General features: G+C 52.8%; 4 protein-coding genes across 4 annotated transcripts; 1 reads left to right on the top strand and 3 right to left on the bottom strand.

Moving 5' to 3' along the window:
• The first annotated feature begins 20768 nt into the window (after window positions 1-20768).
• On the top strand, window positions 20769-22146 carry LOC102450077 (olfactory receptor 10A4-like). The gene is made up of 2 exons (XM_089774372.1): window positions 20769-21754; window positions 22143-22146. The coding sequence occupies exons 1-2, from the start codon at window positions 20769-20771 to the stop codon at window positions 22144-22146; spliced, it is 990 nt and encodes a 329-aa protein (XP_089630498.1).
• An 11962-nt stretch (window positions 22147-34108) lies between these two features.
• Window positions 34109-48654, bottom strand: LOC149521183 (Fc receptor-like protein 5). Its single transcript, XM_089774371.1, has 8 exons — window positions 48621-48654; window positions 43639-43677; window positions 41111-41404; window positions 40446-40751; window positions 39415-39744; window positions 38776-38877; window positions 35654-35774; window positions 34109-34295 (listed from the first exon to the last, which is right to left on the bottom strand). The coding sequence occupies exons 1-8, from the start codon at window positions 48652-48654 to the stop codon at window positions 34109-34111; spliced, it is 1413 nt and encodes a 470-aa protein (XP_089630497.1).
• A 1067-nt stretch (window positions 48655-49721) lies between these two features.
• On the bottom strand, window positions 49722-56583 carry LOC149521182 (immunoglobulin superfamily member 1-like). The gene is made up of 7 exons (XM_089774370.1): window positions 56514-56583; window positions 54133-54429; window positions 53051-53344; window positions 51793-52134; window positions 51181-51282; window positions 50376-50497; window positions 49722-49868 (listed from the first exon to the last, which is right to left on the bottom strand). Exons 1-7 carry the CDS (start codon window positions 56581-56583, stop codon window positions 49722-49724), a joined length of 1374 nt encoding a protein of 457 aa, XP_089630496.1.
• Window positions 56584-60680: 4097 nt separating this feature from the next.
• LOC142821184 (uncharacterized) lies at window positions 60681-67771 on the bottom strand. The gene is made up of 5 exons (XM_089774369.1): window positions 67687-67771; window positions 66369-66662; window positions 63579-63920; window positions 61757-61878; window positions 60681-60827 (listed from the first exon to the last, which is right to left on the bottom strand). Exons 1-5 carry the CDS (start codon window positions 67769-67771, stop codon window positions 60681-60683), a joined length of 990 nt encoding a protein of 329 aa, XP_089630495.1.
• Between the last annotated feature and the right edge of the window lie 1272 nt (window positions 67772-69043).

Genomic DNA, 69043 nt, shown 5'->3' with positions numbered 1-69043 from the left:
CTGCCATTTCCCCTACCCTTGTCCCTGGCTGGGGAAAGGGCATCCAGCCAAGCGCTGCCTGGAGGCTTCTCCCCACCCGCTCCAATTGGCCAGAATCGCGGCCTATCAGAGCAGCAAGGGGGGGGGTGCCTGGAAGTGGAAGGAAACGCCCCCATCACCCAGACCCACACCCCCAGCCTGCTTCTGCACCCTAACTCCCATCAAGAGCCCACACCCTCTTCCTGCATCTACCTCCCATCCAGACCCCAACCCTCAGCCCTCTCCTGCACCCTAACTCCCATCGAGAGCCCACACCCTCTTCCTGCATCTACCTCCCGTCCAGACCCCAACCCTCAGCCCTCTCCTGCACCCTAACTCCCATCAAGAGCCCACACCCTCTTCCTGCATCTACCTCCCATCCAGACCCCAACCCTCAGCCCTCTCCTGCACCCTAACTCCCATCGAGAGCCCACACCCTCTTCCTGCATCTACCTCCCATCCAGACCCCAACCCTCAGCCCTCTCCTGCACCTCCTCCTTTCCAGATCCTGCACTCCCTCTCTTCTCCTGTACCCTCTCCCCCACCCAGACCCCACACCCCAAACCTGCTTCCCAGCAGCCCCTTCCCACACACTGAACACTCATTTTTGGTGCCACCCCAGAGCCTGTGGGGGGCAACAGAATCTACTAACCTGGGTCCCCTAGGCTCTGGTGTGTGAGGGGAATGTGGGAGGGTCTTTCTGTGGGTATGTCTACACTACAAAGTTAGTTCGAACTAACGGACGTTAGTTCGAACTAACTTTAATAGGTGCTACACTAGCGCTCCGCTAGTTCGAATTTGAATCGAACTAGCGGAGCGCTTAGTTCGAACTAGGTAAACCTCATTTTACGAGGACTAACGCCTAGTTCGAACTAGCTAGTTCGAACTAAGGGCTGTGTAGCCCTTTAGTTCGAACTAGTGGGAGGCTAGCCCTCCCCAGGTTTCCCTGGTGGCCACTCTGGCCAACACCAGGGAAACTCTATGCCCCCCTCCCGGCCCCGGACCCCTTAAAGGGGCACGGGCTGGCTACGGTGCCCGTGCCAGGTGCAAGCCTGCCAGCACCCAGCTAGCAGACCCTGCACCTGGCACGGCACAGAGCCACCCACCCGATGCCCCCCAGCCCACCCCCTCTTGCCGGGACCAGGCTGGCGGCTCCCGGGAGCTTGCCCTGGACCGCAAGAGGCGGGCATCTTCCTGGGCTAGTGCGGACATCGTGGACCTCGTCCACGATCTCCGCACTAGGCACAGGAAAGTGGCCGTCTAGGGCAGGAGAGCTGCCAGCCTGGCCACCCAGGAGCAGGTGTGCATGAAAATCAAGGGGGTCCACTGAGACCCCCGACCCTGAGCCCTGAGCTTACAATGGCCGTACTGGGTCAGACCAAAGGTCCATCTAGCCCAGTAGCCTGTCTGCCAACAGCGGCCAACCCTAGGGACCCTGGAGGGGATGGACCGAAGACAATGACCAAGCCATTTGTCTCGTGCCATCCCTCTCCAGCCTTCCACAAACTTTGGGCAGGGACACCACTCCTACCCTCTGGCTAATAGGACTCCATGGACCCAACCTCCATGACTTGATCTCACTTCCCTTTAAACTCTGTTCTAGTTCTAGCCTTCACAGCCTCCTGCAGCAAGGAGTTCCACAGGTTAACTATTTGCTTTGGGAAGAACAACAACTTTCTCTTACTAGTTTCAAGCCTGCTACCCATTCCTTTCCTTTGGTGTCCTCTAGTCCTTCTTTATGGGAACTCAGGAAGAACTTTTCTGAATGCACCCTCTCCACCCAACCCCTGCTTTTAGAGACCTCTATCCTGTCCCCCCTCCGTCTCCTCTTTTCTAAGCTGAACAGTCCCAGTCTCTGTAGCCTTTCTTCATCTGGGACCTGTTCCCAACCCCTGATCATGTTAGTTGCCCTCCCCTCTCCCAGCCTTTCTCTTCCCCTTTCCCACCTCCTTTTCCCAGTCTCCCCCAGTTTTTTTCAATAAAGACAGAGTCAATGTTGGAAGAAACGTTATCTTTATTTTGTACATCAATAAGAAGGGGGGCTAAGGAAGGGTAAGTGGAAGGAGGTGAGGGAGGAATGGGGTACGAGCCCCCGATGGGGAGGACTGGGCTGGCTCTGCGGGCTTCTGGGGGTGGAAGCTCTCCTGCAGCCCCCCAATTACTCCCTCTCCCCAGATGGCAGCCTGCGGCAAGTGCAGCCGGGCTGATGGCCGAGTGGTGTGATGTGCCCAGTGTGGGCACTCAGGGCACTCCAAGCCAGAACTTCTTTGCAAGCGGGGCACCCCTTAGAACTGTGTGTCCGGGGTGGGGGTCGGGACCCTTTAAGCGCAGCCCTCGGCTAGCCTGAGACAGCATCTCCATGCTCTAAGTCCTCCTTTTATGCCCTGCCGGCACTGCTTCCGGCCATCCTTAAGCCCTGTTCAGAGTCCACTCAATGTGGACTTGCTAGTTCGAACTAGCAAAACGCTAGTTCGAACTAGTTTTTAGTTCTAGATGCGTTAGTTCGAACTAGCTTAGTTCGAATTCACTAATTCGAACTAAGTTAGTTCGAACTAGCGCTGTAGTGTAGACATACCCTCTGTGTCTCAGTTGGGGACCATGTCAGAGAGGGGAGTTTTTCTGCTTCTCAGTTGTGTGTGGCCCCCACTGGTTTTTCTGTGTCTCAGTGGCCCCCGATCCACAAAGGTTCCCCAGCCCTGGAAAAGTCGTCCCTTGGGACGGGCAGTCCCTCACGATGCTCTCACGCTCCATGGGACACTCGGCGCCGCTCTGGATAGGGTCCCATTCTCAATGAGGGCCCCTGGTACTTCCATCTCTTGGATGGTTCAGTCCGTGGGACAGAGCTGCACAATGCACTGCAGGAACGTTCCCGTCACTCCTCACTGAAACCTGCTGCCGCTGTGCCTGGGGAGATTCAGTTCTGAGTTCCCAAGGAGCCCGCAGCACCTCCACGGGCCCATGGCAGGTGGGAGAGGCAGGCGGGAGAGCCACTCGCGGCGCAGAGGTGGCCGAATCCACCCCTGAACAGGGCACATCTGGACTGGCTGCAGCTCTGCAGCCAGCGGCTGACTAGCCTTTCCAGAGGCTGTGTTACGTGTAAGGGCCAGTCCAACACGTCTCTGCTCTAAGAGTCCAAGGGGACAGCTGAGGCACTGGTCAGGGATCTGGGTTCATTTGCAAAACTCTGACACAGGGTCGTAGACAATCCACCCTGCCTCAGTTTCCCCTCAGCCACACGGGGATGGCGGGTTCTTTGCAGCACGGCCCCAAGAGCTCTTGGCACAGGGCAGCTGTAAAATGAGACATTCCCTGCTGGTAAGGTCGCTACCTCAGTCTAGTCTAGAGCTTCCCAGCAGACCAGCTCCACCAGCCCCGCCCTGTGGCTTTTAAGGTGGCAGCTTTGCCCCAATGCAAATGAGGCAGGGACATTTCCTCTTTAAAGCCACCGTGAAAACGCATCAGCAAAGGGAATTTGCTTCCTTTTCCTCCGCACGAGCTGTGTTCTCCAAGCAGCCATGACCCCCTGGCTCAGCTTCCTCTTTGCAGCGGCCGCGCTCTCAGGTGAGAAAGTCCAAAGATGTCTCGGGTGCTTGGGGTCTGAGTGTCCAGGTGGCCGAAAGGCTTTGAACACACAGCTGCAGGGAGTGGGAACTGGCTTCAAGTCCCCTAGGACACATCCCACGAGCTGGAGCTAAAGAAACAGCGGTGGATTAGTATTAATGGGGCCTGAGCGGCGCTATTCAAGCTGCATGCTCCAAACAATCGATGAGGCTGGGGGGGAAGGTGCGGGAGCCAAGCAGACTCGCTCATTCTTGCTCTTTATCAGCAGGGGTCCGGTCTGAAATCCAGTTTGTCCAATCGGGGGCAGAAGTTAAGAAGCCCGGGCAGTCCCTGAAGCTGAGCTGTAAAGCGTCCGGCTACACATTTAATAATTACCGAATGGGCTGGCTCCGCCAGGCCCCCGGGAAAGGCCTGGAGTGGGTGGCGTCCATCCGGACTGACACATTTGAGACCTTCTACCCCTCACATCTGAAAGGCCACGCCACCATCAGCGTGGACGTCCCGCTCAGCACGGCCTATTTGCAGATAGGCAGCCTGGGACCAGAGGACACGGCTGTGTATTATTGTGCCAGGCGCACAGAGGGACAAAACTCAGCCCTGGCCAGTCAGAAACCTGGCCTCAGACAGCTCTGAGGTACTGGCCGTGGTCTTAAAAAACCAGCGCTCCCACAATGAGAGCCTGAGACCCTGATCCTGGGAACACTGGCACTTACCTTTACTCACAGGAGGAGTCAAGTGGACTGGGATTCTCAATGGGAACTAAGGAAGTTAGGAGCCCAAATCATGCAGAATTTCAAAGGGAGTTGGGTGCCTAATTCCCTTGAGTTCCTTTGCAGTTCCCAGCTCCTGGGTTCAGTGGAACCATCTGCCTGTACAAAGGGACATGTGGACACCTAAGGGTGAGAATCACAAGCCCCCCCCCCCCATCACCTGCTGCCTAAGCCTGTGGGTGCCTCCCCGTACTCCCAGCCTGAGTGTGCTGTGCCCATCCCTCAGCCCCAGAGCCAGGTGGGGAGCAGGAAGGGAGGCCGAGGTGCTGAGCCATCAATGCCGTTTACTGCGGCCCCTCCTATCTGTTAGCACCCGGGCACCAAGCTTTGGGACCCCCCTTCACGGACACTGGGGCATGGGTGCAGGGAGCTGACAGTGCTGAGAGCCCTCCCCCACCCGTGTGCAGAGAGTGTTCCAAACAAGGCCAGGGGATAGAAGGAGTCATGCACTTTCCTCAGAAGCATCTGGCCCTGGAGAACTTAGAGTGCTGGAATGGGGGACTCTCTCATTTTGGGGGGGAGGTTTCTCCTGCACCCTGGAATTGTGGGCAGCCCTTTCCCCTTGTCTCCCACATCCCCAGCAAGCCACAGACGGGTTCCACCTGCTCCTTGAAGCCCCAGGTGTGCACACGTCTCCTGCTTCCAGCCAGACATGCAGAGGTGGAAAACAAAGTGCAAAAGAGGCAAGGAGCTCTCAGAGGATGGGCTGGGATTAAATTGCAGCTGAATAGAGGCTCCCTGCTTATTCTCTCATGCAGAATGAACCTAAGGGAGTTAGAGGCCCATGCAACGTCTGTGAGAGTTGCAAGTCTAAAGCCCTTTACTCCCTTAGCTCTCAGAGTTCTTTTCTGTGCCCATGGGAAGGGTGAGCCAGGCTAGCGAGGGGGCCGCATGAGCGCCTCTTTTATATTAGTGGCCACGAGACTGTCACAACCCAGACACTCCCTGGGCTGGGCAGCTTTGCTACTTGCCCTTGGGTGGTTACACTTTGCGGGGGGCTGACTGGTGGTGGAAGCGTGTTGAATGCAGAGGGAGTGTGCAGCTCTGACAGCTGGTGTTGGGCGTCCTTTTCCAGGCCCTGGCTTTATGCTTGTCACTTGAATCACCAGCAGGAAAACATCCAGCAGGCAAACCCAGCAGAAGCTGGCAGCCTTGCGTGTGAGCACTGGGAAATAAACTGTCCTGCGGGCTGCACATAGACCCCTAGGGGACACACATAGCCCCTGGGCCACAGGTTCCCCACCAGGGCCTGGTTTGGCCAAGCCCCGTGCGGAAGAATCGCAGAGCAAGGAGAACAAGGGGTTGACTGCGCAGAAAGGATCCGACTGAGGCCTCCAGCCAGCCCTCGACTTTCCGCCTCCAGACTTGTAAGCCTGCTGCGCTGCCACATGCAAATGAGGCTGAGCATTTCCTGCTTAAAGCCCCAAGGATACACTGGCCTGCCCAGGCAATTTGCTCCCACTGGCTCTACAGCAGCTGGGCTTTGGGAGCTGCCAGCATGGCCCCTGCACTCTGCTTTCTCCTTGTGCTAGCGGCTGTCCCAGGTAAGATCTACTGCTTGCTCAGACGCAAATTCCTGGGAGCTCTGAGACCCATCCAGACATCAGGGTCCCATCGCTGGGCTCTGTGCAGGGAGAAACTATTCCTGGCCCAGAGAGGTTAAAATCCAAACGGAAGGGGAGATGGAGGGAGTGAGCCAGGGTCACTAGCAATAGTTTATGGGAGGTGTTTGAATGACATGTTGAAGACTGGAGAAGCCAGAAAGATTTTTTCAGCCTTCTCCTGTTTACCCACAGAGGCCTGGTCCCAAATCCAGCTTGTTCAGCCCGGAGCAGAGGTTAAGAGGCCTGGAGAATCCATGAAACTCACCTGCAAAGCATCCGGTTACACATTTACCGACTACTCGCTAGCCTGGATCCGCCAGGCGCCGGGGAAAGGCCTGGAGTGGGTAGCAACGATTTGGACAAATAATTTCAACACTTTCTACCCTGAGGGTCTTAAAGGGCGAGTGACCGTCAGTGTGGACACCGCGGCCAGCACCACGTCGTTGCAGCTGGCCAGCCTGGCAGCTGAGGACACCGCTGTGTATTACTGTGCAAGGCACACAGTGAGAAAAACCCATTCCTAGCCATGCATAAATCCTCCCAAGAGAGGAAGTCAGAGCCTCAAAATGTCCTGTTGTCCTTGTAGTAAGATGAAAGCCTAAAACATATATATCAAAAAAGATATACTGGTGTTAGAAAAAAATCAGAAAAGGACAACTAAAACTATTAGGCTACGTCTACACTGGCCCCTTTTCCAAAAGGGGCAAGCTAATTTTACAGGTCGTAATAGGGAAATCCGCGGGGGATTTAAATATCCCCCGCGGCATTTAAATAAAAATGTCCTCCGCTTTTTTCCGGCTTTTAGAAAAGCCGGAAAAGAGCGTCTACACTGGCCCCGATCCTCCGGAAATAAGCCCTTTTCCGGAGGATCTCTTATTCCTACTTTGAAGTATTTAAATCCCCCGCGGATTTCCCTATTACGACCTGTAAAATTAGCTTGCCCCTTTCGGAAAAGGGGCCAGTGTAGACGTAGCCTTAGGGGTTTGGAACGGGTCCCATATGAGGAGAGATTAAAGAGACTAGGACTTTTCAGCTTGGAAAACAGGAGACTAAAGGGGGATATGATAGAGGTCTATAAACTCATGAGTGATGTGAAGAAAGTGAATAAGGAAAAGTTATTTATTTGTTCCCATAATATAAGAACTATGGGGCACTAAATGAAATGAATGGGTAGCAAGTTTAAAACAAATAAAAGGAAGTTCTTCACACAGTGCATAGCCAACCTGTGGAACTCCTTACCTAAGGAGTTTGTGAAGGCTAGGACTATGACAGGGTTTTAAAAAGAGCTAAATAAATTCATGGAGGTTAGGTCCAATAATGGCTATTAGCAGGGCTTGACAAATTGTACAAAACCCTACTTGCCAGACAAAAAAGGGACTTGCCACCCCCACCGCGTGACCCTCACCGCGCAGGTGCGCACCACCTGGAGAATGGGATGACCGGGATGGCATGTTTGCTCGTGTGACACTGACCCGCCCTGCACTCCAATGGCATCGATCCCCGTGCTGCACAGGGAGCGTGGCATTCTGACAGCGGTCTCTGCCACTTGCTCCCATGTTGCTGCCCAGCCGAGTGGCATGCAGGGGGGCCGAGTCCTGACGTGGGAGGCGGAAGCGGAGGCAGGCCCTCATGCGGGCGTAGGGTGGGACCAGAGTGTGCATGAGTCCCTGACGTCAGGGGGAAAGGTGTCGGCACAAGAGAGCGCCACATTCAAAAGGGGAGTAGAGGAGAGTGGAAGAGAGGAGGGAGAGGAGATGGAGGAGAGTAAGAGAGGGAGAGGGGAGAACAGAGGAGTGAGCTAGAAGATGGCAGTGGGCAGAGGAGTGAAGGGTGAGAGCGGAGGAGAGAGGAGGAGGACTGGAGACAGAGGAGGTCAGAGAAGGCAGGAGGGAGATGGGAAGTGGAGCAGAGAGCAGAGAGTGGAGCGTGGGGGCAGAGGTTGTGAAAGGAGCAGAGGTAAGAAGCAGCCCAGGGTGGTGCTCCTAAAAAAATGAGATTTACAGGGTTCTCCCAGTAGGAAGTTCTATTTTAAAAACCTGGTGGAAGGCGCTATTTAAAGACTGACCAATGGGCTGTTCTGTCTAGCAGACAAAGGCACAATCACGCCCCTTGGCTGGAAGTGGAAGCCAGCAAAATCAGGCTGGAAGTAAGGGGTGAATGTGACTGGGGAGAGGAATTCACCCCTGGGACAAGCTACCGAGGGCCACAGGGGGGTTCTGTGTCTTTACCCAAGGCTGGAGGTTTTTCTCACGCATCTGCTCCAGGAGTGACTGTGGGGAAGGGCTCTGGCCTGTGTCCTACAGGACGTCACATGGGATGGGCATCATGGCCCTTCTGGAATTAGAATCAAGAAGCTGGGGCTTTGCCTCTAGTTCTCAGACAGCAGGAGGGACAATAACTGGAGCTCATGTTCCCAGCGTGGTGTTTGTTATACGTATTGTGGCTGCTCTTAGGAGCTGGAGTCCTGGCCCCAGCCCCAGTTGCCATAGGCCCTACACAAACACAGCCCAAACGAACAGCTCCTGCCCCAAAGAGCGCGCAGCCCAGTTTGAGTCCAGCCACAGAACAAACCATGGGACAATTCCCAGCCACCCAGGCCTTGCCTTTCCCTCTCAGCTGCATCCCACAGACCTGGCCTTCTTACTAGCAGCATGAGGGGAACGACACCCCCTTTGCTCCTGCAGGCGGCAGGTCCCAGTGTCACAGGATGACACTAATCTAGGGGGAGAGGTAGATATGCCTGAGGGCAGAGATAGGGTCCAGAGTGACTTAGACAAATTGAAGGATTGGGCCACAAGAAATCTGATGAGGTTCAACAAGGACAAGTGCAAAGTCCTGCACTTGGGACGGAAGAATCCCAAGCATTAGTACAGGCTGGGGAACAACCAGCTAAGTAGGGGTATGTCTACACTACAACGTTAATTCGAACTAACTTAGTTCGAATTAGTTAATTCGAACTAAGATAATTCGAACTAACGGATCCAGACTAAAAAACTAGTTCGAATTAGCATTTTGCTAATTCGAACTAGCATGTCCACATTAAGTGGACCCTGAACCGGGCTTAAGGAAGGCCGGAAGCAGTGCCGGCAGGCGGCAGGGCATCAGATGAGGACTTAGAGCAGTGGTCCCCAACCTTTTGAGGTTGTCGGGCGCCAGGGGCCCCCCCATAGCCACGCACCCGGGGCCGCCGCTCCACCCCCCCCCCCGCAAGCGCCGTGCGCCCGGGGCCGGCGCTTCCCCCTCCCCCCCGCAAGCGCCGCGCACCCAGGGCCGGCGCTTCCCCCTCCCCCCCCCCGCAAGCGCCGCGCGCCCGGGGCCGGCGCTTCCCCCTCCCCCCCGCAAGCGCCGCGCACCCGGGGCCGGCGCTTCCCCCTCCCCCCCCCCCGCAAGCGCCGCGCGCCCGGGGCCGACACTCCCCGCAAGTGCCGCACCATGTGCCCGGAGCCAGGCCAGCCCCGAGCATCTGGCGGGCGCATGCAAATGGCCCCGCGGGCACCATGGCGCCCGCGGACACCGTGTTGGGGACCACGTACTTAGAGCGTGGAGATGCTGTCTCAGGCTAGCCGAGGGCTGTGCTTAAAGGGTCCCAACCCCCACCCCAAACAGACAGTTCTCAGGGGTGCCCCGCTTGCAAAGCAGTCCTGGATTGGAGTGCCCTGAGTGCCCACACTCGGCACATCACAGCACTCGGCCATCAGACCGGCTGCACTTGCCGCAGGCTGCCATCAGGGGAGAGGGGGTAATTGGGGGGCTGCAGGAGAGCTTCCACCCCCAGAAGCCCGCAGAGCCAGCCCAGTCCTCCCCATTAGGGGCTCATGCCCCATTCCTCCCTCACCTCCTTCCACTTACCCTTCCCTAGCCCCTCTTCTTGATGTACAAAATAAAGGACAATTGTGTTCCAAAATGGAATCTGTCTTTATTGAACAAAACTGGGGGAGACTGGGAACAGGGGGAGGGCTGGGGGGCATCGGGTGGGTGGCTCAATCCGTGCCAGGTGCAGGGTCTGCTGGCTGGGTGCTGGCAGGCTTGCACCTGGCACAGGCATCCTAGCCAGCCCGTGCCCCTTTATGGGGTCCGGGGTCGGGAGGGGAGCAATAGTTTCCCTGGTGTTGGCCAGAGTGGCCACCAGGGAAACCTGCGGAGGGCTAGCCTCCCACTAGTTCGAATTAAGGGTCTACACACCCCTTAATTCGAACTAGCTTGTTTGAACTAGGCTTAATGTTCGTGGAATGAGGTTTTCCTAGTTTGAACTAAGCGCTCCGTTAGTTCGAATTAAATTAAATTAAATTCGAACTAACGGAGCGCTAGTGTAGCGCCTATGAAAGTTAGTTCGAACTAACGTCCGTTGGTTCGAACTAACTTTGTAGTGTAGACATACCCTAGTAGTTCTGCAGAAAAGGACCTGGGGGTTACAGTGGATGAGAAGCTGGAGATGAGTCAACAGTGTGCCCGTGTAGCCAAGAAGGCTAATGGCATATTAGGTTGCATTAAGAGGAGCATTGCCAGCAGAGCCAGAGATGTCATTATTCCCTTTTATTCAGCTTTGGTGAGGCCACATCTGGAGTTTTGTGTCCAGTTCTGGGCCCCCCACTACAAAAAGGATGTGGACGCATTGGAGAGGGTCCAGCGGAGGGCAACCAAAATGATTAGGGGGCTGGAGCATATGACCTACGAGGAGAGGCTGAGGGACTTGGGTCTGTTTAGTCTGCAGAAGCGAAGAGTGAGGGGGGATTTGATAGCAGCCTTCAACTTTCTGAAGGGAGGTTCCAAAGAGGATGGAGAGAGGCTATTCTCAGTAGTGACAGATGGCAGAACAAGGAGCAATGGTCTCAAGTTGTGGTGGGAGAGGTCCAGGTTGGATATTAGGAAAAACTATTTCCCTAGGAAGGTGGTGAAGCACTGGAATGGGTTACCTAGGGAAGTAGTGGAGTCTTCATTCCTAGAGGCATTTAAGTTTCAGCTTGACAAAGCCCTGGCCGGGTTGATTTAGTTGGAATTGGTTCTGCCTAGAGCAGGGGCTGGACTTGATGACCTTCTGAGGTCTCTTCCAGTTCTATGGTTCTATGATTCTATGATTCTATGGGCAGTTCAGAGACTGGGTACTGGCCATGTGGGACCCAAATACACAAGCTTACTCGGCGTTTCTGCTGGGAGCTAATTAATCCCACAGGCCCAGCACCATTTCCAATGCCCAGCACTGGCCTCTCCCTGCCCATCTCCCCCACTGCCCCAATGTCCCAGAGGATGTGGTCGCTGCTCCTGGCTGGCTAGGGAAGCACACACAGCCTGTGCCATCTCCCCCACTCTGGGCCTCTTGTGTATCTTCTGCACCTGCTAGGGTTTCCAGGTGTCCGATTTTGAACTGGACCGTCTGGTATTTGAGCTTTCTGTCCAGGAAACAAATTGAGAAAATACCAGACATATAAATAAATGTCTGGTATTTTTTAATTGTTAGTTTTATTATTATCATGAGTATCGGTACATAGCACCTCAGGAAGTGCGTGCACCTGGATCAGCCCTGCTCCCTGCCAGCCGGTTCCCCCTCCCTTCCCAGCCAGCCCTACTCCCCTCTCAACCAGTCCTGCTCCCCTCCTGGCCGCCCCCCCCTACCCCCGTCCCCTCATCCCATTCTGAGATCATGTGTGTCCGGCATGTTTTGAAAGCCATCTGGTAACCCTAGTACCTGCTAGGGCTTGGCTTTGGGCCTGCTGACCTTCTGCAGCCCGGACTGTGCTGTGCTGTCTCTGTGCGTGCAGCCCCTGGCACAGGCAGCCCTGCGCTGGCTGCCCGCACGGCCACAGGCCCCTCAGTGGCAGCACATCGCTGGCCGGGCGTGTGTCGGCAGGAGTGTGAGCTCCCCACTGCTCCCCCAGTGCACTGCTGCCTCCCCGGCAGTGACAGTCCCCAGGGGTTTGGCCAGAATTTGGTGTCTCTTCACAACCTGAGCATCCCTCAGCGGGCAGGCCCAGGAGTCTGGCTCCCTTCTTGGCATGTCCAGGCCCAGCCCCTCCCCATTCTCCTTGTGTGGGAAGATGCAGCTGGCGGGAGGATGTGGGTCTGCCATTCTGAGTCCTGGGCCAGATGGGCAGGTCTTGGCTCCGTGCTCCCAGCAGGAATGGGGCCTTGGGAAAAGGGTGGGGGCAGGACAGTGAGTGTGTCATGCTATCCTCCCCACCCCCAGCCTTCAGTGCCACCCAAAGTGACCGTGCAGGGCCTGGTGAGCTGGGCATCACTGCTGCCTCAGTAGCCAGAAAGTGTTGTCAGGTTCCCCCCACACTCTCCCATTGGGAAACCCAGCTGTAGGGCGCACATGGGGTGGGTGTGTGCAGAGTGAATTTTAAAAGGGTTAATACGGTGCGTGGATGTAGGTGTCTGACGGAGATTTCTGTACTGAAGATCACAGCCCCATGCTGATCCAGGGGCTGTCCCCTGCGGTTTCCCCCAGTGCTCTGTAGCCCTCTTCCCCAAATGATGAGGGGGCTGTGTATCCAGTAACCCAGCACAGAGTGTACTGAGGGATGGTACAAAACCTGGGAATTTGGGGCAGAGATGTCACATACTAGCAAGTCAAACAGCAAAGACACTAGTGATGCCGTGACTCATTCAGTGGCTCGAAACCCTGCCGTGTCAGATACGCCTACGTAAGGAGACCCCGATACAACGATCTGATCTAGTCACCAATAGGGAGCACTGCTTGAAGGGCCCCCACAGCACCTTTGGGGGGACAGCGAGGGGGTGCCTCGCTGTTATTCGGGGGGAGGAGAGAGCTGTGGGTGGAGCAGGGAGGTGGGTGAGTGGATGGTGCTTGGGGCTGGCTAACGGGGGGGTGCGCCTGTTCCCCCCATAGGGACGGAGAGGGGGGTGTGTTGGAGGGGACCCGGCTCTGGCTGCCTCTGGGGTGGTGACTGGCCCCTCCCAGGCTGCTTGGCGGGAGCCCTGAGGGGAGCGGAACTCTCGGCAAGGCGGGAAAATCTGGTTGGAACCGGTTCCCAACGGTCGCTGAGCACCACAGGGGAGGGGGAGGGGTAAAGCCCAAGATGGAGCCTGGAGGCGAAGTCTCCATTTTGTCTGACATTAAATCTCTGTTTTGACATTGAGCTCATTGACATATGGTCATAGACAGGCAACACAATGACACGTGTTGCAAAGTACCTGCTAGCTGGGGTGACACACACACACCTCGTTCCCCCCACACCCCGGCCTCTCTGTCACACACAGGCTGCTTCCTCTCCTCCTGGTGTTGTGTCCTTCTGTTTCTGCGCCTGCCTCAGAGCGCTGCCTGTGGCCGCCGCCTGCCGCCTTCACCTGCCAGTCACACAGGAGGCTGCTGTGGGTGTGCTGACGCTGACTGACCAGCCAGCCTGGAAATGCAGAACAATTTGTCCATTAAAAAAAAAGTCAGGACACCTGTGAGGGGCTTAAATAAGGGACTGCCCAGTTAAAAATGGGATGGATGGTCCCTCTACAAATACAAGCAACCTGCATATCACTTGTGACGAACCTGGGTGCCACCCAGTGCCTTGTACATGTTGGTTCGATGAAAACTTCCCTCTTTGCTACACTGTCACCCTTCCCCTTTCCATACCATGGGCCAGTGCCTTGTTATCTGTGGGGAGTGTGCTGGTGGTGGGGGGCTCGGGTAATAGCCTGGGATGTGAGTGTGTGTGTTTCTGCCACCCCAGCCCTGTGTCTGGGCCAGCTCAGCTTCACTTTGTATTGACTGAATTTGGACAGATTAGCCCAGGCCTTGGGCCATAGATTTGCCATACTATATACTGTATAGCCACCTCTTCCCAGCCCCCACCCTCTGCTGTTCTTTGGGCCCATTATACAGTATAGCTGCTCCTTCCCCACACCACTCTCTATTGCCTGGATTTCAATCTCTTGCCTAGAAGCCTAAATTTGGCCTCCAGAACCTCTCTCCTATCCTTCCCTGTGTCATTGGTACCTATATGTACCACAACCACCAGCTCCTCCCCAGCACTATTCATAAGTCTATCTAGATGTCTCAAGAGATCCACAACCATCCTACAGGGCAGGCCAGTCACCATATGGTTCTCCTGGTCGTCACACACCCAGCTGTCTATGTTTCTAATGATCGGATCCCCCATTACTAATGCCTGCCTTTTCCTAATGACTGGAGTTCCCTCCCCCGGAGATATATTCTCTGTGCGAGAGGAGACCACAACATCCTCTGGAAGGAGGGTCCCAACCATGGGATCATTTCCCTCTGCTCAGTTGTCTGTTCTCCTTCTCTGAGCCTTTCAAATAATTCACCTGAAGGAGCAGAACCTTCCCCTGCCGGGATCCTGAAGGGACCTTTGAAGTAGAGCAACAGGATGATGCAAACAGCATTTCCCTGCTGAGCTGTAGCAGGAATTAGTGTCTTTGGGGAAAAAACCCTGAAACAAACAGAGCTAATCACACCAACTCTTCTGGGGGCTCCTTGGCACCTGGGGATTCTGTTTGTGTATCTTTGAAATTAACTCCCACCCTGTCTGCGCCTGCCTTACCCCTAACCCTTCTGGTGACCTCTCAGCGGGGTGCAGATCATTGGCAGAGAGTCACTGAGTGCCAGGACAAACGAGGTCACTGGCTTATCTAGTCTGACCTCCTCTGTCTCGCCAGGTCTTGGCTTCATTGACACAGGGACACAGAGCATGTTAGTCTTACAGCAAACGGAATGGAAAAGAGAAATGTTGTTGCTGATCTTTGTCCAGGACTGAAATGCAGGCAGCTCTTGCACTGCGTGCAGAGTGTGTGATGTCCTGCAACACGCTGAAAGAAACAGAGTGCACAGCCATGCAATCATGACAGTTGTTTAGAAAGTAACAGCTCTAGGGCTGAGGAGCTGACAGCAGAAACACAAGAGACTGACAAACCCAGACTTTACATCTGCATCTGATGAAGTGGGTCTTTGCCCACGAAACCTTATGCTCCAATAAATCTGTTAGTCTATAAGGTACCACAGGACTCCTTGTTGCTTTTGCAGACTTTACAAAGTTACTTGGGAAGACCAGGAAGGGGAGGTGCTATATTTTGTTGGGGGTGAGAGAGACTGCAGTTGGGACAGGGAAAGATATCACTCCCCTGCATTGTCACCCAAGTGTCCAGGGGCCAAGGCGGCTACAGCAGCCCTGCAGACAGGAACAGCTGAGCAGACAGTGTGAGGAGGTCTTACAGCATGAACAGGGGCAGCTGAATTGATACAAGCACATAACCCAAGAGCTAGTATCCACTGCAAACCATCCCAGCCTCTATGCTCTGGACTCAGACAGGAGTGTTGAAAGCTGCAGGTGGGTAGCCATGTGGGGCTGACTGATGCGAGGGTGCGATATTTTTAGTGAGGGGTGGCAGCAGACGTGCAATTGCACAAGCACCATGGTCAGTAAGGGTGTGTCTACACAGCAAAGTTACTTCAGAATAACTCTGCGAGTGTAGAAACAGAAATTCTGTTATTTTGAAATAATTTTGAAATAACAGACGGCTTATTCCGACTTCTGTAAACCTCATTCTACAAAGAATAATGCCGATTGTGAAATAGCTATTTCGAAATAAGGCCTGTGCAAATAAGGCATTTCAAAATAGCCCCTCACGAGGGCCAGTCTAAGTTATTCCTCCTGAGGCTCGAGATAGCACGTCCTCATTAGAGAAGCTGGCCTCAGATTAATTTTGAGGCTTCTCTGTAGTGTAGATGTGCTATTTCAAAATAAGCTATTTGAGAGTGACCATTCCAGCATAGCTTATTCTGAAATAACTGTGCAATGTAGACGTAGCCTAACTGAGAGGGGTGCTCCAAGGCATGAGGTGACGGGACCAATGACCTAGGGAAGAAGCCATCTTGATATTCCTGCTGAGCTATGCATGAGGGGTGGCAGTGGGGATCTGCCTTGGGCACATGGACAACGGTACACTTGTTGCCAGGAGTGACGCCCACCTATAGGCAGGGCTTGACAAGCGGCACTGAGCCACGCTTGCCAGCTGCATGGTTTGGCATGCTGTGCGGCCACACCGGGCTAAAATCTACTCTCCCATGGCGAGTAGATTGCCCTAATTGTTGAGCCCTGCTTATAGGGATGCCAGTGGGGAGAAGAAGATTCCTTCACATACGGGGGCTCAATAGCTGTCTACCTTGCTGCCAGGTTCACCCCTGTCCTGAACCTTGATCTCTGTGTCTGGTACTTGGAGGGGTATACCAAGAAGTCTCCTCACAAGCTGCTCTGCCCCGACCCCTATGCAATGTGCTCCCAGCCAGGGTCTGGTACCAATTAATGTGTGACCCCATTATCCCAGTTCCTGCCAGATTCTGTGAGCCAGGCCTGCCTCTCACACACAGCATCACTGCGCTGTGTATTGGCAAAGTCCCATCTGCTAGGCCCTGGGCCTCAGGCCTCACAGCAGGCCTGTGGTATGTGAGCTCATGCGTCAGACCCTCATCTCACTGCACACACCTGCCCCTGTTTCTCCCTCCTCCCACACAGAGTTTGTGCTGATGCTCCCTGAAGTTGGTGCAGCCTCCTGTGAAATGACTGGCCCAATGAAGTTTGCTTTGTTGTCATTTGAGACAGGGCTGTTCTTCCTCCGTGGAATATGACGAGAAATTTCCTTCAGGGACTTGGTCCCAGAAGCCACTGAATGAAATAAAAACTGCTCTGATTCCTGCTGTATGTGCAGAGCTGGCAGCTAGGAGATGGTTCTTTGCCTCTTACACAAGGCAAGTGAAAAATCCATGACTTAAGCCCCCAAACATTCTCCGACCAAGGCCATGGGCACTGTGCTATGATCTGTAATTGGAGCAAAATCATGTTCCTGATTTCTTCATTTGTATTTAATGTACATGCACAGAGAGTCTGATTTTGTGTCTGAGTACATGGGCTGTGTGTGTTTCCTTCTATCTATCTAATCCACCCAGCAGTCTGTCTATGAGTGTATCATTTAATCTGAGACTCTCTGAGCCTCTCCATCTGAAATCCACTAATTTAACAATCACAGGCTAGATACAGGGCTTGGCTTCAGCACGTTTATGCTTGAGATATTAGGTGATGTCCTTGTCCCATGATCCCACAGTGCAAACCAGAGTGATAGACTAGCACCTGACATGCCCCTCACCCTTCCATGATTCTATTTAGTGACTGTGTTGTTGCTGTGCTGGGGGATTGTTATTTGCTTCTCCCTTCTTTCATCTTTCCTCCTATTCCCCACCCCTCAGCATCACCCACTGAATGAGAGTGGAAATGTTTAAGCTTAAAATGGGTCTGTATCTGGGTCTTAATGCACCCCTTGGGTGGGTCAGTCTGATCTTTTTTAGTGAGAGGATCCACTCTCCTGATCTCAGTCCAGTCCGTGGGGCCCAAGAGTTAAGTCGTGGGCTCTTTCAGCCGAATGTACCTCAATTCTCTCTCCACATAGTATCTGGTTCCTTCATCGCTTCCATGTTCTCCTGTTTATAACGTGGTGTCCAGATGCCTTGATGTGCTCTGAAACCATCCCTCCACTGCCAACGACAAGAACCTACACTGACCTGACTCTTAATGGTGAGTAAATTTCTCCTTTGATTTAGACCCAGTCCCAGAAATAAATCTAAATCCCTTCTGAAAAGATGATTTCACCTCCATGAGAAAAAATAGTTGTTGAGGGCAGTATTCCATTCTCCGTTCGGTTTCATACTGAATCCTTTGAATTGAATGTAGGTTGTTCACTATTTTTAATTTTCATGAGGCTTCAGGAGAAAAAGGAAAACAAACACTGGACCATTCACTGCTATGGTAGTACGGAGGGAAGTGCTCACAAGTGTCAATATAGATTCCCCAACGTAGTTCTTATGGGAGGCAGGAGAATTCCCACCTCTTCTCCAGGTTTCTTGTCCTAGGAATATCATCACCTTTTCTTTTACAGAGTTCTGTGCACCCCCAGCATCTGCTTTGGTGGCTTGATTTTATTCTCTCTCTGAGATTCCCTGTGAGTGTGTGCTTGTGCACATCACTCCCTTTTTTGCAGGGGATGAACACTTTTGGGCTGTGTCTAGATTGGCATGATTTTCCGTTAAAAGTTTTCTGTTAAAAGCATTTTCAGAACAGAGCATCTAGATTGACACGGACACGTTTCCGCAAAAGCACTTTTTGTGGAAAAGCATCCGTGCCAATCTAGATGCGCTTTTCCGCAAAAAAGCCCCGATCGCTATTTTCGCGATCAGGACTTTTTTGCGGAAAACAAATCTGAACTGTCTACACTGGCCCTTTTGCGCAAAAGCTTTGCGCACAAGGGACTTTTGCATGAATTGGAGCAGAATAGTATTTCCGCAAGAAGCACTGATTTCTTACAGTAGGAAGTCAGAGCTTTTGCAGAAATTCAAGCGGCCAGTGTAGACAGCTGGCAAGTTTTTCCAGAAAAGCGGCTGATTTTCTGGAAAAACTGGCCAGTCTAGACACAGCCTTGGGTGTGTGTGTGTGTGTGTGTGTGTGTGTGTGTGTTTTATTTCCAGCAGACTGGTCCTTCCATCTTGAGATAGTTTCAGGTATCTGCAGACCTCAGTTTCCATTTCTGGAAATACTGACTTCATGTGCAATCTCTTTATCAATCCCAGATTCCTGCTTAGTAGCTCACTATTATTTGCTGCATTGTTTTGATAGCCCCATATTGAAGGTGCTAAGGGTGTAGACTACAATACATTTTATCGCTCATTTTAATTCCACCTCTCTCACTTCACTGTCATGCCTGTTCTATTAAGATTCCCTTTCAACAGATGTAAAAATAATTGTAGGATCTTGCTTCTTGTAAAATTATTAATAGCCAGGATATAAAAAATGAGTGTAAATCACTGTAGCTCTTTTTGTCCCCATTAGGCTGCTAAGGTTTACATCAGATAAGGAAATGGCCCAAAGTGTTTTTTGTAGGCTGGAAGAAAACAATGCAACCGTATGCTACTATGAAAGAGGCAGAAAAGATTTAAATTGTTCTGTGATTCTTGGGGAAGGGGACAACATTGAAAGTTGTCATCCTCAGTAAAAAAAAAACCCTTCAAAAACAGGCTGCAACATGAAACAGCTAAGCTAGAATTCATATGAAATTTTGACACCTTCAGAAAAGGTCTGACTAGCACTGGGAATGGCTCACTCATTATTATAAGTAATTTTGGCCTTTAGGTGCTCTCTTTCATCCACAATCACCCTGACTGAATTTAGCTCTGATGTACTACTCACACCTCTGTACCCTTGCTCTCCCACGGCTACTTCTGAGGCTGTCATTGTCTGGTGGAGTCTAGACTACTAGTTTGTGTAGCTTTTTCCTATATTTTTTTCAGAAGACATTCTTCTAACATTTGGCCTGTCTAGATTCAGCCAAATGTTGAAAAAATCCCCTCTTTTGGAAGTCCCCTTCTTCCTGTAGAATGAGGAATCCAGGGGCTTCTGAAAGAGTGTTTGCTCTTCCAAAAAATAAGCGGAAGAGCAAATGCATTCCCTGGATGCAGAACAGTTTAAAAACGGTGTAGTCTAGATATAGAAGGAAAGGAAAGGAAACCAACTTTCCTGTTTGAATTTTCATGGAAACAGAAAGAAAATATGTTCAAAGAGGAAGAACAGATCTCCTGATGTAGCTCCTCTAGGCCATGTCTATACTAGGAAATTATTTTGAAATAACTAAATTTGAAATAACTTCCAATATAACAAAATTGAAATAGCATTTCCTCACTACAGGGAAGTCATGAAATGAGTCCAAGGCAGGCCCAGTTATTGTGAATGTGCTACTTTGATGTAGAGCCCCAAGAAGCACTGAGGAATAATTACTTCAAATTACTCTGGGGAGTAGTTGCTTTGAAATAACAGCTGTGGAGCATCCATACTACTGCTGTCATATATATAGTAGCCCAGTGTCTGAGCGTCTGTGACGCTGATGTATATGCATGGGGAGCGCAGGCCCCAAATGGCCTTTTGCTGCCACTTGCTCTCCCGCTGCAGCCCAGCTGAGCAGCGCAGCACTCAGCCTAGCCGCAGCACTCAGCTGAATACCACAGTGGGAGGGGAAGGGGTCGTGGTGACGTACACGGCCCCGCCCCCGGCCACGTACATCCCGCCCTGCTCCTCCTTCCTCCTTTCCGCCCAAAGTGGAATCTATGACACAAGGGGAAGCTGCTGCCCCTCTGTCTCTGGCAGGCATGTCAGTCCCCGGGGGATGAACCCGAGACCCCAGGGAAAAAGGATCTCGCCTGGCTTGGAGGTGTAGCCGAAATAAGAACAGTTTTAGGTGAGATTGTGCTGAGCTAATTCTAGTGTTAGAACTAGCTCGGCCTTTCTTGTCATTTTCCATGTGTAATTTGCTTTGCTCTGCCTGTTCTCACTTGCAACCCCTTAAATCCTTCTGCTTGTCCCTCAAAAAATCACTTTGATTTAGTCTCCAGCCCAGTGTAAATAATTGTCACCTGGGGGAGCAATCGGTGTGTCCATCCTCCTGTCATTGTTAAAGGGCGCTTGCCTGTCTGGTTTATTTGGGGTTCTGATCCGAGCTGCGGGTTGAATTCCTGGAAGCTGGGCCCAAAATGGCCTTCTCTTCAGACCTGAAGGGGTTGAGTGTCTATTGCTCTCCGGGATGGGCGGGGATGATCTCAGCTCTGTGCTTTGGGTGGCGGAAGTCAGGAGATCTGACTCAGCAGGACAGGGTGGTGAGAAGCCCCAGGGAGCAAGGAGGGGAGCACCAATGGGTTTGTCAGCACAGTGAGCGGCACCCCCAAGGGGTCTTCTGTGACCCCTTCCTGTCAGTGATTGAGTCACATGCACATGATTGGTCTGTCACTGACCCGGTGTCTTTGTCACCCCTACAGATGAGCAGTTCTGTGAGCTACGCGGCAGAGAACCAGACCATCTCCGGTGTGTTCATCCTGCTGGGGTTTACCTACCTAAACAAGCTGCAAATCCTTCTGTTTCTGGTGCTTCTGGTTGCCTACCTGCTCACCCTGATGGGGAACCTCATCATTATCCTTCTGATAAAGCTCAACCCCTCCCTCCACACCCCCATGTATTTCTTCCTGGTGAACCTGTCTGTCTCGGAAATCTGCGTCACCACCAGCGTGACCCCTCAGCTACTGGTTCACCTCCTGGTGGAGGAAAAGACCATCTCCCTCGCTGGTTGTGCTGCCCAGTTGAATGTCTTTGACATCACAGGCCTCGCAGCCTGCTGTCTCCTCGCAGCCATGGCCTACGACCGGTATGTGGCCATATGCCACCCTTTGTATTATACAACCATCATGAGTGGCCAGGTGTGTGCGCTGCTCGCATGTATTTCATGGCTCATCGGCATCTCGGTGGCCATAGTTCAGACCACGTGGCTCTTCAGCCTGCCCTTGTGTGGCTCCAACCGCATCCCCCATTATTTCTGCTACATTCAACCATTACAGAAGATGCTCTGCATTGACCCTTGGAAGAACGTGATCTTTGGCTTGGCCGTGATGGTGCTGTTTGTTATGAGCCCTTTTTTACTGATAGTCCTGTCCTACGTCCGCATCATTTCCACTGTCCTCAAGCTGCCGTCAGCGGAGGGGAGGCGTAAAGCCTTCTCCACCTGCTCCTCTCACCTCACAGTGGTGACTTTGCTCTATGGAACAGGACTTTTGAGTTACCTGAAACCCACGTCAAGCTCCACCCCTGAGAGTGATCTGCTGATATTCCTTATGCACACAGCTGTAACACCCATGATGAATCCCATAATATACACTCTGCGGAACAAAGAGGTGAAGGTAGCCTTTAGAAACACAGTAGGGAAGGTCTTCTTCTCACACAGCTGGAGATATGAAGACCCCCCCCCCCCCCAGTTTTGTTCAATAAACCCAGTTTCTATTTTTGAACATATGTGTCTTATTTGACATCAGGAAGGGGTAAGTGGAAGGACGTGAGGGAGGAATGGGGCACAAGCCCCCGGTGGGAGGACCCGGGTGGATGCTCTCCCTCAGGGCCTCCTGGATCCTGACAGCCCCCTGATGGACCCCCGGATGGCAGCCTGCAGCAAGTGCAGCCGGGCTGAAGGCAACGACCCCACGAGACGCACCAACGTGCCCAGGGGCAGCTCTGGCTCCATGTGGCCGAGTGCTGTGGTGTCCCGAGTGTAAAGTGCTCTTTTGAAAAGAAAAGAAAAAGACAGAACTATGTAGCACTTTAAAGGCGAACACGATAGAATAACATCGTTCTGTCTTTTGTTTCAGCTAGGCCAGACTAACACGGCTGCGTCTCTCTCACTTTTGAAAAAAGGCGCGATGTAATGCAGACTGGGCTTTTTTGACAGAGGGCATCCAGACTGCCTGGGTGCTCCTTTGAAATGCAGCTTGCTTTCTCGAACGTACTGCTTGTATTCTAGACGCTCTTTTTCAAAAGAGCCTTTTTCGAAATTATCTTTCGAAAAAGTCTCTTTCAAAAGAGGTTTGCAGTCTAGACATAGCCCGAGTGCCCCCCTGTATGCAACACCCCTTTGAACCCCCCAAATTCCCCACTTCCTCACAACCTGCTTTCTCGCCCTTATGGCAGGGGTGGGACCTCAAGGCCTGGGGGCTGGATGTGGCCCCCAACTTGCCTGCATCTCACTCCCAAGGCCTGGGCACGTACTGGGGTCCCTCAACCAGCATTGGGAAGCCTGCATGGGTACTTCAGCCCCCCGCTGCCCCACCATGGGCCTGGAGCCCCATGAGCTCCACTCCGCCAGGCTCTGCTGTGTGAGGAGCACGTGGGGAGCGGCTGTCTCCTCAGCCAGGGGCCACGTCAGTGAGGGGCTGGTTGGGGAGGTGCTTTGCTTCTCCCTTCTGTGCGACTCCCGACTGATATTTCTGTGGCTCCGGGCCCTCGACCCGAACAAGGCTCCCCAGCCCCCCTTACAGGTGCGAAGGAGCCTTGGAAGCATCCGCTCCCCTCCCCATTGCCAAGAGTGTCCTGTGCACCTCAGGCCCTGCTCCCTACCCCACCGGCCAGAGACCTCAGCCCCTGGGGCTCTCAGTGCTCCTGGAGGTGGGATCTGAGCATGGTGCCACTCCTGGCCTGTGGGCCTGGAAGGTGGACTCTGGGCGTGACCAGCTCCCTGTAGCGCTGGGCAGCCCCCCAGGCACCCAGGTTGTGCTGGGCAGATCCCTCCAGACCTCCACACACCTGGGCACTGGGCTGAGTCTGGCCGTGGGTCTGGGGAAGCGCCAGTGCTGAGTGTGAGACCCATGTGCCCCTCCTTGGAGGGCCTGTCGCACGCTGTGTGAATATGTAAATATGTTCTGGCCTTTGATGTGTCAGCCGCGGGCAGGTCCTGGGCCCCGGGGAGCCCCCCCAGCCCAGGGAGATGCTCCCACAGTGAAATGAGGATGGTGGGGGCAGGGGTTGGGCTGCACACTGGATGGGAGGCTGCAACTTCGGGCAGGAGACTGTGTGTGAGGAGGGGGCAGGGTTTTGGGTTGTGCACTAGGGCAAGAGAGACCGGCAGCCCCACTGGCCACTGGACAGAAGGAGGGGGGAGGGGAGAGCCAGGCAGCCCCACTGGCCACGGGGCAGAAGGAGGGGGGAGGGGAGAGCCCGGCAGCCCCACTGGCCATGGGGCAGAGGGAGGGGGGAGGGGAGAGCCCGGCAGCCCCACTGGCCATGGGGCAGAGGGAGGGGGGAGGGGAGAGCCCGGCAGCCCCACTGGCCACGGGGCAGAGGGAGGGGGGAGGGGAGAGCCCGGCAGCCCCACTGGCCACGGGGCAGAGGGAGGGGGGAGGGGAGAGCCCGGCAGCCCCACTGGCCACGGGGCAGAGGGAGGGGGGAGGGGAGAGCCCGGCAGCCCCACTGGCCACAGGGCAGAGGGAGGGGGGAGGGGAGAGCCCGGCAGCCCCACTGGCCACGGGGCAGAGGGAGGGGGGAGGGGAGAGCCCGGCAGCCCAAAGGCTTTTGTCACCCCACGGCTTGTCTGATGAGCAGTGATCCCCTCAGCTCACACCCAGCCGGACACCCCAGCTGTGCTCTGGGCTGAGAGCTGCCAGAGCTGGTCCGCACTCTGGCACTCCCAGTGCAGAACGTGGGGCCCACAAGAGAGCGGCAAACCCTTCCCCTACCGGTGCCAGTTACGAAAACTCCCCCCAGAATCCCAACACCCAGATTTGGGGCATTTGCTGCCACCATCCAGTGCTCTGATCCCCTAAAACCAAGGGTGAGACTGGAACTCGCCCCAGGGCCCCCAAGCGCCTTTGCCCCCAGAGAGCTTGGAGAAGAAAAGAGACGCGAAACCCAAGCTGCAGGCCGACCCCTGGGGCAGGGAATCTCCTCGATCCCTGTTCAGAGCAACTAGGGAAACAAAGTGAAAACCACAGAGAAGAGTCGGCACAAAGCTTAGGTGTGTGGGGGGGGGGCAGATTCCCCCCTAGCAGTTCAGCCCAACCAGCAGCTAAATGAGACGCCCTGCCTGCGCCTGGACTCACCTTGCCCTGACGCTCACGGCTGATGTGCTCTTGGGGCAGTCCACTCCCCTGCCCTGAATCCGGGGGGGGGGGGGGGCACTGGCCCACTGCCACCCTGGGGGAGGCTCCTCTCCTTGTCCCCTGGGGCACATAACAGGGCAGGTTTCCCTACCCCCATCATCCCGGGGGGGGCCACGTGCCACCCGCTGACCCCAGGGCCAGCAGTAGGCAGGGCTCGTCGGCAGCCATGGAGAGAGCAGACGGCTCCACCCCAGGTCACTCCAGCCCTTGTGTGCTCCATGGGCACATCCCCCTTCTGTGCGACCCGTCGCTCTGCCTCATCTGGGCCCCAGGCCTGGGGACACCGGCCCCCTTTGCATGTCACCGACCGTCAGAGCGACTCCCCAGGCAGCCGGGGGCTCTGGTGTGTGCATGGAGCAGAGCGGGGGGAGGTTCCCATGGTGCCTCGCGGGGTGTCGGGAGCACATCACTGTCCCTGTGTGGAGGTGGGCAGGGGGCTGCCAGGGCTCCTCTCGCATCCCCACTCCCGACATGGCTGCATTTGGGGAAGGCTCCGGAGCGTTGCCTCCCTCCCATTCAGACCCTGGGGGCGTTTCTCAGCTCTCCCCCGGGGACTTCCCACCGGACCCTCCCCCTCCAGGCCGGTTCCTGGGGAGCAAGGGCAGCCAGACGGGGTCTGCAGGGAGAGGACCCCAGGCACAGGGGGAAGGGCCCCTGTGCAGAACATGCTTGGATCCTGGCTCCATGCGCAGCGGTGGGGGAGAGGAAGATGAGGCCATGGAGAGGAAGGAGCCACCCATGGCCAGCTCCCGGAGCTGGAGAGTTGTGGGGGCTGGTTTCATGTGGCTCCTGGTGGGCAATGAAGTGGTCGGGCTGGTACAAACCCTGGGGCTCCGCCTGGGAAGGAAACCCCGTGTCGGGAAAAGGATCCGCTTTGAAACCCGGGGCCCAGCCTGCGGGCGGGGCCTTGGGCGACCCAGCTCCGACTGGACTCTCCCGCCCGGGCGAACGGCTCATTACCTCAGCACGGGTGACAGCCAGAGCTGTCAATCATCCCCCGTGTGCCCCACGCCGAGGCGCTGCCGCACACGGAGCTTGGACGGGAGAGGAGAAGGGAGAAGCCGACCACCCCCTGGGCAAGAGGCCTCTTCTCCAGAGACTGCAGCCCTGGGGCAGCTCCTTCGGCGGACAGGAGGCCGCTGGCACGATGGAAATGCCACAGCTAGAAAGGGCATGCGGGGGAGTTTCACCCCACTGTGTTCCCTGTGTCCATACAATGTCTGGAGCCAGACCCAGGAGAGGAGCTGGGGGGAGGGGGGCCTGCGTGTGCTGGGGGGAGGCACCAGATTCCTCGCTCTCTGCACCTGGGGCAGTGGGGGGCACAAGCTGAGTGTGGGAGGGGCTCTCCATCACACCCTGTGATCCCTGCACTCACCCTTGGTTGGAAGTGGGGGGCAGAGAGAGAGGAGGCTGCTGATGCAAATGGTTCAGTCCCCAGCACCCCATTCCCATCGGAACAGTCACCCCCCAGGCCTCATCCAGGAGCAGTGGCAGAAGGGGGCGAACTCACCAGCCGGCTGCCAGCCCTGCCCAGCCAGAGCTCGCAAGCCCTGCCTGGGGATGAGGAAGCTCTGGCGGATGTGGGGAAGGGAAGGGAAGGGGAGTTCATTCATCCACCACATTTCCTCTGCGGTCTCTGTGGCACCTGCTGTTAATCTCCCACTGCCTGGGGCTGGGCCCTGAGCTCTCTGTGGGAGCCCAGTGCTGGGCAGAGAGACCTCCTGCCCCACACACACAGCCCATCAATGGGGGGGGGGTTGCTCAGCCCCCATGGCCCATCCAGCCCCCGCTCTCTGTGTTCAGGCTGCAGCAGGGACAGGTTCATGGGAGATGCCTGTGTCACGTTGCTGAATTGGAGGGAAGCAGCCAGATCGCTGCTGCACCCCTAGGTGGGGGTGTTGGCCCCAGAAATTGGTGTGGGGGGAGCCATGTGGGGTATTGAATGGGAGATTATTGTTTGTTGATCTTATGTACGCTAGTTATGTGAGTGTATAATGTCTATGTGTGTAGGTAGGAATCTGTAATCTGTGTGGAAGCTGAATATTTCTGTGAATGTGGTTGAGCATTGCTATGGACAGGCTGAGTAGTGAAGCCCTGTGGAACAATGGCCCTTGATGGCCCAAAGACACACCTAAAGCAGGAGGGCGGAGACCCAAGAGCTGCCAGCAGAGAGGCTGAGGACCAGCTGACCTGCTACATACTAGAAGAGGCCAGGAAGGGTATAAAGAGGCCATGTGGTCGATGCCATTTTGTTCTCAGCTCAGCACTTCATCCCAGAGGCAGCACTGCAGGGATTGAAGAGCCCGGAAGACCTGTGAACCCATCTTGATCGTAGGATGTGCAATAAGAACTTTTAAACCAGCAGCTGCAACATCTCTGCTAGAGCCTGCATCGAGAACTGGGAGATTCGGTGCATGTAATGTACTGTACTTTAATAACCTTACTCTCAGGCTTTTCTTTATTGTGATAATAAACCTTTAGATAGAGATTCTAAAGGACTGGCCCAGCGTGATTTGTGGGTAAGATCCAGAGGGTAAATTGACCAGGGATCTGTGGCTGGTTTCTTGGAACCGGACAGAACTTGTTCGGGGTAGGTGGGATTGGGTGCTAGGACCCCCCACCTGTGTATAGGCCCGGGGCCATCTGGGGCACGGATATTGCTGGGGTGTGGGAGGGGTTTTGCTCGGGAGGCTTCAGGCAGGCAGCTGAAGCGCTCTGTGGGACTGGTTTGTGGCCTGTTTGGAGAGGTCGCCAGTCAGGGGGACTGTAAGGAGCCCCGGATTCGAGCAATTCGCCCTGAGCGGACGCCCTAAGCTGTGCCCAGATACGGCCCGGTCCGTCACAGCCTGTGAAGGGGCAACCGGGCCCGGGGCAGGCTTGGCACAGGGGCACCCAGGGGACCCTCCCCCCCAATGCTGGCCAATCCAAACACCATGGGGTAGAATGAGGGAGCCTCACCCCATGGCCAGCCACCCCCCCCCCCCCCATGGGCACCCGGACAAGGAGGGAGACGCCATTACCTGTAGGGACACTGGCAGGGGGAGGGTCTGGAGTGAGGCTGGAGGAGAAGGGAGGAGGGAAAAGAGCTGTGGGAGGGGGTTGGGTGCAGGCAATGGAGGGAACTGAGGGCTGGGACCAGACACAGGCCCCTGGCCCAGCAAGAGCAGGAGCAGAGGCAGGGCCATCCAGAGGCTGGGGCCAGACTGAGCCCTCAGCCTGGCTATTGATAGTCCTAGCCCTGCCCCCTGACTTCCGGCCAGGTGATAAGGAGGGGCTAGGCTGCACCCAAAGTGGCTCCTGGAGGGTTTCCTCCATCTCTGGGTCAGAGGGCGGCCAGTCCGCCCCACTACACCCACCTTCTGCCCTTGAGGTACATTCTGGGGAATAGCCTGGACAGGAACAAAGACGACAGGGAAGGGGAGGTGCACTGGCCCCAGGAGCTCAGGTTCACATTCTGTCCGTATGAGATGATGAGAAATCGAAAATAAAACCAAAAATGGGACCAAGACAAAGACAAGGAAGTGGTTATTCAGGAACCAATGCAGCATTGCCGGGGGCGCTGCATTTCTAGCTCACATGGGAGAGGCTCCCGTTCATTGTCCTGCCAAAGGAAGTGACACCACATGTAGGGTTGGCTGCATTTGAGAAACACGATCTCGTAAAACAGAAGCTGCCACCACAAGATCACCCGGAGCTCTCTGGGGCTCTCACTTGGGAATATCTCGACCTGTTTCCAGGGCTGGGTTGCCTGCAGGGTCAACATACAATCTGGATAAACAAGCAGGTCCTGCCAGGGATCCATTGCAGTAGGAAGGGGCCATTTGCACTTCGCGGGACACTCCAAGTGGAGCCTGCAAGGAAGCAACACAAGTAAAACAAAAAGTCGAGGAGCCAAAAAATGGGTGAGCTCCCTCGTCACTGTGCAGAAAAGCACTGGCCAGCCACACATCTGCTTGACACATCATTCTTGACAATGGCAAAAGAAGCATTTCAAAGAACAACCCAGAGAAGAATTTATGGCTCAATTTGCAGAAGCTCAATGCCTCAGTAGAAATCCTCAGCATCTCTGCCCCTAAAATGTACTGAAGAGAGCTCAGAATTAGCCAAGGTATGTTCACTTGGAAGATACAGCTTCTGACACTTTCAGTTTGCTGGCGCATCCACCCCAGAAGTGCACCAAAAAGCACATCTCCACGGCGTTGACTTTTCATTGGATGACATCATCATTTGGGGTGGCAGGGAAAAAGCAACAAATTAGAAGGGAGACAGAGAAAGACAAAAGGTTGGGGACAAATCCCTGGCTGGGTTGATTTAGTTGGGATTGGTCCTGCCTTGGGCAGGGGGCTGGACTTGATGACCCTCTGAGATCTCTTCCAGCTCTATGGTCCTATGGTTCTATGATCCATTATTCCCATGATTGCATTAATGATGAATGGTTGTTGAAAACCAGTTCCATCAAACTAAGGGTTCTTCTGTTCCCAAAGTACCAGCCACTCACCCAAGTCAATCTGTCACTCAGATTTCACCCAATAATTACGCTGTTGCCAACACTTTACTAGCTAAAGCTTTTCTCTCAAGGTTTTATTTTACACTTTTATCTAAAGGTTTATTTATAAGAGTGAAGAACGAGGAGAGGGTTACAAACAGTGAATGGAATCACATCCATAAAACAATTGCAAAGTTCTTGGAGGAGGCTAGAGGCACAGACTCCTGGCTTGGTAAGTCTTGGGTCGCTTCTAAAGGATTGTTAGGTCGTCAGTGCCTTGGCTGGATTGCTCCCAGAGAGTCCCAGCGCCCAGAGGTCAGAGCAGCAAAGAGGCGAAACGAACTGGTCACAGGTTCTTGTCTACGTCACTGACTCCTGGAAGGGGCCATTCTCCACATTCTAGCTAGAAGCCCCACGTGGAAAGTCCATCAGGCAGGGATACGCTTCCTGCATGGCCCATTGTGTTCACTAGGGGGCCATCAGCTTGAATAGTCCATTCACCAGGCTGTGCTGGATGTGAACTACTTAGAGCAAACACACTTGAAAGGCAGGTGCATGGTCAGCATTCAGAACCTGAGATACAATCATGATAGATGCCAAAACCCAGCAGACTGTGAGGGACTCCAAAAAGATTTCACCAAACTAAGTGATTGGGCAACAAAATGGCAAATTAAATTTAATGTGGATAAGTGTAAAGTAAAGCATGTTGGGAAAAATAACCCCAACTATACGTACAGTATGATGGGGGCTAATTTGGCTACGACAAATCAGGAAAGAGATATTGGAGTTATCGTGGATAGTTCTCTGAAAACTTCCACGCAGTGTGCAGTGACGGTCAAAAAGGCAAATAGGATGCTAGGAATTATTAAGAAAGGGATAGAAAATAAGACAGAATTTCTTACTGCCCCTGTATAAAACTATGGTACGCCCACATCTTGAGTCCTGTGTACAGATGTGGTCTCCTCAGCTCAAAAAAGATATTTTGGCCTTGGAAAGGGTTCAGAAAAGGGCAACTAAAATGATTTGGGGTTTGGAGTGGGTCCCATATGAAAAGATATTAAAGCAACTGGGACTTTTCAGTTTAGAAAAGAGGAGACTGAGGGGGGGTATGATAGAGGTCTATAAAACCATGAGTGGTGTGGAGAGGGCAGATAAAGAAAAGTTATTTATTAGTTCCCATAATAGAAGAACTAGAGGACACCAAATGAAATTAATGGGTTGCAGGTTTAAAACTAATAAAAGAAAGTTCTTCTTCACTCCGCGTGTAGTCAACCTGTGGAACTCCTTGCCAGAGGAGGTTGTGAAGGTTAGGACTATAACAGAGTTTAAAGAGAAGCTAGATAATTTCATGGACCTTAGGTCCATAAAAGGCTATTAGCTAGGGGATAGAATTGGTGTCCCTGGCCTCTGTTTGTCAGAGGCTGGAGAGAGATGGCAGGAGACAAATTGCTTGATCATTGTTTTCAGTCCGTCCTCTCTGGGGCACCTGGTGCTGGCCACTGTCAGCAGGCAGGCTACTGGGCTAGATGGACCTTTGGTCTGACCCAGTATGGCCGTTCTTATGCTCTTATAATCCTATTCAGCAAACCATAGTAGCTCCATTGACACCCTACACGACATATGGGCTACGTCTACACTGGCCCCTTTTCCGGAAGGGGCATGTAAATTTCACCAGTCGTCGTAGGGAAATCCGCGGGGGATTTAAATATCCCCCGCGGCATTTAAATAAAAATGTCCGCCGCTTTTTTCCGGCTTTTAAAAAAGCCGGAAAAGAGCGTCTAGACTGGCCCCGATCCTCCGGAAAAAGTGCCCTTTTCCGGAGGGTCTTATTCCTACTTCAAAGTAGGAATAAGAGCCTCCGGAAAAGGGCGCTTTTTCCGGAGGATCAGGGCCAGTCTAGACGCTCATTTCCGGCTTTTTTAAAAGCCGGAAAAAAGCGGCGGACATTTTTATTTAAATGCCGCGGGGGATATTTAAATCCCCCGCGGATTTCCCTACGACGACTCATGAAATTTACATGCCCCTTCTGGAAAAGGGGCCAGTGTAGACGTAGCCACAGAGTTCCCATCTAAATCCAACCAATCACAGAGCTGTAGTGATCTGTCAATTAAATGGAACTATTGTAGGCAGATGCACAAGACAGCCCTGGGCACCTCTGGCTACAGTACAGAGTCTCTGGCCCTAGAGTTTACATGGCCAAAGCAACAGAGTTGTTTTTTTCTTGTTGGGGATTTTTATTCCCTTCCCCCAGAGATCAGGTGGCTGGGACCAGTTCACATGCTCCTCTCCAGCTCATGGGTCTGAGGAGCAAACAGAGAAGTGTTTTCTCCTCTGATATTTCACAGTTGCTTGGCTTAACTATCACCTGATTCTAGTGACATGCACATTAGCAGTGAGAGTCATGCAGGTGGGAACACATAGGCATTTTTTCAGCATTCTAAGCATTCTTGTGAGTCCAATACGGATATTGAGCAAAACTAACCCCCGGGGGCCCTGGTCTAGTCTCCAGCTGTGAGGTTGTGAGTTCTTAACTAATCCCTACAGCCCATGCGAGGGATGGCATCTGGCCTGCCTGTGTCACACCGGCATCTTGGGTTTCTGATCTGCCAGCTAGTTCCATCCAGGTTGACACATGAACCCGCCCTCATTTGTGTAGGGCCGGCTTGTGTAGCAACTGCCTTCATCACACATTGCCAACATGCAGACAAACTTTCTACATGACCTGTGCCTACATCACACAGTGATATTCATGCCCTGCCGTTATGGCTGGTCCCCTCTCTGGCATTTCAAGTGCAGAAGGTGGGGGCCCACAAAAGGCTTTAAAATATCCTAAAATATATAGGCTTCTGCTTATAAACCCCCCAAAGTCACAGGCTCCCTGACATTGGCTGGGATGCTGCCACCCCTCCCCCCCCCCATGCAAAACAATAACAAGCTCCCATTTTTCAACCCAGAAAGACACACTGGGTAATTTCTTCCTGTGGGGTACCTCAAGATCTTTAACCCTTCCTCTGGAGACAGATTGATGATAAACAGTCATTTTCTTAATACCTGACCTTCAGTCTGGGGCACATGCACACAGAACCTCCTGCTTTCTAGTACACAGGAATCAGGGGCTGTGTCTACATTGGCACCCCTTTCCGGAAAAGGGATGCTAATGAGACACTTCGGAATTGCAAATCCGCGGGGGATTTAAATATCCCCCGCGGCATTTGCATTTACATGGCTGCCGCTTTTTTCCGGCTCGGGGTTATGTCGGAGAAAAGTGCCAGTCTAGACGCAATTTTCCGGAAAATAAACCCTTTTCCGGAAGATCTCTTATTCCTACTTATTCCTTGAAAGTAGGAATAAGAGATCTTCCGGAAAAGGGTTTATTTTCCGGAAAATTGCGTCTAGACTGGCGCTTTTCTCCGACATAACCCCGAGCCGGAAAAAAGCGGCAGCCATGTAAATGCAAATGCCGCGGGGGATATTTAAATCCCCCGCGGATTTGCAATTCCGAAGTGCTCATTAGCATCCCTTTTCCGGAAAGGGGTGCCAATGTAGACACAGCCAGAGTGTCTACACTGCAGAGTTTTTTTCAGAAAAATGGCCATTTTTCAAAAAAAACCTTCACTTACGTCCACATTGCAATCACATTCTTTCAGAAAGAACTTGAAAGAACAGAAGGGTTTTTCTTACATTGGTAAACCTCTTTCTATGAGGAAGAAGCCTTTTTCCAAAAGAGCTCTTTTGGAAAAAGGTGTGTGTGGATGGGGAAGAGGGAGTTCTTTCAAAGAGGAAGAAAGAGGAAAAAGCACAGGTGCCCTAGTGGCCACTCCATCCATAGTAATCCCAGATTAAATGCAAGAGAGCATCCATTCAGTGTGGATGTTATCTTTTGAAAAAGCAGATTGCTTTTTCGATGCACTTTTGCTGTGTAGATGCTCTCTTTCAGAAGAAGTTTTTTTCAGAAGATCTCTTCTGGAAATGCTTCTTCCAAAAGAAGCCTGCAGTCTAGACATAGCCTCAGACTGTAGTCTTAAAATGGTGATTTTATTAAGAAAACAAAGATGACATACTTGGTAAAGCATCGTTGGTTGCTAGGTGTTACAAAGAAACTTACAAAAAAGTTTAAAGCACAGAGAATTGTTTCCCTGGGATTCAGTTTCAGTTACAGTGTTAGCATAGAGGAATTTAACCACCCCCCAAAAAATAAAATAAATAACCTGATTATGTCTAACTAAACATTCCCTGTTCCTTACATCTCCTCTGTTCCAGGGTTCAGTCTTTCCTTAGTCATGAATATCACTGCAAAATCCATGCCTCTATTCATGGTTCTTTCATCTTTCTCTCCCCAGCTCCTGCTCTGAACTCACACACAAAGGAGACTGATACAAACAAAACTGGTTGCAAAAATCTCGCTATTTCCATTGGCTCTCCTGGCTCCCTGCCAACATTTCAGCTGTGTCTACACTGATGGCTTCTTGCGCAAGAAGTCTTGTGCAAGAAAACGTCCACACTGCCATGTGTGAGCTGTGCTTTTGTGCAAGAGCATCCATGGCAGTGTGGATGCTCTCTTGCGCAAGAAAGCTCTGATGGCCATTTTAGCCATAGGGCTTTCTTGCACAAGAAACCCCTGCCCAGCGTCTACACTGCCCTCTTGCGCAAGAGCTCCTGCACAAGAGAACTTACACCTGTTAGACAAGAGCGTAGCTCCTGCACAGGAAGCCCTCTCTTACTACGCTGTACTGTAAATCTTGCGCAAGAGCGGGCAGGCAGTGTGGACACTCTGTGGATTCTTGAGTGAGAACAACTGTTCTTGTGCAAGAACCTGCCTGTGTAGACATAGCCTTCCTGTATAACCACTGTTCTGGGTTTAACCTTTTACAGAGCATTTCGTTAACTCAGTGCTGGGATTTCTAAAAGACAAAGGGTATGTCTACACTAGCTCGTTAGTTCGAGCTAGGTAGGGTAATGAGGGCAAGCGGGCTTCATTTGCAACTCCACTTGCCCTCATTACCCTACCTAGCTCAAACTAATGAGCTAGTGTAGACGTACCCAAAGGGAATATTCCTCCCATTCACCACTCCTTACAAGGTGCTGGTTGTATAAATATTCTGACAACAGTGACTTTGGAGTGCCCTTGGCCACATGACATACAAGGGCTGTTGAGGTATGAATGGTTAAGGATACAGAGGCTTGGAGGATGAGGAGACTATGCAGAGGAATGTAGAGCGGGTTTCCCGTCCTTATTCAGCTGCCTTCTGGTAGGTTTTGTTACCACCTCACTGTACAGCACATGCTCCTCTTCAGCAGGCTGGGCTTTGTTTTTCAATGGGGATCTGTGAGCATCCAAGGCCGAGAACTCTATGAGTGCGTAGGTGACTTCTGGGTCCTGGTGGGGGAGGACAAAGACACAGTGAGGGTGAGGGGTGCATGGACCCTAAATTATTAGATGATGGTGCAGAGATTGTATCTAAGAAATTGGTGGTAACAAGGATGGAGGACAGGATTAAAGTGATCTTGTATAAAAGTAGAGTACATTGCACGCTTCTTGTGCAAGAACAGCCATTCCCGTGTAAAATCTTGCCAGCTGTCTACACTGCATGTGTGTTCTTGCACAAGTAAATTTACAGTATAGCGTTGGAAAATAGGGCTTCTTCCAGAAGAGTTATTCCTCTCCCCATCAGGAATAAGCCCTTTTGTGCAAGAGTTCTTTCAGAAGAGGGCAGTGTAGACAGGCAACATGAATTTCTTGTGCAAGAAGCCCCTCTGGTTAAAATGGCCATCAGAGCTTTCTTGAGCAAGAGACTGTCCACACTGCCATGGATGCTCTTACGCAAAAGCACATGCCAGTGTAGACGTGCTCTTGTGGAAGATTTTTTGCACAAGAACTCTTCCGCAAAACAGCACTTGCACAAGAAGCTGCAGGTGTAGATGTAGACTAAGGGTATCTTAGATCTGGAACAAGTGACCTAGGCATGCTAGGGAATCACCATCATGAAGATTTTAGAGATGAGCTGGACAAACACCCAAAGGGATGGGCTAGGTTTAAGGAATCCTGGGTCAGCAGAGAAGCCGGACTAGATGGTTTTTGAGATCCCTTACAGCCAGGGCCGACCTGAGCCCTTTCGTCCCCTGGGCCCGGGCGTGCGGCGCCACCCATGGGAGCAGGGCACATGTTCAGGCCAGCCTGGGGGGCGTGGGCCCACCTCCTCCAGGGTGCATGGGCCCGCCCCCAGGGCACACGGCACATGCGTGTGTTGGCCGCAGCTGCAGGCGCACAACCCGGGGGCCCGCCCCTGGGGGGCACGGGGCATGCTCTGCCCAGCCCGGCCCGGCCAGAGCTGCTAACGTATGCGCCAGGCTATGCATGGCTCCGCAGCCATAGGGGCAAGAGCGCTGCTGTCCGGCGACGCGGGGCTGGCACTGTGGGAGCCGGGCGCACAGCTCCTGATGGCAGCTGTAAGGGATACTGCACGCCCCTTACAGCTGCCATCAGGCGCCCCCCATGGGTTGGCGCCCTGGGCAGCTGCCCGGCTCGCCCATGCCTCCGTCCGGCCCTGCTTACAGCCCTACATTGGTGCGATTTAGTGCAGGTTTGGGGCAATGGGGACAGGTCCAGCTCTCAGCCCTTCTTCCTGTCTGAACAAACCCCATGCAGCACCCTTAGTTGCTTTTCTCTGGCTGCCCCACATGAGACAGGCAGCTGCATTTCAGGACTTGGCACAAGACTGAGGCCTATGAACCCATTCATGGTACCTGCTCTGCTCCAGCATCTGTGGGTCTCTCATTTGATCGCTTAGTGTCATGCCTGGGATCCACGTCCCTGGTGTGCGCTCTGGGCTGAGGTCCCTCAGGGCTCTTCAAAGGCTTCAGATCTAAAACAGAACCAGAGAAGAAAGGGTCTGACATGGGGAGTAGCATGAGTATAGCAACCGACGGCAAAGGATGTGTATTGGTATGGATTAGACGGTTGTTTATACAGGATGCTGATACATGCTCACAGCAGTTGATAAAAATATTAATAATTACCAATATTTAGAGGCAATATTCGTTATAACAGAGATATGCTCTAATCCAGGGGTGGGCAATACTTTAGGGTAGGGGGCCACACCAAGATTTTGCTTCTATGATATTAATGGAGGAACTGCAGGATGTGGGATGGAGGTTGGGTGAAGGAGGCAGTTGTGACCTGGGACACTGGAATCGGATGCAGGGGTTTGTGTTGTGACCTAGGGCAGCGGATCAGGAGTTTGGGTTGTGAGCTAGGGCACAAGGGGACTGTGATCTGGGGCAGGTGATTGGTGTGTTGGATCTCAGAGGGGATATGGGTGCAGGAGGGGGGCAGAGGGTCTGGGTATGTGGAGTAGGGTGCAAGGGTTGGGGAAGGGAGGGGCTGGAGTGCCAGAAGCAAGTTCTGGCCAAGAAACTTACCTGGGTGACTCCCAGCCAGCAGCCCAGCATGTTTCTCAGCCTGCCTGCCCCACCCCTGCACAGGTTTCAAGGCCATGTGCATGTGTGAATAACTACAAATCAGAGGGGAGGGGGCGTGGTGCTTTGTGCAGCCTGTTATTCAAACAGGAAGCTCCCATTGGCCAAACTGGCCCATAGGATTGTGCTGGGGGTGGAGGCAGCTCATGAAGCCTCCCCCCTCCTTTTCAGTCTCACAGTTTTGAAAGAGAAACAACCCAGAGCCGCTTTTCGGGGCAGCTGGCAGGTGGGGCAGGGTAAGTAAGTAGCCTGCCTGGGGCTCCCTGCTGCATCCACGGGCCGGATGGAGGGATGTTAAATATCAGTTGATTGACTAATTGATTAGCCTCGGGAATTCTTATTGGTTACTCGACTATTCCATAGTCCCTGGGGCGGGGCCGGCAGCCAGTGCACTCTGGCCCCACTCCCAAGGACCCCCTGCCACTCTGAGCTGCTGATACAGAGGCAGCAGGGCGGGGGCCAGGTGGGAGCTGGTCTGCGCAGGGAGCCTGTTTAAAAACCAGCTCCCCTCATGGACTGGCTGCCTGTTGCCCTGCGCTGTCACCTCTGAATCTGTGGGGGTCTGAGCTTCCAGACCCGGCGTGAGCTGGGACTGAGCAGGGCTGCCTGCCCGCCTGGCTCCTAATACACGTTAAATGCAGAGCTGCAGTGGGGGTAGGGCCCAGACTTAATACAAGCCAGCACTGAGCTGGGCTGCTGGCCAGTCTGCTAAAAAAAATTCCTGACAAGTGGGGGAGAGGGGGAGAAGGGGAGAACTGCATGTAGTCCAGCATTAACCTATAAACTTTTGCTTATCAGTTAATCGACTGCACTGTTACATCCCTAGCCAGATCCAGTGGCTTGGCAGGCCACATCCGGTCCACAGGCCGTATTTTGCCCAGGCCTGATCTAATCAGTGTAGCTACAAATCATTGAGTCATGTATTCATTAATGATTAAGTCATTTCATGCTAATTGTGGACACAGACTGTCCCAATGCTGAGGAACTAGTCAGGGGGTCATTGACTTTTTGAGTCAAATTGAAATCAAACCTAAGAAAGGGGTGTGATGTAGTGTGGGTACCTTGCTGGCTGCTATACTGGGGCTGTGGGTGACCCCCACTGGCTGCTGTCTGTAGCACAGCCAAGCAGGACAGGGGATGAGTCACTAGGCAAGAGTCTCTCAACCTGTCTTACCAGATACCCCCCAAGTAGAGAAATAAAGGAAGGTGGAATGACGCCCCTGGCTACGGGGCAGGGCTGGAAGAGAGTTTTAGTTTTCGGTCTGCCAGCATGGAGGAGACAGCCTAGGGAAAGGGGTTGGGATTTAGGGGCCCAGTCTCCCCCATCTCAAGGGGGGCTGAGGCATCCTAGGCCTGCCCTGGAACCAGATTACATCTGTGCTGTGCTGTATCCTGGAGAAGCAATAAACTCCCTCTATTCTACTGGCTGGTGGAGTCTGTTCCTGCCATGGAAAAACCCCAACGCGTCATCTCAAGGGGTTTCCTCTGTGTTACAGCAGCATGTGAGGGATGAATTTTGGGGTGTGGGATAGAAGAGAAGAAAGATGCAGTGATTCTCCAGACTCAGAGGGCTTATAGGTTTCCCTTTCTCTTTTCTAGACTGTGCTGTGAAAAGGACGGATCGACTATCGCAAATCAAACTTCCGCTGAGTTAGGGTACGTCTAGACTACATGCCTCTGTCACCAGAGGCATATAGATTAGGCTACCCGACATAGTAAAATGAAACGGCGATTTAAATAATCGCCGCTTCATTTAAATTTACATGGCTGCCACGCTGAGCCAACAAACAGCTGATCAGCTGTTTGTCGGCTCAGCGCGATAGTCTGGACGCGCGGGTGTCGACATCAAAGGTATTTGTCGACCACCCAGGTATGCCTCCTGGGATGAGGTTTACCTGGGTGGTCGACAAATACCTTTGATGTCGACACCCATGCGTCCAGACTATCGCGCTGAGCCGACAAACAGCTGATCAGCTGTTTGTCGGCTCAGCGTGGCAGCCATGTAAATTTAAATGAAGCGGCGATTATTTAAATTGCCGTTTCATTTTACTATGTCGGGTAGCCTAATCTACATGCCTCTGGCGACAGAGGCATGTAGTCTAGACGTACCCTCGGTTCTGTGACATCATGTGCGACTAACGCCAAACACGCACCAATCTGTGTTAGGAAACACTCTCATTTATACAGCTTGATCCTCTTTCTGCACCTTGCCTTCCCGCTCAGAGGTAAATACCTGGCTTTGCATGGATATCTTAAGTTTGGTTTCCATGCCCACACCATGGTAAGGTGATTTGTGGCTGTTAATGGTTTGACTACACAATTGTTCCTGATTACATCATATTGAGAGAGCAGGTGGGGGATCACAACAGATCAGCTTCTTTCACTCACTTCTTGTCTTCCTCCAGCACCAGCAGAGCAGAGCAGCCAGGGCTCCAAGCAGGAGCAGGGCACCGCCTGCTGTCAGCAGAATATCCTGGGTATACCGTGAGGCTGTTCATGCATCAGGAAAAGAAAAGGGAGGGAAGGGGACATGAGAACAGCCAGGCAGCCCTGGGACAAGGGCGGGGCCCACAGATCAGCCCACCAGTACAATGGTTTGCTGAGCCAGCCCTTCACTGACATGTTCTGTCTGTACCAGCCGGCTCCTCATTCTAAGGGTGCAAAGGGAGATCCAGTAGTTATGGGCCTGGCCTGGGGCACCGGCCGTAGGGGTTTAATGCTCTTCTCTACCACAATCCCCTGGGGGACTTGCTCTGTCCTTGCCTCCCTTCCCCATCTCTAAAAAGGGCACCGAGGGGCTCAATCTGCTACTGACACAGCAAGGAGACCGGACACCTGGGCCATGACATTGTCATCGCTCAAACAGGGAGGGCGTGTGGCAGACTTGTCATCGCCCATTTGTTTTCTATCTGCATGTGGCTTCTCTTGTCCCACCCGACCTCCCTCTCCCAGCAGAGCCCCTGAGGATGGTTTTCCTCCCTTGGGGGCAACACAGGGGGCTGAAAGAAGGAATTAGGGACGTCTCACCTGACACGGTGATGTTCACAGCCGGGCTCCTGGGGGATGGGACCCACCTTCCACTCACGTTCCTCTCGTACCCGCAGGTGAATTCAACTGTTCTGTTAGGCCCAGCCCTGAGGATGCTGGTCACAGAGACGTTGACAGAGCCAGTGCTGGGCTCTGTTGCATTGATCTCAGACCCTGCGTCCCCAGGGACAATCTCAACTCCATCCTTGTAGAAATGAAACCTCCTCTCGCCGGTGTCCCCTGGCGCCGTGCAGGTGAGGAGCAGGGGGAGCCCTTCACTCACCGCTCCAGACGGGGGATCCACACTCAGTGCCGGCTGGGGAGGGGGATCTGTGGAGAGTGGGAAAGGGGAGGAGTCAGGAGGGACAGGGCAGGGGACAAAGTGGGGAAGGGGCCCAGAATTCATTGTGCTCAGAGTTGATCTGCACTCTGTCTCCAGAGCCTCCTGTTTCACCTCAGGACTCTGAGGGTCTCCACACAGAAACGAGTTAGAGCTGGGTTTCGGGCAAGGTGGCTTCCCTCAGAGTGGGGGGCTGGGATGTGAGTTTAGAAGTTGCCATGGACCCGGGACATGAATCACTTTCTCTCACCTGCCACTGCTAATGCCCCAGGCCCCATCTGTCAGCAAGGAGGGCCCAGGGCATCTGGGGTCCTGCCTCCTCAGGCCAGATTTTCTGGGAGCTGGGGGCCTGGCTGTGATCCAGCTGTCCCAGAGGGGAGATAGTCACGGCAGGATGCCCCATCTGTATCCAGGCTCATGGTGCGGAGAACAATCAGCCCATCTCCAATCCCCTGGCTGGGTGGGGGTCGTGGCACAGGGAGGTGCATGGCCCAGAGCCCTGGCCTCTCTGATGCTCCAGGGGTGAATGAAGATGCCCTAAATGATCCCCCAGCTGGGATGCTCCCTGTGCTGCCATGTTGGACCAGAGCGGGGTTGAAATGGAGCTGAGTGACGGGGCTGCAGCTCTGCCTGTCGCTGGAGGAGAGGCCCCACCCAGAGTGAGCAAACCCCAGAAGACAGAGGGTCTCACCTGTCACTGCGATGGAGATGGGCCGGCTCTGCTCTGATTCAATCTCTCGCCCAGACTCTGTCCTCCAGGACCCACAGGTGTACGTGCTGTTTTGCCACCCAGGCCCCGCCGACAGCCGAACAGAGGCCATGGAGCTGTCCAGGAGGAAGCAGAATTTCTTGGGGAGCATTTTCTGGTTGTTCCTGAAGAACCAGATCCCAGACACGTTGGGCACCCCAGCAGCTGAGCACATCAGGGTCACCGCTTCTCCAGCGATGTAGACAGGCTGCTGCGGGGACACGGCGAGCTGGGGGGCCGGCAGTGGGGCTGGGAAGGACAAGGAGGTCAGGGGGAAGAGCTGGTTCCAATTTGGGAGGCAGGTAGTAGAGACTTAGAGCCCTGGGTAGCTTTGGGCAGCATCCCAGGCCAGCCGGGTCCTGAGGACTCAGAGAGAGGGACAGGGCACAGGAGGGTCTGGAAAATGGGAAAAAACACCAGCAACAGTAGGGGTGAGCAAAAGCCTCTCAGGAAGCTGGATCTGACTGGGATAAATAGAAACAGCTGACAGGGCTGGGCGGGGGAGGGGGGGGAGAAGGGGACCTGTGCTGAGCTCAGCATCTCACCCTGGGCATCATGAGAAGATTCCCTGCCCCGGCGCCAGCAAACAGCAGGAGAAAGGGACTCACCTGTCACTGTGATGTTGATGGGGCTGCTTGTCTCTGAGAGGAGCTCTCGCCCAGACAGTGTCTTCCAGAATTCACAGCTGTACACTCCGGCCTGTGATCCAGACAGACCCGACAGCTGCAGGGAATGATTGTAACTGTCCTGAGGAGAGGAGAGTTCTTTGGAGTGGATTTCCCGGCCATCCCTGAAGAACCGGAACCCAGAAACGGCAGGTGCCCCGGCCACTGAGCACGTCAGGGTCACGGCTTCCCCAGCGATGTAGACAGGTTGGAGAGGGGACACGGTGAGCTCGGGGGCTGGAAAAAAGAAGGGGGTTGTGGGAGGGGACAGTTACTACATGGGAAGCTGGTGACACAGAGGCAGAGGGAGAACCAGGGAAGACAGAGGAGGGAGGGATCCTGGACACAGACCCTATCCAACCCCAGCTCCGTGCTGAGGAATCACATCCCCATGGAGCCATGCAAACCCAGAGCAGCAGAGATCTCCCTGCTGGGAACCCAGTGGGACCAACTTCCCCTGCTGGGTACCTGAGGGGGCAGCTCTCACCCAGGGCACCTCAGCCTGCATGGGCTGGGGGTAGGGGCCTTGTGCGGCTGAGGCTGGGTGTGTCAGGGGGCTGCACCCAGCAGGCACAGACAAGGATGCCTGGAACTAAGAGAAGGAGTCAGCCATATGTCACAGAGCCCTGGGTGTCCACGGGGAGCTTCCCACACTCTTAGACTCATAGACTTTAAGGTCAGAAGGGACCATTATGATCATCTAGGCTGACCCCCTGCTCAGTGCGGGCCACAGAATCTCACCCACCCCTCCTAGAATAATCCTCTCACCTAGATCTCAGATATTGAAGCCTTCAAATACTTTGAAGACTCCAAGATGCAGAGAACCCTCCAGCTGTGATCTGTGCCCCATGCTACAGAAGAAGGCGAAAAACCTCCAGGGCCTCTGCCAATCTACCCTGGAGGAAAATTCCACTCCACCTGGGACATGGCCCAGTGACCCCTGCTGGGATCTTACCCACTAACCCACTGGGTATTGGTGCCAGCAGTGGGGTGGGTAACAGGACAGTGACCAATCCCACTCCTGACACTAATCACAACAGACCAGTCGAGCAGCTGCAGGGCTCAATGTTCATTGAGAGTCTCCCTGACAGTGCCCGGCTCAGGGTGCAGTGCCGTGAGCTTCCCTGCAGCAGTGGCCACCTGGAGCCCCAGTGCTGTGAGCTGCCACACAGCAGTGCCCAGTCTCTGAGGATGAGCTGGCAGTCAAGCCCACTAGGAAGTGTTTGAAATACAAGGAGGGGCCCTGACCCGAGCCTGGGGGTAAAGCTGACGTGTCGGGATGGGCCTAAGATTCCCAGTGACCCACCCACCAAACAGCAGGAAACGCGCTCACCTGTCACTGTGATGGAGACGGGGCTGCTGTTCCTAAATGACGTTGTTCCTTTGGATCCCCATCTCCAGTACGCACAGGTGTAGGACCCCGCCCGTCCCCTCTCCGCTGGGAACTCGAGCTGGGACTCTAGACTTTCCCTGAGGAGAGTGCTGGTGCTGTGCTGCCATTTTCGGAAAAAGAATTTGTATCCCCCAGATTGTTCACCACGAGGAAGGGAGCACGTGAGCATAACTGGCTCCCCGGGGGGATACACCATGGATCTGGCTCTCACCAAGACGGCAGGATCCAGTAGGGGATCTGGAACAGAGGCAGGGGGGTCAGTGGTGTGGGGGAGACCAGGATGCACTGAGGAGAAAATCAAAAGTGAGTCGAGATAAGTCCTGGAGAAATCGAAACACAAACCAGCCACATCTCTCTGCCTAGCACCTACCCCCCGGCTGGGAAATGCCCTACAGCAGGGCTACGTCTAGACTGCAGGCTTCTTGTGCAAGAAGTTTTTTTGTAAGAGATCTTCTTACATAAGAGCACGTCCACACTGCTAAAACTCATGGAAAAAGCGATGTGCTGTTGTGACAGAGAACGTCCTGACTGCATGGATGCTCTCTAGACAGAAAGCTCTGATTGCTATGGGCAGAATGGCCACCCGGGAACCTGTGCTTTTCCCTCTTTCCTCTTCTTGCAGAAAAACCCCCTCCTCCCTGCCCACACAGACCATTTGGCAAAAGAGGTCTTTGGCAAAACAGCGTTCTTTCTCATAGAATTCCTATTCCGGAAACCCCTCTATTCTTTCTATTTTTCTGCACAAAAAGGCACTTCAGGTGTGGACGCTCTGCAAGTATTTTTGGAAAAAACTACCCAGTCCCTCCCAAAGGGATGCCCCAAATAGCCATCAGTTGGGGCTGTTCTTCTGCTCCCATGGACAAGGCTCTGGACTGGAGCTGCAGGTGCCATCGGAGACATCTGTGAATGAGCAGCTGGACTCACCTAAGGGTGACAAGGGGGCAATCGCCCTTCCCTGCAATTTCAAACACCCCCATGTGAGAGGCAGGGAATCCGCACCCCCACCCCCACTCCCACTCCCAACTGAGTCCTCCCAAGGCACCACGAGCATCTCAGGAAGGGCAGGAGACGTCGTTACCTGTGGGGGTCACCAGACTTGGGAGACTCTGGAGCGAGGCTGGAAGAGAAGAGCAGAGAGCGGGTGAGAGCTCTGGGGAGAGGCTGGGGGAGCAGGAGAAGGAGAGACATGGGGATTGAAGGGGAGTCCCCAGACAGACACACACAGAGGGGTTGGAGGCTGAGGGGGGCACTCACCCAGCAGAGGCAGGAGCAGAGGCAGCACCATGCTGAGCTGGTGACTCTGGTCTGGGAGCTGGGTTCTCAGCTCAGCTACTGGCCCCGTCTGGGTGCATGGGGGGATGGGACCCTGGCCTGTGACTCAGGCAGAGGAAGTCACAGCCCCAGGTGTGGTCACCGCTCAGCTCAGCGGCGTGACCGAAGTCGGTGCTCGCTGCGCAGGGCGTATGGGCGACAGCTGCCTATTTTCCACTGCTGACACTGGGGGAGGAGCTCAACCAGTAGCCCCTAGTAACTGACAGCTCTGGGGTTGGGCCAGGTTTGCAGCTGGGGTAAAGGAAGATCAGCTGAGTTACTCTAGCTTACACCAGGCCCCATCGACTGCAGGAGACACAATCACCAGAGTGGGATTGGTGAAAACTCCAGCCAGGCCCAGATCTATCTGGACCCTGCCGTGTGTTTGAAAATAGCATTGGGAAGCTCTGCTGGGCTTCTGGGAACTGTGGCACAGACAGTGAGTGAAGGGGCTGGGGAGAGTTTCCAGTCCCCAAACTCTGACCCTGTGTGATGGGACTGACCCTGCTCTGGGGAAGAGGAGCTGGAGGCTGGGCCATGCTCAGCTAGAGATGGAGCCTGGTTGGGAAAGGGCTGGGAGTGGGGAGCAGAAAGTGGGGCAGCCTGGCTGAGATGGGGGATGAGAGAGAAGGTCTCCTGTCCCTCTCTGGTCACTGGAGGCTGGAAGCGAGGTCTGGAGAGGTGCTGTCTGCAGAGAGCCCAGGGAGGGCTGGGGGAAGTGTCCAGAGGAAATCTCAGTTACAAAAGCAGCTAAGGAAACTCAGAGGCATCTGAGACCTTCACGTCTCACCACAGCACCCTGGGTCCACCCCTAGGAATGGTGGATGAGATCCTCCAAGAGATGGAGGAGAAGGGCTGCTGAGTTTGGGAGAAAGTCCTCACAGTCATTGGTCTGCTCAGGACCAGATGATGACCCTGCAGAGCCCAGACGAGTGTGAACGGGCTGCAGATTATGGCACCCAGGGAGCGATGAAGAGTTGTGCTGATTGGAGTTTATTTTACTGGCCTTTGGGTGCAGGGGAGAAGGGGCCTGAGCTGTGAAACAGCAGCCACAACCCTCCCAGGACACGGCTGCATTTTAGTCGCTCACTGAAGTGTCGGTGGTGCCCAAAGCCCCTTCAGACCCTGTGGGTGTTTCTCAGACCTGGGTCTCCTCCTCCAGGCTGAGACTGGCGTTTCTAGCCCAAAGGAGTCACCTTGTGGGGAGAATCCAAGGCACAGAATGAAGGGCCCTTCCCAGAACTAGACAGTTCCCCGGCTCTAGGAGCAGCAGGGGGCAATGAGGAAGATGAGGATATTGATGAGGAAGAAGGAGCCTCCCACTGCCAGCTCCAAGACCCAGAAGAAAATGCGATCTGCACAGAGAAGTGATAGAAATGTGTTCCTCCCTGCATCCCCCTTCTGTTCTGAAATGTGATTTGTCCTTTTCATATGTGTTCATTTTTTTTAATTGTATCCTTTGGTATATATGGCTGTGACTATTTTCTTCCACTATTTGATCTGAGGAAGTGGGTCTGGCCCACGAAAGCTCATCACCTAATAAACCATCTTGTTAGTCTTTAAAGTGCTACATTGTCCTGCATTTTATTTCTGCACAGAGAAGGTAATTCAGTGTGTTTATGGAAGATTAAAATGTAGAGTCGCCCCATCCTAAGGGAACAGGGCCGTTTGGAGATGTGCCGTGGCTGCTGGGGTGGAGAACCCAGTGTAACTGTGCCAGCCAATCACCACAGATGCTCTGAAGTGTCTTGTGTTAAAACATCTGTTCCATTGGCAGGTTTGTTGTTTAACGAACCCAGAGATGGTGACATGAAGGGAACTGACATCACTGTGATGTGAACTCCTGTGTTTGTAAGCAAAAGGGGAGCTGCAACGGAGAAGAGAAAAGGCAAGGGCAGAAGTTGGAGGCCTGCAAGAGACCTTATAATGTGTTGCCATTACAGGCTTCTGTTTAAAAAACCACTGCAAGGTCTCAGATTCCCTGGCCTTGGGTGCTATGCGGCCTCTACCCAAAAACCCTTGAGAGCCAGGAATGCACATGGGAATTTCTGTGGGGTAACCACAAGCTCTTTAACCCTCTCTTGGGGGAGACCTTGAAGACAAAGTGTAATTTCTTAAAGGCTGATCTTCAGTCTGGGGCATGTGCACAAAGGACCTCCTCCTTCCCAGGCCACAGGAATCTGTTCACAATCTTATACTGGTGATTTTATTCACAAAATGAAGAAGACCTATTCGCTGGGAGTTATATGTAACAGGACAACTAAAAAAGGCCCAGATAATTGTCTCCCTGAGATTCAATTGCAGTTTCAGTGAGGAGGGATGTGAGCTTAGCACAAAGGAGTTTAACCACGACCTCCTCCCCCAAAAAAGCCCCCATAGTTGCATCTAACTGAACATTCCCTGTTCTACTCACATCTGTTGTACCAAGGTTTAGTCTTTCCTTAGGCATGGACATCGCTAAAAAATGCTGGTTTACTCCATCACTCCCCCAGCTCCTGTTCTGAACTCACATACAAAACTAAAGCAGGAAGAACACAATTTTCTATTTTAATCTCTTGCTCCCTTTCCATTGTCTCTCCTAGCTCCTTGCCAACACTTCCTGGATGCCCCCGACTCTTGGGCTGTGTCTAGACTGGCAAGTTTTTCCACAAAATCATCTGCTTTTGCGGAAAAACTTGCCAGCTGTCTACACTGGCCGCTTGAATTTCCGCAAAAGCACTGACGATCTCATATAAGATTGTCAGTGCTTTTGCGGAAATACTATGCTGCTCCCATTCGGGCAAAAGTCTTTTTCCAAAAAACTTTTGTGCAAAAGGGCCAGTGTAGACAGCAGAGATTTGTTTTGCGCAAAAAAGCCCCAATCGCGAAAATGGTGATCAGGGCTTTTTTGCAGAAAAGTGCTTTTGCGGAAAAGCGTCCTGCCAATCTAGATGCGCTTTTCTAAAAATGCTTTTAACGGAAAACTTTTCCATTAAAAGCATTTCTGGAAAATCATGCCAGTGTAGACGTAGCCTTGATTTAACCCTTTACAGGCAATTTAACTGAATGCCTAGGAGGTCTAGAAAAGGGTAGCACTGCTCCTGTCCATCACACTTGTGCATGTAGTTTGTGAGCACAAATAGCTTGACCACATTATGAAAAGGGGGAAACCCAGAAATGCAGCCTCCATCAAGTCTGCCACTGTCAGACAATGCTGTAGAGAAGAGGGAAAAAATCCCACATACATTTCAATCGAATGTAGCAGTCATAGGGACAAAAGAGACAAAATGTCGTGGGGGCAAAAAGCTTTATAACAATTTTACATGTGAGGAAAGGGAAAGAAAGAAGTCAAATACTGACTAACTTGAAGAAAATAGGAAGTAAAAAAAAAGGAGCCTCATGAGAGAGAGAAATTTCTACAGGAATGCAAAAAAAAAAATGACATCATGGAGCAATAGAGCACAGAATCCAGGAAACTGAGTAAAGCTGTGACCTTGGGCGAGCAGACAGAGCCTGTGGTCAGAGACAGACTCTTGTGTGGTATTAAACACAATGGGTGAAAAGAGGAATGGCTCCGAGGAGATTTCACTGCAGAACATGCTCTCCAGACATGTAGGGCAGCAGACACTGTGACAGCACAAGCCAAAGAATTGAATTTACCAGGGGAGGGTTTCCATGTGCTACCTATCAGTGAATGGAGCTAGAATAGATCCCATCCAAGGGGGTATCACTTCTTATGAAAACTACCACTCCCTGTGAGACCAGGTGCAGACAGTTCTGTGGAAGTTGTGGATCACTGCCTGGGCCCTAACACTGCGTTCCCTTTGGAAAATTATATTATAACTAAGGGGGAAATGATCAGTTCGCACACTGTGGCAGATCCCAAACAGAGAACAGTCAAGGGCTCTGTGACAGACAATCCGGTGAGGAGTGTCTCACAGACACGCTGGGGTCTAGCAGGCCTGAGGAGCGGGACAGGACATGGCCTAGGGCAGGGACTGGAACATTTCTCCCCCTGACACTGACCCCAGGAGCTCAGGTTCACATTCTGTCTGAGCCAGATGAGGAGAAAGTGAAAGTAAAACCTTAATGGGCCCCAGGCAAACACAGAGAGGTGGTTGAACAAACACAGCAATGGCGGGGGTGGGGCATTGGTAACTAGCATCAGCCTTCAAAATCCAACCAATTCCAAGCTCATTCATTGTAGTATCAAAGAAGGCGATGCCAATTTTAGGCCTGGTTTCGCATGGGAATCCTGCCCAGGGCAAGAGGAGGTGACAAGTTCACATCCTGTGTCCAGTTCATGGGTCAAGAGGAGCAGGGAGCCATCAGCCATGTGTTTTTGCCTCTGATGTTTCACAATTGTTTGTCTGATGTCTGGGGGCTTCTTTCGCTGGGCAGGAAATTGCGCCTTCTGTGGCAAAGTCATAGTTCACACTTAATCATGCTTCTCTGCAGAGTGCGTGGGTGTTTACTGTTCAAGAGCAAACAATTAAATATCACCTAGTAACATGGTGTGTGGCCATAATCAGGAAGATTAATGGAGACACAAAGAAACAAGCATCTCACATAGTTTAAGCACCAAAGACTTTTTGATGAGTCTAACACCTCTACAGAGCAAACCAGCCCCAGGTGCCGTGGTCTAGTCTCCAGCTGTGAGCGTCTCAGTTCCTATTTAATCCCTGCAGCCAGGGCAAGAGCAGGCATCAGACGTGCCAGCATCACACACCAGCCAGTTTCACTTCCCTCCAATTAGCTCGACCCACGTACACTCCTCAATCCACGTTGCCTTGTCTGCAGCCATCTTGTGTACCAGCTGCACCCATGGCACATTCCCAGCACACACACAACTCTGTCTGCACACCCCGTACACACACAGCACACAGGGACAGTCAGCACCGGGGTCGGCAGGTTTCACATGATCCTTGACATGACAGCTCCATGTTCTGACAGCAGTGACTTGGGCTTGCCCTTGCCATATGGCTCACAAGGGCTGTTGGGGTGTAAAGGGTTAAGGATATCAGTGCCCGCGGGAGGGGAAGAGACTCAGGGAGATGCAGACAGTGTCTCATAGACTCATAGACTTTAAGGTCAGAAGGGACCATTATGATCATCTAGTCTGACCCCCTACACAGTGCAGGCTACAAAATCTCACCCACCCCTCCCAGAATAATCCCCTCACCTATATCTCAGATATTGAAGCCTGCAAATACTTTGAAGATCCCAAGATGCAGAGAATCCTCCAGCTGTGAACTGTGCCCCATGCTACAGAGGAAGACGAAAAACCTCCAGGGCCTCTGCCAATCTACCCTGGAGGAAAATTCCTTCCCGACCCCAAATATGGCGATCAGCTAAACCCTGAGCATGTGGGCAAGACTCACCAGCCAGACACCCAGAAAGTTCTCTATAGTAACTCCTATCATCCCTCCATTGACCTATTTCCCACTGATAATGAATGGACAATTAGTTACCAAGATCATGTTATCTCATCAAACCATCCCCTTTATAAACCCATCTAGTTTAATCTTGAAGCCAGATAGATCTTTTGCCCCCACTACTTCCCTTGAAAGGCCGTTCCAGAACCTCACTCCTCTAATGGTTAGAAACCTTTGTCTAATCTCAAATCTAAACTTCCTACTAGCCAGCTTATATCCATTTGTTCTTGTGTCCACATTGGTATTAAACTTAAATAATTCCTCTCCCTCCCTGGTATTTATCCCTCTAATATATTTGAAGAGTGCAATCATGTCCCCCCTCAGCCTTCTTTTGGTTAAGGTAAACAAGCCAAGCTCCTTGAGTCTCCTTTCATAAGACAGGTTTTCCATTCCTCGGATCATCCTAGTGGCCCTTCTTTGCTGTCTTGCTCCTTCCCTATCTGGCCACTTTCTGGGTGGCCTTTGTCACCACCTCGCTGTACAGCACATGCGCCTCTGCAGCAGGCTGGGCTCTGTTTTTCCACTGGCTTCTGCGAGTGTCCAAGGCCGAGAACTCGATGTGCGCGTAGGTGACTTCAGAGCCCTGGTGTAGGAGGACAGAGAAACAGTGAGGGGGAGGAGCGCCTGGGAAAGGAACCAAACTGACCAGATGTTTATACACTATGACCCATGTGACACAAAGGGGGCTTGTTTAGTCAGGAGATGAGACAGCTGAGGGCAGAACAACCCTCCTGAGACAATGTTACAGACAGGATGGTGACTGACTAAAAGTGTCTCAGTGTCCACTGAAGGTTTAACTAATTGTACCGCAGCACTGCAGGCCAGACTAGAAGACCTCTTGCTGTCTCGGCCCTGCCCTACGTTTCTGTGAGTCCATGGTGGTTGGGAGTGATGGGGAAGGGACGACCAAATCTCAGCCCTTTCTCCTGCCTGAGCAATACTCCATGCCACTTCCCTGTGGGGCTGTTCTCTGCCTGCCTGCCCCAGAAAGGAGGCTGCATCTCAGGACTGGGCACAAGATTCCATCCGTGCACTTTCAAGGCATTCGGACAGTGCTGGGGGTTTCAATCTATAAATCCTTTCCCGTTACCTGTTCCACCTGCTCCACTCCAGCATCCGGGGTTTTGGATTCCTTATTGTGATGGCCGGGATTTGTGTTTCTGGCGTGTTCTCTGGGCGCAAATCCCTTAGTGCCTTTTAGTGGCTTTGGAACTAAAACAGAATCAGAGGAGAATGGGGCTGACATGTTGGAGCAGCAAGAGGGAATGACTCCTGCAGTGTGACTCTGAGAAAACAGAAGCCAAACAGTTTTATGTCTGTTGATTTCAGTACGTGTGTGAGTCTGAACCTTCTGCTAGGGCACAAGATGAAAAGAGATCAAAAACTGTATGTACAGATGTGCATATTTCTGCGGTCCAGAGCCTTGACGATTCCTGAATGTTTGACATTATTTTACTCTTCCCTTATCCCTAACCACAGCCAATGACCATAGCGCGCATCTCTAACCTCTAATCTCACCTCACGGGGGTTGCAGGCTTTCCCCTTTTCCTGTCTAACTAGTGCAGTGTTAATAATTGTTTGATTGTCTTAAATCAAACAGCTGCTGAGCTGCTTATTGGGCGTCGTGTTATAGAAGCTAACCCGGGACCAACAGGTGTTTGAAAGGCTGCTAAAAGCTTTAGAGCATGATCTTTTTCTGCTTTGGCTTGTCTTTTATAGCAAAGTGTCATGGGCCAGGCATGTCTGATTTGGTCTCCATACCCAGAGTGGAATGGTACTTTGTGGTTGATGGTGGTTTGAAGCTATTTACAGTGATCATGACAGAACAGTTATTGGCTAGACCCCAGCAGGGGGAGTAGGTGTGTGATCACAGCTCCCGGCCACCTTTCACCCACCTCTGTTCTTCCTATGGCAGTAGCAAATCAGAGCAGTCAGGGCTCCAGCTGGAAGCAAGATGCTGCCTGTTCTCAGCAGAATATCGTGGGGTTTGGGTGAGGCTGTTCAGGCAGGAGACAAAGGAAAGGGAGGGAAGGACAAATAAGAACATCTGGACTAGCATGGAACATGGCTTCAGACCCACACAGGAATCTTGCCTGTCAACAACTATCCTGTGACAACCCGTCACTGCTGTCCATGGCACGAGCCATCTGTAGCACACTGCTCCTCATGCCAAAAATGGGACGGAAGGCCCAGGGTTAATTCCTTGCTGAACTGCAGGTCCCCTGGGGCACATTCCCTCTCCTTTTCTCTGTTCCCCATCTCTACAATGGGCAGGGGAAGGATAAATCCATTGACATCAGTCTCTCAGAGACCTGAACCATCTAAGTACCATGGCTAGAAAGGGTGTGAAGGGGATTTGGAGATAGTAATTTCCTCTTTGTTTTCTATCTCCACGTGGCACCTGCCCACCTGATCTTACCTCCCTCTCCCAGCAGAGCTCTCAGGGATGGGTCTCCTCCCATTGGAGCAGCACAGGTGGCTGAATGAAGGAGTCGTGGACGTCTCACCTGTCCTGGGGACATTCACGGTGACGTTCACAGCCTGGCTCTGGAGGGACGGGACCCACCTCCCACTCATGTTGTCCTCGTACTCGCAGGAGAATTCTCCACTGCCATTGCGACTGGCCTCTGGGGTGCTGAGCACAGAGCCATTCACTGAGTAGGAGCCGGGCTCCATGGTGCTGATCTCAGACCCTGCATCCCTGGGAATGAATTCAACTCCGTCCTTGAAGAAATGAAACCTCCTCTCGCCGGTGTCCCCTGGGGCCGTGCAGGTGAGGAGCAGGGGGAGCCCTTCACTCACCGCTCCAGACGGGGGATCCACACTCAGCACTGGCTGGGGAGGGGGATCTGTGGGGAGCAGCAAAGGGGAGGGATCAGCAGGGACATGGGAGGAGGGAAAGTGTCTATTGTGCCCAGAAATCAATGTACTCAGAGCTGACCTGGGCTCTCTCTCCAGAACCTCTTGCTTCACTGAAATGAGTGGGAGCCGGAATAGGGGTGGAGTTTGCTTCCTGCCAGTCGCGGTTTTTGTCCTTCACAATTTTAGGGCCCGAAAGGACCATGCCCCAGGCAGAGTTCTCCCTGCTGCCTGCATCTGGACCTGCAGGGTTCCCTGCTAGACCTGACAGTGTCTCCACGGTTCCTGGTTCTCCAAATGTTCATCTTCTTCCCACCACTCCTGGTGTGCCACTAAACTGACTAAAGGGGAGGCTTTTCATCAGTTTGAGCTGCTCCTTGAATGAATTCAGGTGTCACAATCAAACCTAACTGTGTTCACCGACTCGAGAAAGTGGCTTAATTTACTAACTGTCTCAATTTAATTCTCGAAGGTTCTTAATGAAGAAATAAGACTGAAGAAAGCTGCAGGGAGGCAGGATTAGAACGTGCTCCCTGTCAAGTGGGATGACAGTGCTGTGAGCACCCTATAGCAGTGCCCAGAGCTGTGAGTAACCCACAGCAGTATCCTCTTATTTCCCAACTTAACTGGTCTGCTTTAACTCCCATGTGGAAGGAGCTTCCCAACCCACCACCATGGGGTAGATGTGGTGCCCGATTCATTAAATATCCCCAGATTCCCAAAAGCCAAAGTAGCATCAGCGATTCCCTACAAAGCTCTGTGGAACCAGGGAGTGGTATCGCTGGTGGGTTCCGACTGTCTAGGTTGCCCTTTCCTGTAGTTGAATGGCCAGGCTGTGTGTCATCCTGGCATCTGGAGAGATACCCTGCCCTGGGGCCAGCAAGCAGTGGGAGAAAGGGGGCTCACCTGTCACTGCCACAGGGATGGGGCTGCTTGTCTCCGAGGGGATCTCTTGCCCAGACACCAACTTCCAGAATTCACAGCTGTACACTCCAGTGTGGGACCCAGACAGACCCAACAGCTGCAGGGAGTCGGTGTAACTGTCCCGAGGGAAGGGTAATTCCATGGAGTGGATTTTCTGGCTGTTCCTGAAGAAGCGGATCCCAGACACACTGGACACCCCGGCAGCTGAGCACGTCAGGGTCACATTTTCTCCAGAGATGTAGACAGGCTGCTGTGGGGACACAGTGATCTGTGGATCTGGAAAAGACAAGGAGGTCGGGAGAGGGGACGGGAGGCAAAGGAAGAACCAGGGGAGCAGGTGACACAGAGGCAAAGGAAGAGCCAGTGAAGGGCAGAGGAGGGAGGGATCCTGAGCACAGACCCCAACCAGCCCCAGCTCCATGCCCAGGAACCACATCCCCACCAGGCCATGCAAACACTGAGCAACAGAGATCTCCCTGCCGGGAACCCAGGGGACCAGCCTCCCCGGCTTAGTACCTGAGGGGACAGCTCCTGCCCAGGGCAGCTCAGCCTGCATGGCTGGGGGTGGCTTGTGCGCCTGAGGCTGGGGGTGTCAGGGAGCTGCCTCCACTGAGCACAGACCAGGACACCCTGCACTAAGCCATAAGCTGCAGAGACCTGAGTGCCTCAGGGAAGCTTCCGCAGGGGAACCTGGCCCAGTGACTCCAAGGAAACTGCAGCCCTTTGACCCCTGCTGGGATCTCGCCCATTCACCCACTTGGGTATTGGTGCCAGCAGTAAGATGGGTAACAAGACAGGGACCGATCCCTCTCCTGACACTAATCACAACAGACAAGACAGGCAGCTGCAGGGATCAAGATTCACTGAGGATTCCCCTGGTGGTGCCCAACTCAGAGCCCTGTGCTGTGAACTTCCCTGCAGCAGTGCCCAGTCTCTGAGGATGAGCAGGGACCTCAAGCTCACTATGGCATGTTTGAGGTGCAAGGAGGGGCCCTGAGCAGAGCCAGGGGGCAAAGCTGAAATTCCCAGTGACCCACCCACCAAACAGCAGGAAACAGGCTCACCTGTCACTGTGATGGAGATGGAGCTGCTGTTGCTAGAGGAGATCTCTCCATTGGATCCCCATCTCCAGTACGCACAGGTGTAGGACCCAGCCCGTCCCTTCTCAGCTGTGAGCTCCAGCCAGGGTCCTGCAGTATCTCTGAGGACTGTGCTGGGGCCCTGCTGCCCTTTTCGGAAGAAGAATCTGTATCCCCCAGCCCGCTCACCGGGAGGAGGGGAGCACTTGAGTGCAAATGGCTCCCCAGGGGGATACACTCGGGACGTGGCTCTCCTGAAGATGTCGGGAGCCGGCAGCAGAGCTAGGACAGAGGCAGGGGGGTCAGTGGACAGAGGGAGGCCAGGATGGAATAAGAGGAAAATGAAAAGTGAGATGAGATCAGCCCTGGAGAAATATAAACACAAACCAGCCACATCTCTCTGCCCAGCATCTGCCCCCACAGTGGGAAATACCCCACAGCAAACACACCCCAGCTGGATTCTCTGAACTGGTTCCATGGCAGCAGGGCTCAGGCCTCTAAGAAACGCAGTCAGGCTGCATTCAGAAATCCCCAGGGCTGGAGAATCCCACACGGCCCCTGGGCAATGCCCCAGGGGTTATTTCCCCTCATGCTGAAAGTCTGCCCCTTATTCCCAGCTGGAATTTGCGCAGCTCCCACTCCCAGGAACCGGGTCATGTAGAATCCCTGTCTGGTCACCCGCAGAACCCTCCATTGGCACGTGTCTGTTCCCCACATTGGAACTTCTGGGCAAGGATTCATTCCCCTCCCCCAACCTTTCCTAAAGAGACTGAGCTGGGGCATGGAGGAGGCCAAAAGGGGGAGGGGGTTTTCTGCAAATTCTACAATCACAGGACCTCCATTCCCATCAGGGCGTTCACCAGCCCTGCCCAAGTGCCCAGCAGGAGATAGGAGGTGTTGCAGAGAAAGAAGGTTTTGCTGGGTGTGGGGAAGGGAAGGGGGAGATTTTCAACTCTCCACCTTTCCTCTGGGGCCTCTGCAGAACCAGCTTTTAATGTTCTGGTTGGTGGTGCTGGGTCTGTGTCCCTGGACCTGAGTCCTCTGTGGGGGCCCAGAGATGGGGCAGAGAGAAATCCCACCCCCTCCACACGCAGCCCCACACCCTGGCCAGGGGAACTTAGTGTCATGGGGATGGGAGCTCCGTCTCCATGGTCCATCACCTCTCTCTCTGCTGAGGCTGCCAGTGCGGGGCTGGGTAGTGCCAATGGGGATGGGAGAATCTTTTGCCCCATGGCCTGGGCTGGGACCCAGTAAAGAGACCCCCCAAGCAGCCATCAGCTGGGTTCCCCTTCTGCCCCCACAGACGCGGCTCTGGACTGCTGCTTCTGGCTGGTGGGGCAGGGGCCTAGTCCCACTCCCTGAGACCAGCACTGGCACCACAGCACAGGATTCTGTTACCTGTGGGGGACACCAGCCTGAGGAGACTCTGGAGAGAGGCTGCAAGAGAAGAGGGAAATGGGAGTGAGAGCCGTGGGACAGGGTGCAGGGGATGGGGGGAGTCTCCAGACACACAGAGGGCTGGGGGCCGAGGGGGGCACTTACCCAGCAGAGGCAGGAGCAGAGGCAGCACCATGCTGAGCCGGTGGCTCTCTGCTGGGAGCTGGGTTCTCAGCTCAGCTACTGGCCCCATCTGGGTGCGGGTGGGGGGATGGGACCCTCACCTCTGACGCAGGCAGAGGAAGTCACAGCCTCAGGTGTGGTCACCGCTCTGCTCGGCGGCGTGACTGTTTTCGGTGCTCGCTGCGCAGGGCGTGTGGGCGACAGCTGCCGATTTCCCGCTGCTGATACTGGGGGAGGAGCTAAACCAGCAGCCCCTAGTGACTGACAGCTCTGGGGCTGGGCCAGGGATGCAGCTGAGGTAAAGGAAACTCCACTGAGTTACTCTAGCTTACGCCGGGGGGGATTTGGCCCCATTGACTGCAGGAGATGCAACACAGTGATGGTAGCTTGTGATAACTCTCTAGCCAGGCCCAAATCCAGCCGGGGCCCTGCAGTGTGTGTAAAAATAGCATTGACAGTGATAGTTACTGACCCTACACTGGTGCTAAGAGGAGCAATGAGTAACAGGAGTTCGAGGCTGGGGGAAGAGGAAGTGAGCAGAAAGGGAGGCAGCCCAGATAGGATGAGAGCTGTTGGGAGAAGCTCTCCCTCCTCTCTCTGGTCACTGGAGGGTGGAGGGAAGGTCTGCAGAGAAGCAGCTGAGCAGACAGCCCAGCTAGGAGCTGGGGAAGAGGCCAGAGGAAAACCAAGGTAGGAAGGTGCCCTGAAGGCTGCTCTCAGGCACCTGAAAGAGCAGATCTTTGCTTCTCACCAGAGGGCCTGGCTCCCCAGTCCGCCCCTAGGAATGGTGTACAGGATCCCCCAACAGATGGAGGAGAAATACTGCTGAGTCTGGGAGGAACTCCCAGGAGCTATCGGTCTGTGCACAATCCTCATGACGACCCTACAGAGCCCAGGTGGGTGTGAAGGGGCTGCAGAGGGAGGATCCCTGGGGGGGTGGAGAATTATATTGATGTGAGTTTCTTTTATTGTGCTTTTTGTTCTATCCCCACCCCACCCCCACCTCTCTGAAAGGGGCAAGTTCTTAATGTGATCCGGCTCAAAGGCTCCAGATTCAGACACAAAATTACCACATGGCTTCAGCTGTGACACGGTCAGCATAACCCTCCCAGTGCACAGTTGCATTTTAGTTGCTCGCTAAGTGTTTGTGGTGCCCCAAATCTCTTCAGACCCTCGGGACGTTTCTGAGACCTGGGTCTCCCCTTCCAGGCTGAGACGGGTGTTTCTAGGCCAAAGGGGGTCACGTTGTGGAGAGAATCTCAGGCACAGAATGAAGGGCCCTTCACAGAACCAGACAGTTCCCTGTCTACAGGAACAGTAGTGGGAGACGAGGAAGATGAGGGTATTGATGAGGAAGAAGGGGCTCTTAGCTGCCAGCTCAAAGCCCCAGAGGAAGCCAAGAGCTGCAACAGAGAGTAATTGAATGTGTTTGTGGAAGATTAAAATGTAGAGTCACTCACTCAGAAGGGAACAGGGGAGTTTAGAGATGTGTCCTGGATGCTGATGTGGAGAACTCAGGGTAGCTGTGTCCAATAGATCACCACAGACGCTCTCTAGAGTCTTGTGCTAAAACCTCCATTCCGTTTCATAAGCTGATAAAAACATAGAACTGGAAGAGACCTCAAGAGGTCATGATGTCCCATCCCCTGCCCTCACGACAGGACCAAGCACATTTACATCATCCCAGACAGGTGTCTGTCCAACCTGCTCTTAAATATCTCCAGTGATGGAGATTCCACAACCTCCCTAGGCAATTTATTTATGTGCTAGTTTGTTATTTAATGAACCCCAGGATCATGACATCCTGTTGGAAGTGGTGACTGAGAAAGAAACTGACATGACTGTGAATATAACTCGTGTGTTTGCAACCAAAATGGGAGCTGCAAGCAGAAGAGCAAAGGTTCATTGTCAAGGCTGTTCGCTACTCTTGCACTTCGAGTGCAGAAGTTGGGGGCCCACAAGAGACCTTAACTACTCTGCCACTAAAGCTTCTGTTTACAAAAACACTGTAAGGTCATGGATTGCATGGTCTTGGGTGGGCTCCCACCCAAATGCAAAACCCCTTGAATGCCAAGATGACTCATTTGAGAACATCTGCCTGTGGCATAACCCTGAACTCTTTAAATCTTCCTCAGAACAAAGCCTGAAAACAAAGTGTAGTTTCTTAATAGGTGACCTTCCATCTCAGGCACATTCACATTATACCCCCTGCCTTCTAAGGCACGGGAATCAGATCAAAGTCTTTAAAAGGTGATTTTATTAATGAAACAAAGAAGACAGACTTGATAAAGCACCCTTGGGTGCTAGATGCTACAGAGCAACTAAAAAAAGTCAGATGAAACGCACAGGTCATAGCTTCCCTGGGATTCAGTTACAGGGTGTGGAAGGGGGAGGGGAGGGACAACATGCGCTAAGTACAGAGGAGTTTACCAAACGCAAAATTTAAAAAACAAATAAACCCTGATCGCAACTAACTGAACATTCCCTGTTCCACTCAGATCTGTTGTTTCAAGGTTTCATCTTTCCTTAGGCATGCACATTGCTGAAAACTCCTGGCGTAGTCCATCTCTTGCCCAGTTCCTGCTCTGAATTCACACAAAAACTAAAGCAGGAGGAACATGGTTTTCGATTTAAATGTTTCACTCCCTTGCCATTCACTCCCTGGCTCCCTGCCAACATTTCTGGATATCCCTGTCTCTTGATGTAACCCTTTATAGGCAATTTAATGAACTGAATGTCTAGGATGTCTAGAGTAAGGTAGTACAGCTCTCATCCATCACACTTGTGCATGTACTGTGTGACCACAAATAGCTTGGCTGCATTCATAAAAGTGAAAAAGCCAAAAATGCAGCCTCCATCAAGTCTGCCACTGCCTGACAATGCTATAGGGAATTGAAAAAAATCCCACAGGAATTTGAATTGAATGTAGCAGTCATAGGGTATGTCTACACTAGCCCCCTAGTTCGAACAAGGGAGGCTAATGCAGGCATTCAAAGTTGCCAGGAGGAATAACAGGTAGTTCGAACTAGGGCTTTATTTCGAACTACCGGGTCCCTGCCACGTGTAGACACGGGCAGTTAGTTCAGGAAGATGTAAATCAAGTGTGGGATATTTAAATCGTGGGCTTGATTTGCAACTTCGAATGCCTACATTAGCCTCCCTAGTTTGAACTAGGGGGCTAGTGTAGACATACCCAAAGGGACAGAGGAGACAAACTGTTGCTGGGCAGAAAGCTCTAGACATTTCTAACAAGTTAAAGCTTGGGGAAAGTAAAAGCAGGAAGTCAGATACTGTCAAAATTTGAAGAAAATGGCAAGTCAGAAAGAAATGAGCCATTTGAGAGACACAATTTTCTACAGGCGTGCAAAAAACAGATGAAGTCATGGAGCAATATAGAGCCCAGAATGCAGGAAACTCGGTAAAGCTGTGACTTTCGGTGAGCAGACAGAGCTTCTGGTCAGAGACAGACTCGTGTGATATTCACAATGACGTATGAAAAGAGAAACGGCTCCGAGAAGGAGATTTCACTGCAGACATGCAGGCAGCAGACACTGTGACAGCACAAGCCGAAGAGCTGGATTCACTAGAAGGGGTTTTCCGTGTGCTACGTACCAGTGAATGGAGCTGGAATAGATCTAATCCAAGAGGGTCCCACTTGCCATGAAAACTAACACTCCCTGTGAAACCAGGTGCAGATAGTTATGAGAAAGCTGTGGATCACTGCCTGGGCACAAACTCTGTGTCCCTTTGGGAAATTCTATCACAGGTAACGGGGAAAATAAACATTTTGCTCAATGCTGCAGATCCCAAACACGGGTAATTCAAGTGCTGTCAGTGACAGGCAATCTGCTGAGGGGTGTCTCACAGACACACTGGGATCGAGCATCCTGAGGAGCGGGACTAGACCCGGCCTAGGGCGGGGACTGGAACATTTCTCCCAAGGGCACTGGCCCCAGGAGCTCAGGTTCATGTTCTGTCTGAGCCAGATGAGGAGAAAGTGAAAGTAAAACCTAACGGGGCCCCAGGCAAACACAGGGCCGTGGTTCTTGTGGAACACACACAGCAGTGGCACGGGTGAGACATTGGTAACTAGCATCAGCCTTAAAAAACCTCACCAATTCCAGGCTTATGCATTGTAGTGTCAAAGGAGGTGACACCAACTTTAGGCCTGGCTGCATGTGAGAATCCTTTCCACCAGGGGCAAGATGAGGTGACAAGTTCACATGCTTGTGTTCCGTTCCTGGGTCAAGAGGGGCGGGGAGCAAGCAGCAAAATGTGTTCTCCTGTGATGCTTCACAATTGTTTGATGTCAGGGGGCTTCATACTCTGTGCAGGAAATCTCCCTTCCTGTGGCAAAGTTGCACTTCACACTTCATTGTGCTTCTCCCCACAGTGTGTGGGTGTTTACAGTGTCAGAGCAAACAATTAAATATCACCTTGTAACATGGGGTGAGGCCATTATCAGGGAGATTAATGGAGACACAAATAAACAAGCATCTCACAAGGTTTAAACACTAAAGACCTTTTTATAAGTCTGACACCTCTACAGAGCAAACCAGCCCCAGGTCCCCTGGTCCAGTATCCAGCTGTGAGCATATCAGTTCTTAATTACTCCCTGCAGCCAGGGCAAGAGCAGGCATTGGATGTACCAGCATCACACCCTGCCCAGTTTTATCCCTTTTCCATTAGCTCGACCCATATACACTCGTCAATCCACGTTGCCTTGTCTGGGAACATCTTGTGTATTGGCTGCACCCACAGCCCATCCCCAGCACACACACAACTCTGTCTCCAAACCCTCCCTGGGAGAGTCACATGATCTCTGACATGACACCTCCAGATTATGACAGCAGGGACTTGGGTTTGCCCTTGCCACATGGCTCACAAGGGCTGTTGGGGTGCAAAGGGTTAAAGATATTGGTGCTCGTGGGAGGGAGAAGAGACGCAGGGAGATGCAGACAGTGTCTCCTTCATTATCTGGCTGTCTTCCGGGTGGGCTTGGTCACCACCTCGCTGTACAGCACATGCGCCTCTGCAGCAGGCTGGGCTCTGTTCTTCCACGGGCTTGTGCGAACGTCCGAGGCCGAGAACTCGATGTGTGCGTAGGTGACTTCTGAGCCCTGGTGGGGGAGGACAGAGAAACAGTGAGGGGGAGGGTGCCAGGGCACTGAGTGTTTGAATGATGCACTGGGAAGGGTCTCTATGAAATCGGGGTTACCAGGACATTGAAGGAGAGAATGAAAATGATCTTTAAAAACTGGAGATTTAACCCTGAAGTCAGTGCGGTGGAATTCAGGGTGGTGCAAAGAACGACGTGTAGGAAGGAAGAAATTAAAGACAGCTGTGAACATTGACTTTTACTGCCATGGCAGGAGCAATGTGGAAAAAGAGCAGAAATGGCCTTTGGGTCAACAGAACAATGATGCTGAGAAAAAGCCTCAAGTCTCTCTGGGCTCTTTGAACTGTTGTGTGTGAGGCAGTCAAGAGAATTCTCCCTCATAATTTGACACTGGTGAGGATTCAAGTGGAGGCCTCTGCCCAGATCTGGGCATCGCACTTGAAGAAAGATGGGGACAAACTGCACAGAGCCCAGAGGGAAGCGACCGAACTGACCAGATGTTTATACAATATGACCCATGTGACAGGTGCACAAATGGGCCCTGTTCAGCCAGGAGATGAGAAAGCTGAGGACAGAACAACCCTTCAGAGACAATGTTACAGACAGGCTGATGACCGGCTGTTCTCAGTGTTCATGGAAGGTTTAACTATCTCAGCACAGCAGGTAACACTGGAAGACTTGCTGTCTCGGCCCTGCCCTACGTCTCTGTGAGTCCATGGCGGTTGGGAGTGATGGGGAAGGGACGACCAAATCTCAGCCCTTTCTCCTGCCTGAACAAACCCCAGGCAGCTTCCATTTGGGGCTGTTCTTTGCCTGCCCCACCCCGGAGAGGAAGCTGCATCTCAGGATTGGGCACAAGATTCCAGCTGGGCAGTTCCAAGGCAGTCGGACTGTGTTGGGGGATTGAATCTCTAAATCCATTCCCGTTACCTGTTCCGCCTGCTCCACTCCAGCACCTTGGGCTTTGGGTCGCTTCTTGTGACAACCGGGATTCGTGTTTCTGGCGTGTTCTCTGGGCACAGATCCCTCGGTGCCTGTCAGAGACTTTGGAACTAAAACAGGATCAGCAGAGAATGGAGCTGAAGTGAGGAGCAGCAAGAGAAAAAGACACCTACAATGTGTGATCCTTAGAAAGCAGAATCTAAACTCAGCTTTGTGTCTGTTGATTTCAGGATGTGTGTGAGTCTGTGGCTTCCACCAGGGCACAGGGTGAAAACACATAAAAAATGTCTGTATGTGTGTGTAGATGTGTGTATTTCTGCAGTCCAGAGCCATGAAGATTTCTGAAAGTTTTACATTATTTTATTATTCCCTTAATGTTAACCCTAACCACAGCCAATGACCTTGGTGCTCATCTCTCTCCTTAGTGCTATTGCGTAGCCATGTCCCAGCCCTGTGGCTACTCACCCAAATAACCCAAGAGGAAGTTGGGCCCGGAGACCAGAGTTCTTGCTTGGGACAAGGCAAAACTCAGATTCTCTGTGCTGCCCTGTACTTCCCGTGTGAGCTTGGACCCCAGGGGAATTGGCCACCTCAGCCCTGTTAATGTTGTGGCTCTCACACCTCACTTCTCCACCTGTGAAATGGAGCCAGTTGCTTGTGGGGATGCTCAGATGCTGTGGCAATGCCTGACACTTCCCAGTTCAACATAGAATCAGGACGTGAGAAATGATTTTCTGTCTTTCAAGCAGCATCTAAGGGCTGGATTTGGGGAGTGAATGGGAAGTGAGGGAAGGTGCCAGAAACTGTCTTGGCTCACAGGATTTGCAGCTTTTCCCCTCTTTCCTGACTGACTAGTGTTGTGTGAGGGTAGTTTGTCTTAATCAAACAGTCACAGAGCTGGTTATTGGGCATCATGTATTATAGAAGCCAAACAGGGACCAATTCAGGTTTGAAATGCTACTAAGAGCTTTAGAACTCGATCTTCTTTTTCTGCTTTGGCTCGTTATTTAGAGTGAAATGAATCATGAACCAGGTATGTTTGATTTAGTCTCCATTACCACACACAGGTACGGTAGTTTGTGGCTGTTGGTGCTTTATAACTATTTACACTGCTCATGAAGGAACAGTTATTGGCTAGACCCCATCGAGGGAGCTCACAGCCCGAGTCACCTTTCACCCACCTCTTTTCTTCCTATGACAGAAGCAGATCAGAGCAGCCAGGCCTCCAGCTGGGAGCAAGATGCCGCCTGTTGTCAGCAGAATACCCAGGGCTTTGGGTGAGGCGGTTTATGCAAAACATGAAGAAAAGGGAGGGAAGGGCAAATGAGAACAGCTGGACCAGCATGCAACATGGTTTGGGACCACACACGAGTCTGCCCTTCCAACAACTATCCTGTGACAACCCTTCAGTGCTGCCCATGGCACAATCCACTCTAGCAGCCTGCTCCTCCTGCCAAAAGGGGGAAAGAAAGACACGAGGTGATGGGCCTGCCTGGGGCACTGGCTATGGGGGTTCAATTCTTTGCTAAACTGCAGGACACATTCCCTCTCCTTGCCTCCATTCTCCATCTCTAGAATGGGCAGGGGAAGGAGAAGTCCATTAACAACAGCCTCTCAGATACGTGGACCATCAAAGTACCATGGCTAGAAAGTGCATGTGGGGTGGGGGAGCAGGGAAATTGGAGATTTCAGTCTCCATGTGGCGTCTGCCACCCAACCCAACCTCCCTTTCCCAGCAAAGATCCCGGGATGTGTCTTCTCCCATGGAACCAGCTCAATCAGATCAATGAAGGAATCCTGGACGTCTCACCTGTGCTGGCGGCATTCACAGTGATGTTCCCAGCCTGGCTCTTGAGGGACGGGACCCACCTCCCACTCATGTTGTCCTCGTACCCGCAGGTGAATTCCCCGCTGTCCTTGGGACTGGCCCGTGAGATGCTGAGCACAGAGCCCTTCACAGAGCGGGAGCCGGGCTCCATGGTGCTGATCTCAGACCCTGCATCCCTGGGGACAAACTCAACTCCGTCCTTGTAGAAATGAAACCTCCTCTCGCCGGTGTCCCCTGGGGCCGTGCAGGTGAGGAGCAGGGGGAGCCCTTCACTCACCGCTCCAGACGGGGGATCCACACTCAGCACTGGCTGGGGAGGGGGATCTGCGGGGAGCAGCAAAGGGGGGGTATGAGCAGGAATGGGGAAGAGGAGAAAGTGAAAATGGTGCCCAGAAATCAGTGTACTCTGAGGTGACCTGGGCTCTTTCCAAAATGCTGGGGGGCTCCCCACAGACACGAGTGAGGGCCGAGCCGGGGATGGGAATTGCCCCTTCACACACAACGTGGGCTGCTGTGACGTAGGCATTCTCACAAAGCTCCTAAGTTCACACGGGGGCCCAGTGCATCAGGGCAGTGGGATGTTGAGTTTCATTTCCCCTCTGGGGAAAACAGCAACTCCCCGTCTGATTAGCTCCCCGCACTGGCTCACCACAGCTCCGTCTGATCCTGCTGCTTCAGGAGCAAGCCACAGTCTGATCCAGCCCCTCTGCTTCTTAGCAGGGGGGATTGAGAGTGGAAAAGTCCCCCAGCCTCTAGTGGCCTCCTCAGGCCTGGAGGCCCCAGACTGGATCCCTCATCTCAGTCTCTCTCCTTCCAAACGGGGTTTTTCTCCCTCAGATCAATGAAGGAATCCCAGGTAGGGCTCTTCCCACCCCTGCAGGGGGTTTCCTTCTGGACCTGACAGTGTCTCGGTAGTTCCAGCTCTGCATCTTCCTCCCACCAGTCCAGTCCTAAAGTGTCTAAAGGAGAGTCTTTTAGCCGGTTCCAGCTGGTCCCTGAAGGGTACAGGTTTCCCCTTCACACTTTACTATATCAACCTGCTCTCACAGGTTCTAGATAGTTTGCAGTTGCCTTAGTTAACTAATTGCCTCAATTGAGCTCTAAATAATAAATAACTAATCACAGGTGCCTTAATTCACTTTAAGTAACTGCAATTTGACTGCCATGGCACAGGGATTTGTTCTGCCTCAGTCTCATATAGCTGAATGTATTGCTTTCTGGTGGTCATTTTGCTTTCTCCCAATCACAAAATAAAAACATTGAATATTGCTCACATTTTTCCTTTTGAAGCACCTTCATATTATATAAGAATGTGCCCGCACATAAAGTTTGCTTGTGTGTAAATTTTTTTCCATATAGTCCATTAAAATCATTCTTAGCCTTTGCCAAATCTTGTCCATATATTACCCAGGGGTATCCAGGGCCTCTCTCTGAGATCAGCTGGGTCAACTGGATTACTAGGGTAGTCAGATAACTTCACAAAAGATCCTGAACATGGTGGGGGAAAAAAAATTGGTTGAATGAATAAAAAAAAATAGCGAAACCAAACTTGTTAAGAAAAAAAAGGTCACTGCACCTTTAAATTCCTGTGCTCCTCCTGCCTCTACCAGACACGGAAAGGGAAAAATGTCCCTACCGGCCTTCCGTCCAAGAGAAACAGAAAATACCAGAGACTTTACATGTCCGATATTTTCTGTTTTTCTATTTTTAACAGACAGAAGATGCAATTGCCGGACTGTCCAGGCAAAAACCAGACACCTGGAAAATGTATGGATTACCCAGTGCACAGCAGGGATCAGGGATGTCTGGTCTGTGCCTCAGCTGTGAGTATGAAGCAATCATGGCAGTGGGACCAGGGAGCCTGTTAAGACATCAAGGGTATGTCTACACTAGCCCCCTAGATTGATCTAGGGATGCTAATGAAGCATACCAAAATTGCAAATGAAGCCCGGGATTTAAATATCCCGTGCTTGAGTTGCATGTTCCCGGCCATCGCCATTTTAGAAATTCATTAGCCCTAAGTAACTGCCCGCGTCTACACGCGGCAGTGAAACAGGATTCCAATTTAAAGCCCTAACTCGAATTAGCTGGTATTCCTCCTGCAATGAGGTTTACCAGCTAATTCGAATTAGGGGCTTTAAATCGGACTTCTGTTTCACTGCTGTGTGTAGATGCAGGCAGTTACTCCCAGCTGGTGAATTTCTAAAATGGTGACTGGACGGGAATATGCAAATCAAGCGTGGAATATTTAAATCCCGGGCTTGATTTGCAATTTCAGTATGCTTCATTAGCCTCCCCAGATCGATCTAGGGGGCTAGTGTAGACATACCCCAAGTCCCTGCTTTGATAGAAGAAGTCATCTCTGAGACTTCCTGGATGTTCAGCACCTCAGTCTAGAGTGTTCCCCTCCAGCACACTTGGGCAGTAAGGCACCTGGCTATATTGGTGCTGATGCAAGAGTGGATAAGAGACCAAACACTGATCAATTTCCTGGCAGTAATAATGAAGGAGGCTGATGGGATGGGGGCTTAGAACTGGCACCCTGCACCAGTGGCCATGGCTGGCCCAGGTTTTTCAATCTTTCTCTGGACTGGGAGCCCCTGAACCCCAAAGTAGCATCAACGACTCCCCCCAAACCTACCAGGAAGTGCTATTCCAGGGGGCTCACACTGACCTGGGTGGCCCTGTGCTGAGCTCAGCATCTCACCCTGGGCATCATGAGAAGATTCCCTGCCCCAGGGCCAGCAAACAGCAGGAGAAAGGGGGACTCACCTGTCACTGTGATGTTGATGGGGCTGCTTGTCTCTGAGAGGAGCTGTCGCCCAGACAGTGTCTTCCAGAATTCACAGCTGTACACTCCGGCCTGTGAGCCAGACAGACCCGACAGCTGCAGGGGATGCTTGTAACTGTCCGGAGGGGAGGGGAGTTTCTTGGAGTGGATTTCCCGACCATCCCTGAAGAACCGGAACCCAGAGACGGCAGGTGCCCCGGCAGCTGAGCACGTCAGCGTCACGGCTTCCCCAGCGATGTAGACAAGTTCTGGTGGGGACACGGTGAGCTGGGGGGCTGAAAAAAAGAAGAGAGTTGGGGGAGGGGATGGTTACCATGTGGGCAGCTGGTGATACAGACGCAGAGGGAGAGCCTGGCTGCCGAGTAGGGAGGGATCCTGGCTGACCCAAGACTCTGTGCTCTGTGCTGAGGAACCACGTCCCCGCCAGTCCAGGGAAACACAGCACAGCAGAGATCTCCCTGCTGGGAACCCAGGGGACCAGCCTCCCCTGCTGGGTACCTGAGGGGGCACCTCCCATGCAGGGCGCCTCAGCCTGCATGGGCTGGGGGCAGAGGGCTTGTGCAGCGAAAGTTAGGGGTGTCAATGGGCTGCACCCAGCAGGCACAGACCAGAATACCCGGCACTAAGGGAAGGAGGAAGCCATATGTCCCAGAGCCCTGGGTGCCCCAGGGGAGCTTCTCACACTCCCTCTGGGACCTGAGCCACTGACTCCAGGGAAGCTCCAGCCCTTTGACCCCTGCTGGGATCTCGCCCATTCACCCACTGGGTATTGGTGCCAGCAGTGGGGTGGTAACAGGACAGTGACCAATCCCTCCCCTGACACTAATCACAACAGACCAGTCAAGCAGCCGCTGGGCACAATGTTCAGTGAGGGTCTCCCTGACAGTGCCCGGCTCAGAGTTCACTTCTGTGCACTTCCCTGCAGCAGTGCCCATCTGGAGCCCCAGTGCTGTGAGCTGCCACTCAGCAGTGCCCAGTGTCTGCGGTTGAGCTGGCAGCCAAGCCCACTAGGGAGTGGTTGAGATACAAGGAGGGGCCCTGAGCACAGCCAAGGGGCAAAGCTGACGTGTCGGGATGGGCCTGAGATTCCCAGTGACCCACCCACCAAACAGCAGGAAACGGGCTCACCTGTCACTGTGATGGAGACGGGGCTGCTGCTCCTAAATGCCTTTGCTCCTTTGGATCCCCATCTCCAGTAAGCACAGGTGTAGGACCCAGCCCATCCCCTCTCAGCTAGGAACTCGAGCTGGGGCTCTAGACTTTCCCTGAGCAGAGTGCTGGGGCCCTGCTGCCCTTTACAGAGGAAGAATTTGTATCCTCCAGATTGCTGACCCTGAGGAGGGGAGCACACGAGCGTAACCGTCTCCCCGGGGGGATACACCATGTTGCTGTCTCTCACCGAGAGGGTAGGATCCAGTAGGGGATCTGGAACAAAGGCAGGGGGGTCAGTGGAGAGGGGGAGGCCAGGATGCCCTGAAGAGAAAATGAGAAGTGAGAAGAAATCAGCCCTGGACAAACAGAAACACAAACCAGCCGCATCTCTCTGCCTGGCACCTATCCCCACACTGGGAAATGCCCCACAGCAAGGCTGCGTCTGGACTGCAGGCCTCTTGCACAAGAAGCTTTTTCAGAAGAGATCTTCTGACACAGAAGCATGTCCACACCGCAAAAGCTCATTGATCAGATTTTTCAAGAAAGAGCATCCAGACTACAGAGCTCGAAAGTCAGCTCTGATCCTATGGGCAGAAGGGTCAAAAGGCCACCTGTGGTTTTTCCTCTTTCCTCTTCTTGCACAAAAACCCTACAGGAAGGGTTACGTCTACACTGCAGGCTGCTTGTGCAAGAAGTTTTTTTGGAAGAGATCTTCATACACAAGAGAACTTCCACACTGCAAAAACTCATTGAAAAAGCCATGCACTTTGGCGAAAGAGCACCCAGACTGTGTGGACACTGTCTCGAAAGTGCTCTGATTGCTATGGGCAGAATGGGCACCAGGGCACCTGTACTCTTTTGTCTTGTGCAAAAAAACCCTCCTCTCTGTCCACATGCACCTTTTCATGAAAGAGGTCTTTTCAACAACCTGGTCTTCTTCATAGACTGAGCAACACCTGCACCAGAAAACCCCTCTGTTCTTTCTATTTTTCTACACAAAAATGTGCTTGAGGGGTGGATGCTCCCCATTTTTCTGGAAAAAACTCTGTAGTGTAGACATAGCCCAAATGAACAACGGCCTGATTCTCTCTCTCTGGTGTCCCATTATCTCTCTCCCCAATGATGAAAACCTGAATCTCATTCCCAGCTGGAATTTGTGCAGCTCCTGCTCCCAGGAACCGGGTCATGTAAAATCACTGTCCGGTCTCCTGCAGAACCTTCCATTGTCACGTGTCTGTTCCCCACATCACAACTTCTGGGCAAGGATTCAGTCCCATCCCCCCACCCCGAAGCTTCCCTTAGTGACACTGACCAGTGTCAGCTCTTGGAGTATCTCCTAAAACATGGACCTGCCTTCTGAACAGCTCGGCAAATTCCTCCCCTAGTCTCTGATTCTTCACTTCTGCACCCTACAGCCTGCGATCCCCAATGTCCTTCCCTGCTCTGTCCCCAAATCTGCTGCTCTCCCCTCCTGGGAACAGATGAGCCAGGAAGCAGCTTGTGC

The sequence above is a fragment of the Pelodiscus sinensis genome, chromosome 30 (genome assembly GCF_052426305.1).
Source record: "Pelodiscus sinensis isolate ZL-2025 chromosome 30, ASM5242630v1, whole genome shotgun sequence".
NCBI lineage: Eukaryota > Metazoa > Chordata > Testudines > Trionychidae > Pelodiscus > Pelodiscus sinensis.
Note: the sequence above shows the minus strand (reverse complement) of the source record. Positions and strands in the feature narration are given on the sequence as shown.

Excerpts from the sequence above, each read along its gene's own strand:
- LOC142821184 (XM_089774369.1), bottom strand. The coding sequence starts at position 67,771 with ATGGTGTATCCCCCCGGGGAGACGGTTACGCTCGTGTGCTCCCCTCCT. Across the intron at positions 63,921-66,368 it reads CATCAACATCACAGTGACAG|ATCCCCCTCCCCAGCCAGTG; the intron begins GTGAGTCCCCCT and ends TGCTCCCCGCAG. Across the intron at positions 61,879-63,578 it reads TGTGAATGCCGCCAGCACAG|TTCCAAAGTCTCTGACAGGC; the intron begins GTGAGACGTCCA and ends ATCCTGTTTTAG.
- LOC149521183 (XM_089774371.1), bottom strand. The coding sequence starts at position 48,654 with ATGGCTGCAGACAAGGCAACGTGGATTGAGGAGT. Across the intron at positions 39,745-40,445 it reads CATCTCCATCGCAGTGACAG|ATCCCCCTCCCCAGCCGGCA; the intron begins GTGAGACCCTCT and ends CACTCTCCACAG. Across the intron at positions 34,296-35,653 it reads GATGCTGGAGCAGAGCAGGT|CCACCAGGACCCAGAAGTCA; the intron begins ACCATGAATGGG and ends CTTTGTCCTCCC.
- LOC149521182 (XM_089774370.1), bottom strand. The coding sequence starts at position 56,583 with ATGAGGATTGTGCACAGACCGATAGCTCCTGGGAGTTCCTCCCAGACT. Across the intron at positions 52,135-53,050 it reads CATCCCTGTGGCAGTGACAG|ATCCCCCTCCCCAGCCAGTG; the intron begins GTGAGCCCCCTT and ends TGCTCCCCACAG. Across the intron at positions 49,869-50,375 it reads GAGTGGAGCAGGTGGAACAG|GGCTCTGAAGTCACCTACGC; the intron begins GTAACGGGAAAG and ends CTCCTACACCAG.
- LOC102450077 (XM_089774372.1), top strand. The coding sequence starts at position 20,769 with ATGAGCAGTTCTGTGAGCTACGCGGCAGAGAACCAGACCATCTCCGGT.